Source organism: Coturnix japonica, chromosome W (assembly GCF_054131305.1).
Source record: "Coturnix japonica strain WE chromosome W, WE-NBRP24, whole genome shotgun sequence".
Taxonomy (NCBI): domain Eukaryota; kingdom Metazoa; phylum Chordata; class Aves; order Galliformes; family Phasianidae; genus Coturnix; species Coturnix japonica.
The window spans coordinates 5,956,228-6,027,803 of record NC_140701.1 but is presented as its reverse complement, the minus strand read 5'-3'; the positions used below and the strand labels follow the sequence as shown (position 1 = coordinate 6,027,803).

Sequence of the window (71,576 nt, the reverse complement as noted above, 5' to 3'; positions counted from 1 at the left end):
TCACTTTCTCAGCTGTCAATTTTATTATGCTACAAACTGAGGTCAAACAGCATAGCAAAATAAATACCCTAATCCTGCATCCAAGCACCAAGTAAGGAGCTGTGCAGTGAAGCTTCATGAGAAGACTCAACAAGCTCCACACATAGGGAGCACATCCACACATATCAGCACCATGGCCTGCACTTCTCCAGCTCCCACAAAGCCCTGTCTGCTAAGGACAGATGTGCCGTTATCTCAACCTTTGGAGTCTCACATCAGGCACCAAAATGACAGTGGTTGTTGAACCCAACATGTGGCTCAGCAGCACACAGTGCTTTGTGCACTGCCCCATTCCCAGTGGGTTGGGGATGAGAACTGGGAAAAAAAGTACAACTTCCGGGTTGTAACAAAGCAATTTACTAAGAGAGATAAAAGGAGAGGAGTAATAGTTATCACTATATATCCGTTGATATGGAATCGTATGTAACAACGGATGCACAAGCACTTGCTCAGCACCACCTGACTGATGCTCAGCTGGGCCCTGGGCAGTGAAGAGACTGAGATGAACTCCCACCCCTTTCAATACAATTTCTGCTTGCTGTCAGCTGATAGAGAACGTCCCTTTGGCCACTTTCAGTCAGCTGTCCTCACTCTGTTCCCTCCCAGCTCCATGTGCCCTTTACTGACCATGGCCATGGCTCCGTACAACACTGCTTAGCAGCAGCTGTAAACATCAGAGTGTTATCAATGATTTTCTCCTAGAACCAAAACACTGCACCATAGCAGGCAGTCTGAAGAAAAAATATTCATCTGAGCTGTAACTCAGATTCCTGCCTGTCCCCTCTTCTTGTTCTTCCTGATCAGGAAGCAAGGAACAGAATCTGCTGCTCTTCATTTTGAAACCTTTCCATCAGTATTCAGGTGGCTCCTCTGCCATCCCCAGGCAGAGCTCAGTGCACTCTCACAGATGGCAGCAGCCTTTCTTCATCTTCATTGCCTAATCGTAATGAAGAGTCTGTACCTACTTTGCTACAGTTCAGAGGTGGGAACCATCCCACCATGTCTCTGTGAACCAAACAAGACCCTAGGCCTGCAAAGGCACAGAGATTTGGAGTTAGCTGAGTGAATGTTTGTGGTCCTCTTATTAGTGTAAGGATTCTTCAGAAAGCATTCCCTTCCAGAAGCTTGCTTTGATTTAGCCTGTCTGGGTCTTGCATCTACACTGTGGTACTGATGTTCAGGGCCTTGCTCAGAAGCAGCAGCCTGCATGAAATGCAAAGCTCTGTGGTTTTCTCTTGATTTGTCCCGTTTATTTCTCATGCTACCCGCACTGGTCTGCAGGCACTTTAGGGCAGCAGCAGGTTGGGGTTACCCCCAGAGGATTCACAATAAGATTTAGGACGGGGTATTGGCAACAAGACTTTCTCTGAGGAATCCTCACACAATCCTATGGAACAACTCAGAGGCTTTCCATTCAATCTCCAACAGCAACAACATCCCTCAGCCCTTCTCTGTCACATCCAATTCCCCACCCTTCCCCATTTGGACCTGGTTTAAAGCCCTTTAATCAATCAGTGCAGGAGCATTTCAGATGGGGTCATGGAGGAGGCAGACTGCCATTCTTGGGGTGGCCATTTTCCCAGGAGGGCATGGTGGGAGGGCTTTGTCCCATTGGTTCAACCAACACTTGTATCCACCCAGCAGAAGGCTGTGCCCTCTGTGTCCCACTTGAACTCTGCATGGAGCTTACAGTTGGCAGTGACATGGCTGAGAAGCTCTGGGCATGGATTAAGGGACAGGGAAGTAATGTGCCTTCCTAACTTCCTCCCTTCATACCTTAGCAACTTCCTTGTAATCTCCCCAAGTATCCTGTCCCTTCTTCCAGAGGGCATAGATTCTCTTTTTCTTCCTTAGTCTCAATAGTTTTTCCCAGTTCATCTGCACTGGTCTTCTTTCCCTATGGCTCACCTTATGGCATTGAGAGACAGCCTGATCTTGTGCCTTTAAGATTTCCATCTTGAGGAGTGTCCAGGCTTCCTGGACCCCTTTACCCATAAGGAGCGACTCCCAAGGGACCTGTGCTACAAGTGTCCTGAACAGGTCAAAGTCCGCCCTCTAGAAGTTCAGGATAGTAGTTTTGCTAGTCACCCTTCTGACATCTCCAAGAATAGAGAATTCTACCATTTCATGGCCACTCTGCCCAAGACAGTCCTCAGCCTTCTCAACTCCTACCAGTCCTTCACTGTTAGTGAAGAGCAGGTCTAGCAAGGAACCACCCCTGGTAGGATTTCATACCAGCTGTGTAAGGAAGCTGTCTTGCATGCAATCTATAAACCTCTTGGACTGATTCCTCTGCTCTTTATTATATTCCCAGCATATATCAGAGAAGTTGTAGTCTCCCAAGAAAATGAGTGCTGGCAATCTTGCGACTTCAGTAAGCTGCTCATAGAATGCCTCACCCATCAATTAGGCGGTCTATAAGAAACCTTTAGCAAGATGTCACACCTACAGGTCTTTCCCCTGATCCTTACAAACATGCACTTCATTCTGAAGCCCAAGCTCTTCAACATCAAAACTCTCTTTAATATAAAGGGCCACACCACCACCCTTCCTTCCTCCTCTATCCCTTCTGAAGAGCTTGTAACCATCCATCACAGCACTCCAGTCATGGCAGTGGTCCCACCATGGGTCAGTAATAGCAACTAGGTTTTGGTTTGTTAGATGCACAGTTGCTTCCAGCTCCTCCTGCTTGTTGACCAAGCTCCTTGTGTTGGTGTAGACACTTCAGCTGAGGCATCTGCCTCTCTCCCAGCTCAAACAGCATTTCCCTAGGCTTATCTCTGGTAAGCCCTGTTTTGTCCCCTCCCCCATCGTAGCTAGTTTAAAGCTCTTTCGATAAGCCCCGCTACCGTCTGTGCTAGGATTCACTTCCCCCTTTGAGACAGTTGGGTTCCATTCATGGATAACAGACCATGGGCCAAGTAAACTGTCCTGTGATCAAAGAACTCAAAGTTTCTGGCTCAGTACCAACCTCTGAGACAATTGTTCATTGCTTTGCTTTCCAAGCCTGCTCTGTGTCCCTCACTGCCACTGAAGGTATAGAACAAAAAATCACTTGATCTCACACTCTGTGAACTAAATGGCCTAAATTCCTGAAATCTCTTTCCATAGTTTGTAGGCTTCTCTAAGAAATTTCATCACTGCCCACCTAAACTATGAGTAGTGGAAAATAATCAGTGGACCTAACCAGCATGGAGAGTTTCCTTGTTATGTCCCTGACCTGAAGCCAAGAAGGCAGCAGACCTCCTGACAACTCAGGTCCAGTCTGCAAATGGGGCCCTCTATTCCTCTGAGAAGGGAGTCACCCACCACGGCCACCCTTCTTTCTTTCATGGCAGAGGAAGTCACAAGGCTTGGTAGTGACTGCCTTGCATTAGGTTCCCTCCTAGGCAGATCCTCCATTGCCTCCCCATTCTTATCTCCTTCAGATTTCAGAGTGTCAAACCTGTTGCTTAGATGGATCAGGGGTCGAGGGCTAGGCAGGCATGGGGGGGCTCCTGTGATGTTGAGTTGGGACTCTCTTCCAACCCTCCTCATCAGTCAGGTCTGTCTGACTGTGACAGGGCAGGGAGTCAACCACTTTTCTGGGGGTATCTGCCTGGCAGCCTTCCCTCGGTGATGCCAGCAAGTCACTCCACCAGCCCATCTCCCGATCACACACCCTGATGGTAAATTGTGAGTAAAACCTTGAGTAAAGTGAGACTTCACCTAGAGAAAACTATGAGTAGAAACCTGGATTGACGTGAGGGTAAACCCAGAGTAAACCCAGGATCCCATCCATCGGGCATGCACAGCCTCTGAGGGCAACTTTTTCCAATGTTGCTGTGTAAAAAAATAGGTTCCTCACATCTAACCTATGTCTCCCCTTTTTAATTTAAATCCATTTCCATTTGTCCTGTTATCAACAGACCATCCCATCCTTATTCTAGCGTTAGGCATCTCATCCTCAGATGGAAACCCTGGGGCTGATTTGGGATCAGTTTTTCAAAGAACCACGGGGGCTGCAAGTTCACCTAGCTGAGTTCAGATGTGCACAGTGAGGTGTCTGTGTGTGAATCCCTCATCTGAATCCTTGGTTTTTATTCCACAGTGACTGCACTGCTCATACACAGTCTCTCAGTGATGCCCAAGGTGCCTTGGGTGATCCTAGTTTTGTGCTAGTGCTTGTAAACTGTGACGGAAAATCTATGAGATAGACACCTCCTTCTGGAGCATCAGCTGAGGGCCAGAATGGAGGTATTCTTGGCCATCCTAAATACCACTGCAGCCCCGTGCTTAGGGCACCCATTGTGTCTTTTGCACCTGACCCCATGGAGTACGTAGTGATATTCAGCTTATCAAAACGATGAGCTCAGAACAGAAGAGGCAGATTTTCCTCTCTGCTCCATCTGTGGCATAGTCTGGATTTCAAGGCATTGCAAAGCTATGGCACATCTACGTTCTTGCACTGATGACACTTTAGCATGCTCTGGGCTCGCATTTCAATGGCATCTAATAAATCTAGGGTCATACCAGTTGACAGGAAGCTGGCAAATGTTGTCACATCGTAAGGAAGAGGAAGAAAGATGACACGGGCAACTATAGACCTGTCAGTCTCACTCCAGTGCTTGGTAAAATTATGGAGAAAATGATGGTGGGAGTTATGGAAAAACACCTGAAGGACAGGTCACAGACAACACAAGATCCTGAGAGGAAGGTCCTATTTAATTTCAGGTCTTTTTATGACACCTTTATCCATTGAGCTGAACAAGGGAAGGCAGTTGATGCAATCCTTGAGGATTTCAGTAGAGCTTTTGATACTATTTCTCCAGCACCCTTCTGGACAGAAAATCCTGCATACAGCTAGACAGAAACAGAACGTGGTGTGTTGTAATACAAGAAGAATTTTACAGAGCAGCAGCCATGGATTGAGATAAGGAGTTCACAGAGCAGCAGCTGCAGAGCAGGATAAACAGCATGAGAACAAAGGACATCTCTAGGAAAAGAATGAATGGCTCGTGGCTTTGAAGGGGGGTTATAGGGTTGTTATTGCAGTAGCTTTCCTCCAATTAGCGTCTGTGATTTTTGGACACCCTTGTCTGTCTCCTTTAAAATCATGGCTTTTCGGGCAATAAATTGACGCGGCTATAGGTAACTATATTGGTGTTTGTCTGTTTGTCCCTGCACGCTGACATTTTGCCTTTCAGGTTCACCAGCAGTGGTGGGTGAGCAGTTGGCCAGTAGTTCTGTCCCAAAGGATTATAGTCAGTGGGTTCCATCGGGCTGGTAGATGGTCACTTCCAGAGTTCCCCAGGGTTCCATTTTAGGGCCACTTTCCTTTCATGTTTATGCAGATGACTTGCATGCAGGACTAGAAGATGTTCTGAGCAAGTTTGCTGATGAGACCAGATGAGGAGGTGCTGTTGCCTCCACTGAGGGTGGAGAGGACTTGCAGAGAGATGTGGACAAGTCAGAAAACTGGGTACCAGTTGGTACTAAGCACCAAGTGCATAAAGTATAACAAGAACAAGTGCCTGATTGTGCACCTGGGTATGGGCAACCCTGGACATAAACACTGTCTGTATATTGGACACATGAGAGATGTCTGACTGAAAAGGATTGGGGGTCCTGCTCAACATAAAATTTTAAGTGAGTCAGCAGTGTGCCCAGCCAGCCAAGAAGGCCAACAGTCCCCTAAAGAGCATCAAGCAATTTATTGCCAGCTGGGTGGGAGAAAGGGTTGTCCCTCTTTGCTCTGCATTGCTACAGCAACACCTGGAGCACTGGGTGCACTTCTGGGCAATGCAGAACATAAAAAACATCAAACTATGGGAGAGTGTGCACAGGAGGGCACTGGAACTGAGAGATCTGAAGTTCAGAGTTTCACTGGGATTGACTGCTTGTTCAGACTGGGCCCTTCTCACACCCCACATCCTGTGATGAGACACAGGTCACATGTGGGATATGAACTTTAACAGCATCCCTGCACCACATGCAAATGCTTTTCCCAGTGCTTCAGTGTTCCACCACCCATTGCTTTCAACATAGTTTTCAACACCCCATTGTATCTTTTAATTTTACCAGAAGCTGGTGCATGGTAGGGGATATGATAAATCCACTCAGTGCCGTGAACTTTGGCCCAAGTATTTATTAAGGGAATTTTTGAAATGTGTCCCATTATGAGACTCAGTTCTTTCTGAGGTGTCATGTCTCTATAGGACTTGTTTCTAACAACCCAATATTGTGTTTCTGGCAGTAGCATGGGGTACTGCGTATGTTTCAAGCCACCCAGTGGTTGCTTCCACCATGGTAAGCACAAAACGCTTATCATTATGAGATCCTGGCAAGGTGACATCATTCACCTGTCACTCCTCCCCATATTTATACTTTTGCCTTGGCCTTCCCCCCAGAGAGGCTTCATATTCTTGGCTTGTTTAATTATGGCACATGATTCACAGTCATGAATAACCAGTGCAATATCATCCATAGTTAAGTCCACCCCTCAGTCTCTAGCCCAATTATATGTTATGTCCATTCCTTGATGGCCTGAGGTCTCATGGAACCATCAAGCTTGAAATAATTCACTCTTGTTCTGCCAGTCCAAGTCTATTTGAGCCACCTCAATTCTGGCAGCTCGATCTACCTGATGGTTGTTTTGTTGTTCTGCAATAGCCTGACTCTTGGGCAAGTGTGCATCCACGTGACACACCTTTACAATCATATCTTTTTTTTGAGCAGTTATGTTTTTCTACAGTTCAGCAGCCCAAATAGGTTTACACCTCTGTTGCCAGTTATTTTGTTCCCACTGCTGTAACAACCCCCATAAGGCATTTGCCACCATCCATGAGTCAGTATAAAGATAAAGCATTGGCCACCTCTCCCGTTCAGCCACATCTAAGGTCAGCTGGACAGCTTTTACCTCTGCAAACTGACTTGATTCTCCTTTACCTTCAATGGCCTCTGCGACCTGTCGTGTGGGGCTCCAAACAGCAGCTTTCCATCTCTGATGCTTCCCTTCAATATGAAATGATCCATCAGTGAAAAGAGCATATTTCTTTTCATTTTCTGGTAGTTCGATGTATGGTGGGGCCGCTTTAGCACATGACACCTCTTCTCCTGGTGATGTTCCAAACTTTTTATCTTCAGGCCAGTTCATGATCACTTCTAAAATTCCTGGACGATTGAGGTTCCCCATCTGCGCTTGTTGTCTAATCAGTGCAATCCACTTGCTCCAGGTGGCATCGGTAGCATGATGGGTGGAGGGAACCTCCCCTTTCAACATCCGGTTCATCATTGACAGTCGAGGTGCCAGAAATAGCTGCATTTCAGTACCAGCTACTTCGGCAGCAGCCCGAGCCCCCTTATACGTGGCTAAGATCTCCTTCTCAGTTGGAGTGTAGCACTCTTCAGACCCCTTGTACGCTCAGCTCCAAAATCCCAGGGGTCAGCCTTGGGTCCCTCCTGAGGCTCTTTGCCACAAACTCCAAGTGGGACCTTTCTCTCCAGCAGCAGTATAGAGGATGTTCTTTACATCCTGTCCAGTCCATACTGGCCCCAGGTCCACGGCACAGGCTATCTCCTGTTTAATCTGTTCAAAAGCCTGCTGCTGCTCTGGGCCCTATGCAAAATCATTCTTCTTCTGCATCACCTGATAAAGGGGGCTTACAATGAGGCTGTAGTTTGGAATGCGCATCCTCCAAAAGCCGACTGCACCCAGGAAAGATTGTGTCTCTTTCTTGCTAGTTGGTGGAGACATGGCTGTGATTTTGTCGATCACTGTTGGGATGTGATGACATCCATCCTGCCACTTTATACCTAAGAACTGAATTTCCTGGGCAGGCCCTTTTACTTTGCTTCACTTAATAGCAAAACTGGCTCATAGAAGAATTTGAATTATTTGCTCTCCAGCACAGCAGCACTCAGTGGGGGTGTGACCTCATTCAGGCCACGGTAGTCTACTGTCAGCCTCCATTCTCCACTGGCTTTACGCACTGGCCATATGGAGCCGTTAAAAGGTGAGTGAGTTTTACTGATCACTCCCTGATTCTCCAACTGGCGAATCAAATCATGAATGGGGAGCAAGGAATCCCTGTTGGTGCGATACTGCCGTCTGTGCACTGTCTTTGTAGCAATCGGTACCTGCTGCTCTTTTATTTTTACTCGTAGCAGCCTCACAACAGACGGGTCCTCTGACAGGCCAGGTAAAACAGACAGCTGCTTAATGTTGTCCATATCTACAGCAGCTATCCCAAAGGCCCATCGATACCCCTTAGGATACTTGAAATGCCCCCTTCTGAGGTAATCAATACCCAGTATACATGGAGCCCCTGGGCCAGTCACAATAGGATGTTTTTGCCAGTCTTTGCCAGTGAGACTTATTTCAGCCTCCAGCACAGTCAATTCTTGAGAGCCCCCAGTCACTCCAGAAATATGGATTGATTCTGTCCCTTCATGACTGGAGGGCATTAGGGTGCACTGTGCACCAGTATCCACCAGTGCCTTATATTTCTGTGGTTCTGATGTGCCAGGCCATCGAATCCACACAGTCCAATAAACTCTATTATCCCTTCCACTCCCTTGACTGAGGGCAGGGCCCCTCTATTTGTTACCTGTGACAACTGGAGCAGCTGTACTCGTGGTTGATCTGTTTTGTAGTTCTCTCACCCATGCTCATAGTACAGGAGTAGGCTGGTCATGCCACTTCCTCATGTCTTCTCTGTGGTCACGTAGGTAACACCACAAGGAAACACGTGGTGCAATTGTACTGTTGTTCCTTGCTCAAGCTGGAAAGCGCGTATGTCTAATAGCTGAGTTTTTTGATGATACACGTGAAGGCTTTACGATTGTTAATGGCTTTACGACCTCTCACCTTCAACTGAAGCAGCAGCTAGGCCAATTACCAAGTGACACCAAGGTGATGAAGTGGCAAAATGGCGATTTATTGAAACAGACACATCCTTATATAACCTACGCCTTTTTGTCTACACCCACTGTATTACACGTCACTAAGATTCTTCCAGAATATGGGGAAGGGCCTGTCACATCACAACAAGCTACCGTCCCAGCTGTCCCAACAACGAAGCAACCAGGTAACAAGAGATTCATTCTGGTGCCGTGTGAACTCCTTTCTTACACCTTCGATTTCAGTCATCTTCAGGGGTTGACAAATAGTAATAGAGATTTCCTCCTCATCACTCTCTTCTTCACGCCACTTTTCCTTTTGCCTTTCTCGGTGCTGATCCAAACCTGTCAGCTGGATCTTCTGTTGCCTCCTCCTCTACTTCTTTTTTCCGTTCTAGACGTGAGGACATCCATTTCTATTTCTTGCCTTCCACAGAGGCAACTGATATTGTTACTGGTGCCTCCTCTGACTGATCAAAATTGACTTGGGGATTTCCCTTTTTGGCTTGAACCTCAGCTCGGAAAAACTCTCTTTTCGGAACAGTGTTATATAGAGCACGGTAAGCACAAGCCAAGCCCCAAATAAGTCGTACCCCCTGAGATCTATCTAGGCTGCACCATCCCTGACTCAAATACTGGCTTAGTTTCTCAGGATCCCACAGGTGTTCAAGAGTTAAATCCCATGACATTGCAGGCCCCCACGTCTTGGCGAACCTGAAGGCAAAAGGTCAGTGTTCTAGGACAAACAACCACACACCAATATAGTTAATTATAGCTGTGTCCATCTATTGCCTGAAAAGCTGTACTTTTATAGCAAACAAACAAGGGTGTTCAAAAATCACACGCACTAATTGGAAGAAAGCTTCTGCAATAAGAACCCTAAAACCCCGCTTCAAATCCACGAGCCTTTCATTCTTTTGCTAGAGGTGTCCTTGGTTCTCATGCTGTTTACCCTGCTCCGCAGCTGCTGCTCTGTAAAGTGCTTATCTTGATCCATGGCAGCTGCTCTGTAAAATTCTTCTTGTATTACAACAGAATGGCAGTTCCCTGGGGTCTCCAACAAACCTCCAGCCAGCTGGCAAATGCCGCTGAGGACCTTTAGGAAAGACATGCCCTGGGTAGTGACAATGTCCACTGGACAACTGTGAGCCCCACAATGGGTCTGGTACCTGTGTGCCATCTTCTGAACACCAGTAGCACGGTGTAGATGCAAGGCCCAGCCAGGCAAAATCAAAACATGCTTCTGGAAGGGGATGCATTCTGAAGAGTCATTACACTAATGAGAGGACCACAAACATTCACTCAGCTAACTCCAAATCTCTGTGCCTTTGCAGGCCTAGGGTCTTGTTTGGTTCACAGAGACATGGTGGGTTGATTCTCAGCTCTGTACTGTAGCAAATGGGGTACAGATTCTGCATGATGGATGGGCAAGGAAGAAGAGAAAAGGCTGCTGCCATCCATGAGAGGGCACTGAGCTCTGCCTGGGGATGGCAGAGGAGCCAGCTGAGAACTGATGGAAAGGGCTCAGAGAGGAGAGCGGCAGATTCTGTTTGCTTCCTGATCAGGAAGAACAAGAAGAGGGGACAGGCAGGAATCTGAGTTACAGCTGGGATGGAATTGTTTTCTTCAGACTGTCTGCTGTGGTGCAGTGTTTTGGTTCTTGGAGAAAACCATTGATAACACTCTGATGTTTACAGCTGCTGCTAAGCAGTGTTGTACAGAGCCAAGGCCATGGTCAGTGGAGGGCACATGGAGCTGGGAGGGAACAGAGTGAGGACAGCTGACTGATAGTGGCCAAAGGGACGTTCTCTATCAGCTGACAGCAAGCAGAAATTGTATTGAAAGGGGTGGGAGTTCATCTCAGTCTCTTCACTGCCCAGGGTCCAGCTGAGCATCAGTCAGGTGGTGCTGAGCAAGTGCTTATGCATCAGTTGTTACATACGATTCCATATCAACGGATATATAGTGATAACTATTACTCCTCTTCTTTTATCTCTCTTAGTAAACTGCTTTGTTACAACCCAGAAGTTGTATTTTTTTTCCCAGTTCTCATCCCCATCCCACAGGGAATGGGGCAGTGCACAAAGAACTGTGTGCTGCTGAGCCACATGTTGGGTTCAACAACCACCATCATTTTGGTGCCTGATGTGAGACTCCAAGGGTTGAGATAGCAGCACATCTGTCCTGAGCAGATAGGGCTTTGTGGGAGCTGGAGAAGTGCAGGCCATGGTGCTGATATGTGTGGATGTGCTCCCTATGTGTGGAGCTTGTTGAGTTTTCTCATGAAGCTTCACTGCACAGCTCCTTACTTGGTGCTTGGATGCTGGATTAGGGTATTTATTTTGCTATGCTGTTTGACCTCAGTTTGTAGCATAATAAAATTGACAGCTGAGAAAGTGAAGTTTTGTGCACATTCAGCTCTGTGGTCATCTTTGGGTTTTAGAAGTAATATTGTCGATATAATAAGGAATTACACAATTTACAGTGTCGCCTCTATGAGCCCGGGGGTGTTCAAGGAGTGACTGGATATTGTGTTGAGGGACATGGTTTAGTGGGAGCTCTTGGTAATAGGTGAACGGTTGGACTGCATGATCTTTTAGGCTTTTTCCAACCTTGGTGATTCTATGATTCTAGGACTGAGGTTAAACATTATTCAGGAATATCAGTGAGAGATCTGCCCCAAGGTGAGAAGGCTCTGCATGGCAGGGGGTGTGGGATGGTCTGGGCAGCTGCCTGGAGCGGTGGGCACCCCCAGGGCTTTGGAACTTCATCTCCGAGCAACTGCAGGATCCTGAGAAACTGGTAGAATATTGGGGGCAGTTCTGCTGTGACTCTGGTAATCCCCAAGATACACACATGACTGCAGTGTGCCAGATCCAGAGAGCTGGAAATGCTGACAGTGCTGCAGCCTCTGCAACTCCTGGCACAGACCCTGCAGCAGATCCAAGGTTTTGCTACATGCCCTGCGGTTGCTCCAAGCTCTGGGACAGATCCCACTGTCACTCCACCCCTCATAATGAGCTCTGCAGTCACTCCTGCTACAGGTCCTGTAGCTGTTCCAAGTATTTTGATAAGAAAGTGAAACAAATGCCTCCCAAGGGAGCTGCACTGTGCCAGGAGGTTCAGCCCTGTGGTTACTCCAACCCCTCCAATGAGCCCAGTGGCTGCTCCAACATAGTCACAGGTCCTGTGGTGATTCCAGCTCTGGCAATGAACTCTGAGGTCGCTTCAAGTCCAGCAACAGCCTGAAAGTCAGTACAGCTCCTACAGTGAACCCTCTGGCTGTTAAAACCCCTGCAACTAGTCCTGGACTTGCAAACAGATGCACATAGGGATTAGTTCATATATGTTTGCAACTGCATATGTTGTATATGCGTGAAAATACACTAAGTATAATATATATATATATGTATAAATACATTTGTCATGATTATTATCTTTTTCTTTTTCTCTTTATCTCAACCCATAACCTTAAACCACAGCACTGCCCGAAGTCTCTTACTGATCACATTGGGATTATTCAGTCTGATCCGGTCATGCACTGAAGAGCACCAGAAGATCTTGAGGACTTCTCAGGGAGCAGCTCCTGAGGTATATTCCTTACACCAGCTTTGGAAGAGACATCCAGTTCTCTGGTCCTGACCTGAAGGGGCCCTCTTGTTATGGCAGTGCCAGCAAGGAGACCAGCTCTGACAGACCTGTTCATATTGCTAACAACTGACTGCAGCCCCAGAGTGCTGCTGTAGAGACAACAGGACTGTTGTGAGACACACAGGACCTTCAGGCCTGCACAAATGAGAGGACTTGAGAGCACTATGGCAGTGTAAATGGAGCAGGAATGAAAAGAGCATGTTGTGCTACTATCTGCGGCTCTACCTCCCCCAATCCCAGAGAAGGTAGGAAGACAGAAAAGCTAAGGAAAAGTTTACTTTGAAAGTATTTATTTATCTCTTAGCCTATTCAGGGAATCTGGTTCCACATTTACACAAGTTATTGGAGTGAGAAAATGGAAAGGAGGTAGGAAGGAAGTGAAATAATTTGCAACATTTTTTTCAGAATGCTGTATAAAACACAATCAAACAACCAAATATGCATAAAACATAAATAACAATCACTGGGAATCCTGTGAGAAAGTTGTGCATTTTATGGAAGCTGGAATAGTGCTTATTGCAACACCTTCCTGAGAGCGTGCTTGATCTCCTGGTTCCTCATGCTGTAGATAATAGGGTTCAGTGTTGGAGGCACCACCGAGTACAGAAGTGCCATCATCAGGTCCATGGTTGGGGATGTGAGTTGGTTGGGGAGAGTGAGGGGGGCTTCAGGTAGGTAAAAGCAGCAGTGCTGACAAACATGGAGACCACAGCCAGGTGAGGGAGGCATGTGGAGAAGGCTTTGTGCCGTCCCTGCTCAGAGGGCATCCTCAGCACAGCAAGGAAGATCTGCACGTAGGACACAACAATGAAAACAAAGCACCCAAATACTAAACTGACACCTAAAAAGATAAACACAACTTCCCTGAGATTTGATTCTGAGCAGGAGAGCTTGAGGATCTGGGGGATTTCACAGAAAAACTGGTTGACAACATTGCCTTGGCAGAGAGGCAGTGAAAACGTACTGGCAGTGTGCAGCAGGGAATAGAGAACCCCAGTGCCCCAGGCAGCTGCTGCCATGGTGGCACAAGCTCTGCTGTCCATCAAGGTCCCGTAGTGCAGGGGCTTGCAGATGGCAACGTAGCGGTCATAGGACATGATGGTGAGAAGGGAATACTCTGCTGACATGAAGGAGAGAAAGAAAAAGAGCTGTGCAGCACATCCTGCGTTGGAGATGGCCCTTGTGTCCCAGAGCGTGTTGGCCAAGGCTTTGGAGAGAGTGGTGGAGATGCAGCCCAGGTCGAGGAGGGCCAGGTTGAGGAGGAAGAAGTACATGGGGGTGTGCAGGCGGCGGTCGCAGGCTACGGCTGTGCTCATGAGGCCGTTACCCAGGAGGGCAGCCAGGTAGATGCCCAGGAAGAGCCAGAAGTGCAGGAGCTGCAGCTGCCGCGTGTCTGCCAACGGCAGCAGGAGGAACTCGCTGATGGAGCTGCTGTTGGACATCTGCTGTTGTTGGGCTTGGAGTCCTGCTCAGAGTACAGAAGATAATGACAAGTCCAGACCATTCTCAGAGGCACTACTCCTGCTATACTATGAAATGTTTTTATTCTCTTACAACAGTGTACATTTAGCACCATTACTTGCATTTAATTTCATGTATTTCAACATTCCTTAAGCAGAAGCAGCATATGGAGCTCGAACCTTCCTCTTATTTTCTTATGCCTTCTCCCTGGATATTTTCATCTGTTTCATGTCTCATATCTTTACCCCAAGTGCTCTTAGAGCCCCCTACCCGAGCTTCTGTGGCATTCAGTTTCAGTTAGAAAATGCTGCCTGTTTGTAGGATAAGTGAATTATTCATGCCTACAGAAAATGATGATAATTCCATCCTTCGAGAAAGGGGAGACTGAAAGCACATCATGTGTGACTGTTCACAAAACAAGCAATTGATTGACGAAAAATTCTCAGAACTCTTATTGCCCCTTTTAGATTTCTGACTCCAAAGCTCTTTGCCTCAGAACAGGAAGTGGAAACCCCCTGCCTTGGTTCTCCTCTTGCAAAGTGCCCTCACAAACATTCAGTTGTGCAGTGGAGCTGTGATCCCCTGCCCCAGGCAGCAGCTGTGGCAGCACAAGCCCTGCCGGGGGCTCCTTCCCCCCACCCGTCTCCCCGCAGCGCCCTGGGCAGCTCCCCGGGCAGGCTGAGTGCTGAGCCTGGCAGGCGGCAGAGTCCCATACCCGGCACACAGCCCCTGGGGCACAGCAGGGACCCTGCTCTGCAGGACAGCCCTGGGCACCCGTCTCAGCTGGAGCAGAAGGCTTTTTCCACAGTAAAGAAAAATGCAGTGCCTGCAGTCAGATCTCCTATGGGATGTCCCAGTTATAGTTATCCCTTAATTAAAAGCAGCTCATGGTCAGCTGTGAGACTTACCTTGTCATGGTCTGTGAGCAATGCTCCTGCAGAGAGCTCACAGCCCGCTCACACCACACACATCCTGCAAGCTCTCTCCAATTTCTCTCCTCTCCTTCTGTCACCTGCAGGCTGTGCTGTGCACAAGAGCTGCTCCTGGGCACAGCTGTCTCACTGCAGCTCTGCCCACTTTTATGAGCTCCCTGTGTCCCAGGAGCCTGGACAAGCAAGCAGCAGATTATGTCATTTTTATCCTTCCCACTCATGTCCCCTGACATGTCCCTGGGTCTTCATGGCCAACAGCTCCTGAAAGACAACAGCATCATGACTGTGCTTTGAAATCCACTCAATTAACCACCACATGTCCAGTGGTCAGTGACTGATTGGAGACATATGGGGAGTGCTCCCACAGTTTGTTTGATGAAGCATAAAGGGCACCCAAACAAGGAAGGCGAGGTTTGTACTTTCTCTGTGCAGGACAGTGATCCAGCTGAGGCAGTGCAGGAGTCTCATCCGTTGACAGAAATCCTGGAGCTGAAATGGGATTCAGCTCCCTACACACCCACAGGAGCTGGGATTCCTCTGGTTCAGCTCAGAAGTGCACAAGGAGTTGCCTGCATGTGAGCTCCTGCTCTGAGTCCTCGGTCCTTCAGCTGGGAGGCAGCTGCTCACACACAGACACTGGGTGATGCCCAAGGTGCCTGGGCTGCTCCTGATGTGTGCCAGTGCTTGTAAACCGTGTGGGAAATCCCTGAGATAGACACCTCCTTCCTGGGCTTCAGCTGAGGGCCAGAGAGGGGATAGCACCGGCTGTCTGGTGTATTCACACGCAGCTACAAGAGCAGTACAGGGCCTTCAGGAAAGCCATGCCCATGGTGTGTCCGTGCTGCTACGTCACCTCCAAGACCCACGATCGGTCTAATGTTTGTGTGCCACCTTCTGCACACTGATACCATAGATGAGCTATCCAGTCAGGCTATGTCCAGTGATGCTTTTCAATTAGGATGTTTACTTCTGTGCTTTTGCACTAATGAAAACACCAGCACACAAGAAGCTCGAAATCTTGGTAGAGCTGCTGGCCTGAGCTCCTGTTTGGACCATGGGGACACAGTTTAATGGTTTCCACAACTGCACTGTAGCACAAGGGGGATACCGAGTCTTTAGGATGCTTGGGTGAGGAGATAAAGAAGGGTGACTGCCCTCTGTGAGAGTGCACTGAGCTCTGCCTGGGGATGGAAGAGCAGACAGGTCAGAGCTTATGGAAATGGCCAACAGAGGAGACCATCAGTGTCTTTTCCTGTCTTCCTGATCAGGGGGAGTAAATGGAAGGTGCCCTCTGCAGACAGATGGGAATCTGATGTTGTCTGTCCCTTGTCCCATTTGGTGGCCTTTGTCACTCCATTATCTGCGGCAGGGACAGCACAGCAGGGCATGTGGCATCCAGCAGATCCCTGGAGAGCACAGATGGCAGCTTCTTGACCAAGCCATGGAGGAACCAAAGAGGAGAGGTGCTCTGCTGGATCTCATACTCTCCGGCATGGAAGGACTTGTGGGAACTGTGAATGTCAAAGGGGCATCAGTCCATGTGCAAGATGCAAATGTATCTCTTTTTATTTATTTATTTATTTTGAGGCTGTAAGCTTAATAGTTGATCATAAATGTCAATAAAACTGAAACAAATAATTGAAAACAAAGATAGAAATCAATGAAAATGTGTTAACCCTTCTCAACATGAAAAATTCTCATGAGTCTTGTTCCATTTTAAGTTGTAAATATGAATCTTTGAGGTGATTTGATGTCTTTTTTTTTCTTTTACTGAAACTACAATGTTTTCCAGAACTGTGTTCGCTGGGCACAAATGTCTTCAGATTCAGAGACACAGACCGCGATGCCAGTGCCAATGCCCTTTGACTACAGCCCGGTGCCTGGCGCTACTCTTCCCTGCTGCCTATTTGATGTGCCTCATCCTCCAAGTGTTTTCAGCTCTCCTAAAGAAATGGCCATGGTTAAGGGCATGTTTTCAGCAGGCCATTTGGGCACAAACTACTCCCACTGCCCTCCAGATTTCTCCATCCCTTGCTCTTTGTTCAGTCAGATACCTCCCAATTATCTGTCTGATTTCTGACTTTCAGGGGGATTACTGGAATTTGTTCCATCTCCCCAAAGTCTGATGGAATGTGTTGTCAACTCCTTCACTGTGATTTGATCTATCCCTTCCTATCTATTCTTTTTCTTTTTCTTCTTATACTTTTTCTTTTTCTCAATCACTGTCTCTTTTTTATTAAGGCACGAAGTCTGAAAGATGTTCATTAATGTCAGTAAAAGTGAAAAACAGAGTTGGAGACAAAGATAGAAATCAATGAGAATGTGTTAACCCATCTCAATGTGTGAAATACTCACAAGTCCTGATCAGTATTAAGTTGATACCTCTCAACTACCTGGCTGATCTATCCCAGGAAGATTACTGGAATTTGCTCCATCTCCCAGAGTCTGATGGCCTCTGTTGTCAACTACTTCACTGTGATTCAATCTATCCTATCCTATCTCAGTCTAAATCATTTCTTTTAAAAATATTCCATATGAAAATCAAACTTCAATAGATGCAGCTTGAACATGGCATGCAGTTGATCACTGTGTTTTACTGTTCATTCAATTGCATCACCTTTCCTTCCATTTGCTGGCCAGATAAAAAAGAGAAATCTTTCCTTGTCCATGTGCAGCTGGTTCTCTGAGGAAAGCCAGTGGGAGTTGGTGCAAAGCAGTTTTAACACTGAGTGGATGAATGCAGAGGAGAAGAGTGATGTGAAGAAAAGTGATGCAAGTCCCATAGGTCCATTGTGAGCAGAAATTGGGTGGGGAGGTTGAGAAGGACCTTTGTCAACACAGTAACAGTACAGAACTCATTGGGACAACCTGGATTGGTATCAGTTGCACAGTGCTGCTTTAAACCCAGCTATAAATAAAGAGACATTAAATTTATAATGGCTTCTTTCTCTTTAAGCTCTCTCCAGATATCCCTCCTTTTTGCTGAACAAGTTCTGATAACCTGAAGAAGATAACAAGATGGCATAAGGCACAGGAGATTCTTTAGGTTATAATTGTCCCAGGGCACATTTGATGCTGAGTTCATCAGCCTCCAGTGCAGAGAGAAGTTTGCACGAAGTGCCCAACAAGACAAAGTCAGAAGTAACAGTGAAGTTTCTTGGAGTATTAATGGGCCCACTGAGGAACATTAACAAGCAAGCTTCCCAAGGGACTTGTTAGAGAAGATAACTGGAAGCCATGACTACAGGCAGGCAAAGGCACTGGCATGCTAAGAAACATCTCCTTTGCCTTACGAAGCAGACAGGTCAAGCCCTGATTGCAAGACCAGAAGTAGGGAGATCCTGTCTCTCATGTTGGCTCAGGGCACTTCCTGTGGCAGTGAGTTGGAAGTCTATATGATGTTAAGTGAAAGACATAGGAACGGAAGATCCCAGGCTCAGCATGTGGTGCAAGGATGCTGTTAAGTTCCTATCCCACATGTGCCCTGTGTCTCATTGCAGGATGTGGGATGTGAGAAGGGCCCAGTCTGAACAAGCAGTCAATCCCTGTGAAACTCTGAACTTCAGATCTCTCAGTTCCAGTGCCCTCCTTTGCACATTCTCCCAGAGTTTGAAGTCCTTTATGTTCTGCGGTGCCCAGAAGTGCACCTAGTGCTGCTAGTGAGGCAGTAGCAAAGCAGAGCAGAGAGGGACGATCCTTTCCCTCACCCAGCTGGCAATAAGTTGCTTCATGCACTCCAGGGGACTGTTGGCTTTCCTGGCTGCCTGGGCACACTGCTGACTCACATTCAGTGTGATGCTGACCAGCACCCCAATCCTTTCCAGTCAGAATCCTCTCCAGTGTCCCATATCCAGTCAGTGTGTATGTCCAGCATTGCCCCTACCCAGGTGCACAATCAGGCACTTGTTCTTGTTATACTTTATGCACTTGGTGCTTAGTACCAACTGGTACCCACTTCTCTGACTTGTCCACATCTCTCTGCAAGTCCTCTCCACCCTCAGTCAAGGCAACAGCACCTCCTCATCTGGTCTTATCAGCAAACTTGCTCAGAACATCTTCTACTCCTGCATTCAAGTCATCTGCATAAACATGAAAGGAAAGTGGCCCCAAAATGGAACCCTGGGGACCCCGACAGTGACCATCTACCAGCCCGATGGAACCCACTGACTATAATCCTTTGGGACTGACCTACTGGCCAACTGCTCACCCACCACATTGTGTTTCTGTCTAGCCATATGCAGAACATTCTGTTCAGAAGGTTGTGAGAAACAGTGTCAAAATCTCCACTGAAATCCTCAAGGATTACATCAACTGGCTTCCCTTGGTCAACTAAATGGATAACTGTGTCACAGAATGAGCTTAAATTAAACAGGACCTTCGCCTCACAAACTTGGGTTGGCTGCGACCAATGACAGAATTGTCCTTCAGCTGTTTTTCCATAACTCCCACCATCATTTTCTCCATAATTTTACCAGGCTCTGGACTGACAGGTCCATAATTGCCCATGTCATCTTTCTTGCTCTTCCTTACAATGAGACAACATTTTCCAGCTTCCTGTCAGCTGGTATGACCCTAGACTTCTTTAGATGCAATTGAAATGAGAGCCCAGAGCACACTAAGGTGTCATCATTGAAAGAAAGTAGATGTGCCATAGCTTTGCAATGCCTTGAACTCCAGAGTATGCCACAGATGCAGCAGAGGTGAAGATTTGCCTCTTCTGTAGTGAACTCATTCATTTGGTAAGCAGAATAACACTACCTGATACATGGGGACTGTGTCTCTGCTCTGCTCTGCTCAGCTCACAGGGCAGCGGTGCAGGGTGTTGCTCTCATGTCAGTGCAGGTAAACTTGCTTTAACCCTTTTTCCTCTGTAAATGCTTCCTCTGTTTGTATGCTCAGATACACTTCCACATTCCCTCAAGTACACTTTCATATATCATTAACAATTACAATTTCTTATACCAACAAAACAGTTTGTCAAACAGTACAGTTCTTCAGTTCACATAAACTCCCTTAATACAGTCTGTATTCTTCAGCTATAAACACTGTGCCACAGAACCAGCACTGACTGAACCACCTCCCTCACACACTTCCTCGCAAGTAGTACATAGTATTACATAAATGGGTTGACACTCATTGGTCGGGTGGAATGTACACCTCTCCTCAGGACCATCTTACTAATCTACAGAGTACAAACTCCCGTCTTCTTACATACAAGCAGAAAGTACATATGAGTGGACAGACAACACAGTCTTTCACTTTGTCCGTGTCTGGCCATTTCCCTCACGGGAGGAAGGAAACATGGATCGGGACTCGGCACTCACCCTGCAGCTGTTCTGTGTCTCACTCACACCACACTCACTCTGACATTTAGATCAAAAACCATGGTTTATTCATACTACACAATGCTGACAACGTTTTCTAGCTGGAATCTTAATAACACTCATACTCTGGTCGACCAGTTGCATACGTTAATGTTTTTCCCAGAGTCGGCTTGACACACGGTACCAAACACTTAAAGCAGATGATAATATTGAACATACAACCTATAAGCCCCGTGATTACAACTTGGAGAACCCAGGCTACCATTTGACAGGCTATCCACTATATCCCATACCCGTAGGAGAGACCAACCTAGGTCCCTCCTATTGCCAACCACCTGGGAGAGAGTATTTGTTCTTGTTTCCATTCATATGACATACAGTTCCCTTTCATAGGAACTCACCCAAGGAGTCTTCCTACCCCAGCTGGCAACCAAAGCCATGAGCTCACCTCCCTGGGAGCAGCACGTATGGATGTAAACTGTGTAGGATGTCTCCTCAAGACATATGGGCTCCACTTACCATACACATACCTGGTCCACCTATGGGTGGTCCTTGTCTGTCCCTGCAGTGATCAGGTGAGGAAGGGAGTCCTTCAGAGAAATCTCAGGGTGCGCCAAAAGTGTCTCCCTCTCAGCTGGTCCTGCAGCGAACAGAGCTGGTCCCACCTGGGCCGCCAAATTGACTACAGGAATTGAACTCTATAACCTCTATAACTGATACAGTCTCCCATGACATCCTTATAACAAAGCTGAGGAAGTATGGGATAGGTGAGTGGACAGTGAAGTGGGTCGAGAATTGGCTGACTGGCAGAGTGCAGAGGGTTGTCGTTGGTGGTGCAGTGTCTGGCTGGAGGGCTGTAACTAGCGGCGTCCCCCAGGGGTCTGTGCTGGGTCCGGTCTTGTTCAACATCTTCATCAATGACCACCCTCAGCAAGTTTGCTGATGACACGAAGTTGGGAGGATTGGCTGACATGCCTGAAGGCTGTGCTGCCATTCAGCGAGACCTGGACAGGCTGGAGAGCTGGGCAGTAAAAAACCATATGAGGTTTAACAAAAGCAAGTGTAGAGTCTTGCACCTGGGTAGAAATAATTGCATGCACCAGTACAGGCTGGGGGAAGAGCTGCTGGAGAGGAGCTCTGCTGAGAGGGACCTGGGCGTCCTGGTGGACGACGCATTGGCCATGAGCCAGCAGTGTGCCCTTGTAGCCAAAAAAGCCAATGGCATCCTGGGGTGCATTAAAAAGAGCGTGTCCAGCAGGTCGAAGGAGGTGATCCTCCCCCTCTACTCTGCCCTGGTGAGGCCTCATCTGGAATATTATGTCCAGTTCTGGGCTCCCCAGTACAAAAAAGACAGGGATCTCTTAGAAAGAGTCCAGTGGAGGGCCACAAAGATGGTGAAGGGCCTGGAGCATCTCACCTATGAAAAGAGACTAAGCAAACTGGGTCTGTTTAGCCTTGAGAAAAGAAGGCTGAGAGGGGACCTGATCCAGGTCTATAAATATTTGAGGTGTGGGGGGCAAAGTGGTGAGGCCAGACTCTTTTCAGCATTGTGTGGAGGAGGGACAAGGGGAAACAGACAGAAACTGGACCATAGGAAGTTCTGCACTAATGTGTGCAAGAACTTCTTTATGGTGAGAGTGACAGAGCACTGGAACAGGCTGCCCAGGGTGGTTGTGGAATCTCCTTCTCTGGAGATATTCAAGACCTGCCTGGATGCCGAGCTGTGCGACGTGGTGTAGGGAACCTGCTTTGGCAGGGGGGTTGGACTCAGTGGTCTCTGGAGGTCCCTTCCAACCCCTACAATTCTGTGATTCTGTGAATATCATGGGGTGGTTTGGATGGGGAAAGACTACCCCTTTGAATGACCTTTTGTCAGGGCATGTCCTGGGATTCCTAGGATCCTCAAAATGCAGCACTGCTTCTGTCACTGAAAAATGGGGCCCTGTGTGGGATGGAGGGAGGGTGCATGAGTCCCTGGCCCACCTGACTGAGTATTTCCATGGTCTTAGCAAAGACATACTTACAACTTGAGAATGAGAGTTAGCTGCATCCATGGTGGCATGGCCACTGCTGATGGCCTTGAACTGTCTGAACATAACTGAAGAGGATCAGGCTGATGCAAATCAGCTATTGAATGACAGTGTTGAAAAACTGGAAAGACAGGTGGCAGTTTTGATGGGGAAAAAACCTAATTCAATCATTCTCCTATGGAAGATCAGGAACATCTCTCTGGAAGACCATGGGGACCCTGTACAAGGGAATCTGTATAAAATGGACTCTGTAAATGAAGGCACTAAAAGGTCAGATTTTGAGGTTCCATTTGGACTAGATCTATTTGAGATCTGACTGATTGTAACCAAAAATGAAAAAAAAAATGCAGGATAGGTTGGTGGGAGTGCCCTGACCAGTGTCCAACCCCCCAAACCCTGCTGCCCATAATACAGCAGCTGAAATGTTGGATATAGTACAGTGGTTTAGACAGAAACCAAGAGAGCATGCCAGCATAGCTGCTCTGGTTATGGGACATGGAGGCAGAAAGCGCTGTGGTGAATGGACTGGAAATTTCAAAACTGACATCCATTACTACTCACCCTGCCCTCAGGCAAAGACTGTATGCTCTGTCCAACATAATGAGGATAGCCATTTGATCAGAGAATGATTTATGGCTGTGTGTCATATAACATGGCCAAATAAGAATGACATAGCATTAAATATCAGCCTGTGGTCCTCCATGGAGGACTAACAAAATTATATTAGAGAATTAGGCATGAAAGAGGGAATCTATGAAGATGATTTTGAGAGCCCAGTCAATAAATTTTTCATCAGGAACGAGGGATCTCATCCTACAGCCATCACCTTTACATCAGGATGGGTCTATGTTATCCATACTGAACCCCCCAGTGGCCCTCAGGTGCTGTAATACAACAGGCTGCCCAATTGATGGGGAGACAAGAGTGCCTACGGCCAGATGCAGGCTCTGAATGGTGGTGGAAAGGTCTGAGAAAGGCAGAGAACCATCTGCTGCCATGACTTAGGCGTCCAGCCCCTAAGGTAATCCAGTCTGGACCCATTAGGGTCTTGAGACAACAAATGTTTAAAGACCAGATTAGAGCAAGAGTTCAGTTTAAAAAGATTGATGGACAGCATAATCAGGAAAAAATATCTGTTAAACAGGCCCAAGCACTGAGTATTTATAGTCCAACCTTTTCAGCCAAACTAGATGTGAATGTAACTCAAGAAGGGTCTGGATGGGGGCTCTGGCAGAGCCAGAGTTCTTTGTGAACCCCTATGAGGTTTTGGTCACAGGTTTGGCATGGAGCAGAATAAAGATACATCACAGCTGAAAAGCATTTATTGGCTACCTATTCTACACTACAGGTGGTAGAACCAGTAACTCAGATTTCAGAGGTTATCGTTAAACAACAAGGCTAGTCCAGGGGTGGGTAAAAGATCTAACACACATCTCTATGATGGGGGTGGCCCAATCACAAGCAGTGCTGCGCTCAGTTGTTCTGCTTGCCTGCTTCTCAAGGAGTTACGAGAAATCTATGCCTGCTGCGTGTTCGAGTGCATGCGCAATGCCATGTGGAGGGCTTATCACAATAAAGATTGGCGGATTTGCTGCGTAGACCGGTCAGAACTCAGATCTGCGTTGTGCTTCCTGCGGCACCAAACGCCCAACAGTGGCAGTTCCGTGTATTGGCCAGCAGGTGGCAGCAGAGACCACGGAAAGAACGTCTGCGGGACAGACCCTGGGGATCCGTTCTCTTTTGATTATAGGGGAAGAACACAAAGATGGAAGAGGAGGGAAGGGGGAAAAAAAAAAAGAAAAAAAGAAAAAACCAAACCACAGCAGACAAATAAAAACTTCTCCAAACGTAGCAAATGTGAATCTATGTCAATAAATGAATGAGTAATTGAATTGATGTCCATTTCCCCTGCTCCCCACCCCCCTTCAACTTCCGAGATGAAAAAACACCTGGTATCAATTGGACAGATGCACACAGTGAAGCCAGGGATGGTCTAAAACGCAAAGCAGCTGAGCAGCTTTTAGAAGAAAACAGAGTAGTAACAACTTCTGTACCTACATTCACCACTCTGAGATCCTGTCTGGGTCACCCAAGGCTTGTAAATAACCACTGGGTCTGTTCTGATGTCGAGTGATTTGTTGTCAGTTCTCTCATGGTTCTCCGGTCAGTTCTCCGGTGCCAGGATCTGCCACAGGGCATTCTGACCACGGGCATCATGTTTCTACGCTGCCGCCTGCATTTAACAGGCAATGGGACTGCCCAGCATGTGCAAGGCAGCACCTCTTTCACACCACCAGAATGTTTAAGGCTGTTGGGATTGTTGTTAGCATCCCATTAACACTGAGGCTAGAGATACCCTTAGGATTCACATTACTATTAGCATTACTTTGATGGTGCCCTATCTGGGTCATTTTCAGGGGATGTCAGGAGTAAGGCACAGTGTCAGGAGAAAAAGAACAGACTCTGTTACTTTATAAACGTGATAATAGAGAGAGTTCATTGGAAAAAATACAACTCTTAAATAATACAAAGCATGCTTCTGATTGGATGCAGGCATCATCTGGGCTCTGATTAATATTACTCTTAAGGTAAAGATTATTGTTACCATAATGATTTTTTTTTTGGATTATGATCAGGGTTAAGGTTCCTTTTGCTACAAACTTCTAGCATCATTTTTGTTGTTACATTTGGAGTTAGAGACGATTTTAGAATCAGGGTAAGGGTTAGGATTAGAGTTACATTGCGGGTTATTGCTGTTGTCTTTACAGCTCCTGTGAGGGTTGGGGTCTGGGTCAGGTGTTTAAAAATGAAATGAAAAAAGAATTAAAAAAATATATTGAAAGCTTCAGATTTCCTTAATCTTTGTGGGAATCATATAATGTGCAACTCAGATCTACCTCTTCGTGCAGTGACTGCCTGTAAATTTGCTGGAGCCTAATATAATATGGCCTTGTGCTTTCCACTAACTCACCTTCATTTCATTTTCATTAAATTTGCTTGGTAGTCAGATTTTGGTGTGTGGATATTTTAAAACAATCTAACTGACATTGGCAAAAAATTAAAATTAAATTAAAAAATGCACGACAGCATCAATTGTATCAATTTTTATAGATAAGAAGAGCAGTTTTCCTTAGTTTTCTGTGCCTCTTTACTTTCTTACCCTCTCCCCTTGTGTGAGAAACTCTCAAAGTCAAAGATTTCTAGTTAGGCAAAGCTGGCAGCGATAGCAGCAGTGCTTATTCATTACTGCAATACTGCGCGCACATCCCCTGTTGGCAAGGGAGAAACTGCACACCAGTCAGTGAAATCAATTCTGTTCTATGCCCTAAACCCAATGCAAATAATACTGTCATGGCTCTCATTGGTTGAGCATCTCAGGCTCACAGACTCCTCAAGACTGTTGCTAGGATTCATTTCCATATAAGGTCAATTACCAACCTCTTGTTTTTAGGTGTGCCTTGTACTTTTCTGCGGACAGAGAAGGGCAATGTTTCCAAAAGTCAGTACATTCATTCTGTCCTGTGCTGGGCTCTACCCACCCTGTGTATTTATCTTGTGCTTGTCTCAATTCTACCCATGTCAGAACGCCCCCAGTCTGAACTTAACTCTGTTCAGCAACTTTCTTGGTGGAAAAACTACTTATACAGCTGTTTTACAAGAGGGTCATACATTCAGTTAGGGCCTACACTATGTACTGAAAATACTGGAAACTTCCACTGCAAAAACACAATCTACCTCTCCCATCTGTGCAGCCTTGCAGACCCCGAGCACGCCAGGTTATTTCTGCTTTCATAGCATTTGCATGCTGTAGGGTGAGCAAAAGGTTCTGCTGCTTGATTCTTCTGCAAGAGCTGCCTACCGGCAAATGGTTGCAGGGATGGAGGATGTGACAGAAAGCATTTGTCTCCACAAGAGCATAGTTACATTCAGTGCAGAGTGTGAGAGTCAGGTTGGTGTGGAAAAGCACTGACACGCTGGGGATGATGCAGTGCTCACATGTCTAACACTCACAGACATTACTGTCAGAAGGATGGTGCTGTGTTGTGCTTCTACCTTTGGCAGCCCCTGGAGAAATGCTGTGGCACACAGAACACCTTTGTATTGCACTGACTGCTGCCATGCAGCATGGATTTAACACACCAAATCCAGAGGAGCATGACTGCATCTAACTGCCCTGAGAAAAACTACTGTAGCTGAAGAGATGAGGAGGCAGCTGCTCATCTGCAGAACAAGCAGCACTGCCAGACACTGGGCCAGGTGAGCACCTCCTGCTGCAGCGTGATGATGACAGGGCTGGAGATGATCTGCAAAGCCAGCTTAAAAGTGGGAGACGTGAGTCAACATGGCAGGAGGACAGAGGTGTTAGGGAGCAGCCAAGGCATCAAAGAGTATCAAAAGGCTTTGAAAGGTATCACAAAGTGACAGCCAGGAAGACTGGGATTATCATGAGCAGCAACCTGGATGCTAGAGATTATTTGCTCCCATACAAAATGGTAGAGATCTTGCTGCAGACATCCCAAAGCCAGGCAAAATGGGAACCCAGAGCTCTGCCTGCACGAACCCCACAGCCATCGCGTTGCAAGCTGAGCTGCCTTGCTGTTTGTTGCATTCATCCCAATCCCTGTGAATGAAGACTCGGAATGCAGTCCATATGGGCTTCAAAACCACATACAGGCCCCATAGACCCAAACAGGCCCCATATACCCCATACAGGCCCCATACACCCCATACAGGCTCGGCTCCACACCACCATATAGGCCATACGACCCCATATGGAACCCATATACCCCATACAGGCCCCACAACCCCATATGGGCACCATAGACCCCATACAGGCCTCACAACCCCATATAGGCCCCAAAATCACTTATGGGGCCCACAACCCGTTATGGGTCCCATAGACCCCATACAAGCCCTACTACCACGTATGAGCCCCTTAGACCCCATACAAGCCCCAAAATCTTATATAGGCCCCATAACCCCATTAAGGCCCCACAACCCCATATGGGCCCCATAACCCCATATGGGCTTCAAAACCACATACAGGCCCCATAGAACTCATACAGGCTTCACAACACCATATAGGCCCAATGACGCCATATGGGACCCATAGACCCCATACAGGCCCCATAGACCCCATAGAGGCCCCACAACCCCATATGGGCACCATAGACCCCATACAGGCCCCACAACCCCATATAGGCCCCAAAACCACATATGGGGCCCACAACCCCTTATGGGTCCCATAGACCCCATACAAGCCCCACTACCCCATATGAGCCACATAGACCCCATAGAGGCCCCACAACCCCATATGGGCACCATAGACCCCATACAGGCCCCACAACCCCATATAGGCCCCAAAACCACATATGGGGCCCACAACCCCTTATGGGTCCCATAGACCCCATACAAGCCCCACTACCCCATATGAGCCACATAGACCCCATACAAGCCCCACAACCCCATATAGGCCCCATAATGCCATACAGGCCCCACAATCCCATATGGTGCCCATAGACCCCATAGGAGCCCCATTAACCCCATATGGGTTGCACAACCCCATATTGACCCTATCAACCCCATACTGGCCCCACAACCCCATATGGGACCAATAGACCTTATACAATCCCCAAGACCCCATACATGGCACATAGACCCCATATGGGCCCCATAGACCCCATACAGACCCCAAAGCTCATATAAGCTCCATAGACCCAATATGGGCCACACAACCCTATATGGGCCCTATAGACCCCATACAGGCACCACAACCCCATATGGGCCCCATAGAACCCATAGAGTCCCCACAACCCCATATGGGCCCCATAACCCCATAAGGGCTTCAAACACCATACAGGCTCCACAACACCATATAGGCTTTACAACCCCATATGGGACCCATAGACCCCATACAGGCCCCACAACCCCATACAGGCCCCACAACCATATATGGGCCTCAAGGACCCCATACTGGCTCCACAACCCCTTATGGGCACCATAGACCCCATACAGGCCCCATAGAACCCATACAGTCCCCACAATCCCATATGGGCCCCATAACCCCATATGGGTTTTAAAACCCCATACAGGCCCCATAGACCCCATACAGGTTCCACAACACCATATAGCCCCTACGACCCCATATGGGACCCATAGACTGCATACAGGCCCTGACTTGAGGAATCAAACTCTGTAATCCAGAGATGGGTTATAAAGCAGGTATGTTTATTCCAGCGTTGCGCAGCGCCGGGTGCAAGGGGGATAGCTCCTCCAAACCTGCACAGCGTAAGGAGAAAAGTGTGTTATACATGTAGGTTAAGCTAATACATAATCAATAGTCTCCTCCTCAGTTTGATTACATATTCATTACATTCCCTATGACCCTATTCCCTCATTCCCTCTGACCCCATTCCCTGCAACCCTTGCCGTTGTTTTGGGGTGAAATTCTTCTTCTGTTTTCTTCTTGGTGTTATCTGCTGTTATCGATCTCCCATGTCAGCATCATCTTGCCCGGGGGTATCTAATCCTGCTTCTTGTCAGAGGTCTCCAGACAGTTTCTTCTTATCTTTAGTGCCCTCTTCTCTGGTTTTATTTTGACTAAGTGCCTGTAATTCCCCCTTTCCCTGCACTTTTAAATGTAAACTATCTACAGTTACCCTTTGTCTTGGTTTCTGTGAAGTTCCCCTTTCCCTTTCTATAGCAGAGTGTTACCTTGCCTCCATTCTGGGGCTTTGCTCACTCTTCAATTCCCCCCTTTTCATTAATCTAGCAGGCTTTTACCTGCTAGATTCTTAATGGGTCTCAAAATAGGCTCCACTCTCTACCTTTTGTCTCAGCTCATGTCTCTTCCAAACCCCATATTCCCTTCTGGTATCCTGGCACAGACACAAAAGGCACCTTATAACAACACAAGTAAAACACCCCAAGAGTAGCAAGGTGATGCAGACTAAGAAAAACTGTTTTAGTCATCCTAAATTTGGCAACTAGTAAGTTTATCCCATGGTTCAGAGAAAACTATTCCCCAGTCAGTGTTATCCCTGCCTACTCCATGTTGCCATGCAACTTTGGATAAACAGGATACCTCCTCTTGGATTGTCCATCAGGCACCTGCAGCAGCATCCTCAATTGTTTCTAAGGTTACAGAAATTTTCATACAGCGATACCCCCCCTTTTCTTGTGAGTTCTGTGAAATCAGTTTGCCACTGTTGCCCTGGAAGGCCCTTTCCCGTGAGGCCCACTTGTGCCCTGTTCCTGGCACTGGGACTGTACTTTGTTGTGTTGGTTTGCCCAATATATTCTCTTATCTTCCCTTATAACCGGTTTCCATAAAATACTAAAGGGCATAACAGTGTGTCCATTTGGGCATGCACCCATCTGTCAGCTTGCTCTCTTCCTTTCTAAATTATTAATTGGACTCCTGTCCTCTTTAGAGTATTTTACAGGTTTTGACTTGGCTTCAGAGATTTTAAGTTTACCGTCTGGAATTGAAGCCCTCTTCAACTGCCTGTTCTGCCATCTGATCTATCAGCTTATTTTCTGTTTCCTGTACAGTGTTACATTTCTGATGTCCTTTACAACATATAATAGCCATTGATAGATTTACATCAGGCTGTTTTCCTTGTGTGTGAGCAATCCTTGCTCTTTTCAGATGGTACTATGAGCATGTGGCACCCAAACGCATATTTAGCATCTGTCCATATGATTAAAGCTCTTGTCAAGGCAGTTATTTCAGTCTTCTGAGGGGAAGTCCCCACAGCTGGTGGTTGTGCTTCGGTCACCTGGTCAGTAGCAGTTACTGCATGTCCTGCCTTACAGTCTCCTTGTCTCATAAAACTGCGGCTGCTGGTAAACCAGGTGTCTTCTGCATCTTCTAAGGGTTCGTCCTTCAAGTTCGACTGACCGGCTGGAATGTGCAGCTTCAGTTGTTTCAAAGCAGTCGTGTAATCCTGGTTTTCCGGGAGTTCCACTAAGGAAAGATACTGGGTTGACAATATTAGTCACAATTATTTCTACATCACCCTACTCTACCAGGATGGCCTGGTATTTCAGGAATCTTTGGGGTGAGAACCAATGAACCGATGTCCCCCTTTTTGTCACCAATACGGTAAACAATGTATGAGATATTAAAACTGGTATCCTTTGGCCCAGTGTAGATTTATGGGCTTCTTGAATATTGAGCACTAGTGCAGCCACTGCCCTCAGGCACCCTGGCCATCCCTTACTCACTTCAAGCTGTTTGAGGTTTACCATCAGTCCGTAGCTGTGTATCCATGGTCAGCACCCTCCTGTCATTCCTGGGAACGTATGGAGTTCCTTGACAGTTTGCAGCTCAGGGGTTTAGCAGATGGCTTCTTTCTTGGCAGTCCTTAAGGTTCAAAGTCCAGCTGTAATTTCTGAGTTATTTCTGCTTTCTGTAAACCAAGAAACTCAGCAAACTCTCAGTCTATTATACACAGCCCTTTTGTTGCTGTGGCATCCACATGCTCCAGTAAAGTTCCACCCTAGGATGGAGGATCCCAGGTCTCAGGCTCACGAGTTGACCGGTTCTCAGATATCATTAAGCTGTTCTCACAACCCTGGGTAACACTGTCCAGGTTAACTGAGTCTAAGTTTTTTTTTCAAGTGTTGGTTGCTTTGAAGGGCTGCCTTCATAGGGCGGAGGGAGGGAGAGGGAGAGGGAGGGAGCTTTGAACAGTGCGGGCAGTCAGGAGCACGTCGCGTTTCTGCCTGCTGTGTTGGCGCTGCCGTAAGTCTTTGGGTCCCCAGGAGGCTCTCCCTGGGGGTGTCCCGATTCGAAGGCAGGATTCAATCCCACCACAGCCCGTCCATGGCAGGCAAACGCTTTTCTCATCTTCTCTTGGGACTCAGCAGTGCCAGGGGTTTCACAGCGCGTGTGTTGCAGTGACTGGCAGCCTCCGTGTGTTTTTCTGTTGCATACAGGATCCCATGGTGGAGCCGCGTTAGAAGCAGACGTTGGTGTCTTGTGGCAGGAGCAAGGGCAGTGGAAGCGCTGCCCAGGGCAGGGCGGTGGTGACTGCCATGAGAGCGGAGGTCTGATGCCATCTGCGAGGGATGGGATTTGCATCCGGTGGCTTTTCCATTGCAGAATGTCCAGCAGCAGAGCGTGAGTGGCCGTGAAATGAAGCTGGGCCCCAGGAGAGCAGTCTGGAGCTGCATCACGAGCTTCGTGCGTGGCCAGCGCAAGGTAGGTGTGCCTTACTGTAAGCGTGCGCTGAAGCAGTGTTGGTTAAGTACAGCTCACTCCTCTGTCTGCAATGGGCTTTCTGCGCGCTTTATTGCTGTGGCCATAGAATTCCCTCTTTCTTACCATCTGATCTGTGAAGGCTTTTGTGTGGGAAGGGTTTGAGGAATGAGGGAGTAGAAATTGCTTTAGTCACGAGTCATCTGGAAAGGTTTCACAGAAACAGCGACATTTGCAGAAGGAACGTATTGGCATTGGCTGTTGTGCAAAATACTCATTGGGATAGAGAGGAGGGAGTACCTGCAGAAGATCGTTCTCTTCTTGTTTTGAGGAAGCCGGGGAGGGCTCAGATTGCAGCTTAAGCAATGTTCTTTTGTCACACTATGGGTCCTGTGTTGCGTTCCCCAGAGTTTCATCTCTCCTTTTGATTCCAGTTCTCCTGACAGGTTAGGCTTGAATTCAGCATAATATCTGCTTCTCCCTGGGTTCAGGTTCTTTGGGTCTCCTGCCTGCTTTTCTCCCTTTTCTTAATGGAGAGTGGAGTTTCTACCACAGAGCAAAGTTTCGTGATTAACAGAAACAAATATGGAACATATTAGATGAATACAGCTCTGCATTTTTTTCTTCCTCCGGCTAGCAAGGGACTCCTGTGCTCTCGTTAATATCATCAGTGAGTAGATGCTGCCTTCTGCTGGAGCCTAAAATGCTTTCCATAGTTGAGTGGTTGGAAACATAGGGTTTTAACTTAAAATTGTTTGTGCAGGGTGAAGGTTGGAACACAATTAGAATACAGTTACACAGTGCTCTATCCCCAGAACTTTCCAGCATTTTTCTTAACACAGATTACGGTTCATTTCAAAACAAACTAACAAAGATGAACTTGGGTTAGCGTAGCCCGTTTTAAATGATCCTTCTGTGTCTTTTCCAGGCTGGTAGCAGAATGGAGACTTTCCTGAGGCGCTGAGGAACAGACACAAGCTTCTTTTGAAGGCTTCAATGAAATTCTGCCACAGCAGTATCTGCGGTCCTTTGATGCTAAGGAGCTGGAGGTAAAAGATTCTTTGACTATTGCCAGATCCAGGCTGCTACACGTAATACTTGAATTTCAGTCAGTGTCTGAAGAGCAGAGTTCGTTAAGGCTGGTGGTTCTGCTTTCAGGATGTGTGAGAGAAGCCTTATGTATCAGGTAGTATTTGGTTACTGTGTTGTTCTTCACTTTCTTCTTTGCAACCAACTTAGACACATTTCTAACGTTAAGATTCTGCCAGCATAAATTTTTTGGCTGACAGTGTTTTTGTAGTCCTTGACAATGTGATTTGCATGTGTCTAAAGAGTGAGTGACTGGAAAGCAAGGGAGATAAGAACCAAATATCAGCGGATGGTCAAATTACAGAGTGGACCAGGTTTTAGCTGCTTTTGGTCTCTCCAAATTATACTCTGCAGCAGAACATCGTATTTCTAGCACAGAATGGTACGGTTAGGTAAAGACAAAGTACATTGTTAGTTTGAATGTCTAAATACAAAGATTTTAATGACTGGTTTTTCTCTTTTGTGGCCTCTCCACATTTTCTTTGTGACCGGATGTTATTATTTGCTGTGAAAGTTTGAGAGTTTAATATTAACCCCATCTCAGCGCCTGAGAGTGACGATGCCTCTTTTTCCCCCCTTACAGCAGGCAGCCTCTGTGAGAGCAGTGGAGCAGCAGCTGTCTTCGCTATGGCTGCTGAACTGCATTTCTGGCCACCTGAGATCCCTGAGCCCACGCTAATGGAGAACATGCTGCGCCACGGACTCTTCTATGGAGCCGTTTTGCAGTTTGTGTGTGTGCTGGTCATCATGCTGCCAGTTTCCAAGTCCCCAGAGGCAGTAAGTGGTGCTCTCATGGGCTGAGAGAAAGGCACGGGCAACTGGCTGGGAGGGAACTGTCAAATTCAAGATATGAAATACTAAAGTATTGATGCTACAGATAAAGCTCAGTTTGCATTTTTGTTAGAGTCTGTGACAACAAGTATAATGTCACTGAAGAAATGGCTTTTTTGGGCATTAAAAGACAAAACGCAATCTTTTGATTTGCATGAAGCAGTAAAAACAACACTGAATCGATTTTCTTTATCTTTTGACAGCGTCTCTGGGTCTTTAATGTCCCTTCCCACCCAAACCATTCCACAATTCTATATTTCCACAATGTAAATGTGAAAATATCTGCCATGGTCTCCTGCTGCTCTACATGACTGGGAAGCCTCAGCCACAGGAACAGCGTCCATAGCAAGCCCAGGGGGAGCCTGGTCCTTGCGGTGGAACAGATCTGCCCAGCGGGACACGCTCCCAGTAATTCTTCCCAGCAGCCTGGCACTCACCCACTAAGGGGTGCCACAAGCACCCACTCTATGCATCCCTGCTGCACAGGAGGAGCAGCCCGTGAGGAGGCCCAGCCTGCAGCCTGGGGATGTGAGGTCACTATGCCCTGCCGCATAGCTGCCTTGTCACAATGAGGTCACAATGCCCAGCTGCGTGCCTTAGGAGTTCTGTGCCCCAGTAGCAGCACTCGTCGTGGCTGTAGCGGTGGTGGTAGCAGCATGGCACGAGTTCTGGGGGCCTCGGCCCCCACCTGCCTTGCCTTCCTCCTCGTACTGATAGCCATGTGTTGTCAGGAGGCTTGTGCTGCTCCGTGGCGAACAGCAGAAGCAGGTGGGTGGGCAGAGTTGGGTAAAAAATGAGCAGAACTGAGGGTGAGAAGCCCAGGTTCTGGTTGCAGTGGCTCTGTGCCGTGTTGCCCTAGGGCTGCCTTCGATGGGGGGTGTGTTGGAGAGGGGAGACAGGCAGCACCACAGGAGCTGGGCAAGGGCATGAGGAAGCCCTGTGCTCCCATGGCTCTGCCGCTGGATGGCTGGAGCATGCTCTTCATCCTGGGGGTGTCCTAGGGGAGAACTCGTAAGATGTGTGCTGGGAAAAGCATGAGCATTTCTGCTCCAGCTGCCTGATGCTCCCCATAGAAAAATCCCGGTTCCCAACAGAGACCCCCAGCTGTAGCCCAGATGAGTTCAGGCACCTTTTCTTTGTATGCTCTTCCACGTGGTCCCAGAGGGGTGCTGCACGTGGCCAGGAGGGAGCATTTGTAAAGCTGCTGAGTGCCAGGCTCCAGGTCACCCTGGCACCTCTATAGCTTTGGCAATCACGGCCTGAGTCTCCCATCCCGTTACCTGGCCCCTTCCTTGTCACTAAGGGAGAGGAAGATCACAACATGCAATGGGAACATCCCTCTTCTGTTCTTTATTCTAGATGATGACATTGGTACTGCTCCAGATGACTGGATGGAGACTGCTTTTGTGCCTCAGAGGAAACTCCGAGGTAAGTTGTGAGTGTCTGTTTCTTCGGAGGTAGAAAAATTAGTGCTGTAATAGCTTATTTGGGTACATAAGGACCTCCAAAGGTCTTTCAAGTCTCTTTGTGCTCTGAAGGTCATACACAGATCAGTCATGAGTATTTCTTTACTTGGAGAATTGTCACATTTCAGTGGGAAGGCAGCCCTTGCCAGTGTTTGCTCCTATTCCTTTGCTGTTTGGGCCATGTCATTCCCTGACCTGCAGCCAGTCCTCACATGTCACTGCAGGAAAAAAAAACAAAGCAGACCCCTGTGCGCAGTGGAAGCTCTCCTCACCTGTGTCTGATCACTCTTGTGCCTGCAGGCCCCTTTGATGCTTTTCCAAAGCAAAGTCGTGTCCCTGAGCCTGGGGTGGATGCCAGAGGTAAGTCACCAGTCTTCATCTCATGATCTTTGCTCATATTTGGCTGTGGAAGTTCAGGGGGGGGTTCATCTTTTCACTGCCTGGTGATTTCTTCCCCATGAGAAGCTTGGGTAGTCACTGTTTCTTGGGTGCTGCATGCTCCCAGCATCCCGTTGACTTTGTCTCCGTACATCAGAGATCTCCCCACTAAGAAAAACTTGAGGGGCCAAATGTTCTTCTATGCCTTCTCTGAAGATTGTTTTATGTGGCCTGGAGAGAGTATCTGGAAAGCTGCTGAGTGCCAGCCAACTGCCCACCTGGCCTCTCTGCAGCTTTGCCACTTTTGACCCAGGTCTGGGTGCCATGTCATCACCTGAGCCCCTTCCAGTCACTGCGGGTCCCTAAGGAAGAGAGGAATTACAGCATACCATGGCACCCAAACAGCAGCACCCTGGCACATGAGTGGCAGGCCCGGCTGCCCCCAGGCATCAACACCAGGAGATGTTTCTCATCGATGCTTGATTACGGCTGTGCCTATAAGCAATGCCTTGCCAAAGCCTCAGCACAATCCAGCCTGTGAGCCTCAGGGCAATCCCACAGGAAAGGGCCTTTAGATCCTGCCCTTCCTCTTCCACCCCCTTCCCTTCTCCAGGCAGTTCTGCACACGGCTCCTTTTTGGACTGTCACGGTACCACTGCAGGCACCCAACAACTATTTGCCAGATGCTTCTGTGTGGCAGGGAGAGGAGAGTGCTGTGGAGCAGTGCTGTCATTCCAGTCTAAACAGGTGTCTGACAGGAGCTGCTCTGTCTGTGTTTGTTGACAGCTCCTAGTGGAGTTGAATGGCATCCAGTTTCCCAGCTGAGCTCCAGGACAGAAGCCCCAGCGATTCGAATGGGTACGTCATGAGATTTTAGTTCCTTTGAGAGATGCCAGCTCACAGTCCTAATGTCAGCCAGGCATGTCTGCAGGTGTGAGTGAGAATGCACACCTGTGTGTGTGTGTCCTGCCCTCGCACAATGCCCTGGTCCCATTCAGTGATGCTGTTATGCGTTTATGTAAGTTGTAGTGTGTGGTGAAAAGTTCTCATTCTTTGGTTGCAGAAGTGCCTCCAGGGAAGGCCGTGCTAAATCCTTAGTTGTGCTGGAACCCCACAGGCATCCCAGGGGTGGCTGTTGTCGTTACTGGCTGCACTGAAAAGACCATTCAGTTTAATACCTTGTTTGTCTGAAAGTTATCTTAATGCTTTCTGTTTAGGTCCTGAGAAACAGAAAGAGGCCCTGGAAAGAGGAAAATATTTGCAGACACTTGCCCTCTCTGCTAATGAAAATCAAGAAAGACAAAGCACGTGGTAGGTGTATTTCCGTCTGTTCCCTGAAAGACTTGTGAAGCTGAATTTCTAGAAATACATGTGGAGAAACTGTACCATCTTCCTGATGAGAAGCAGTTACTTACAGTCCCACTCTCTTACCTCCTTTCTAAAGAGACAGGTGGAGCACCTATGCGCTGGATTGCATTTCAAAACGGCAGAGTTCGCACACTGACTGTCCCCCTGAGAGTAAAAGAGGCCATGCAGACAACAACTGTCACTCCAGGTAAGGGCCGCTCATAGTGGCTTTGTGGTTAGAGGTTGCTCCCCTCCCACTGCAGCCAGTTCCCAGGGACTTAGGAACTTTGTCCTGTTGGGAACTAGGCCACCAGAACCACATTCAGCAGATAAGAAGAGGAAACAGGACCCTCCATAGTACCTCCTGTGCACAGACCCCGCATTCCAGAGCTTGCTGTGCTTCCCCTGAGCCACCAGGCACAACAGCAGCCCGGAGCGGGATCCTTCCTGTGGTTGTTCTTGTCCATGTCACTCAAAGCAGCAGCTGGTGAAACAGATCCACATTGTTTTTCCAGGTGCGGATGGTGAGGAACATGCAAATGCCGCAGTAGATAATTTTATCAAGAAGTACTGCCTGGGATTCGGTGCGGTTATCTTCGTTACCACGCCGATGGCAATGTTTTCATGCTATCGTCTTATCAAGCAACGGAGGCAGATAAACCAGTGAGTTCTTGTTCACCCCCAACCCCATCCTGCCCCCCTCTTTACTATAGGGCTTCTGTGAGCCAGGAGGCATTTCTAGGTAAAGCAGCATAGAGAAGCCAGTTAGTTGTTGCCTAAAACACTGTCTGAGATTGATGCTGTCAGATGTTTTAACTGGCTGAGCCATTCCTGCTGCATGTTCTTACTGCTGGGCCTGAGACAGGCCGGGAGCTGAGGGTGGCTCTACCATGCACTGTGAGGAAGGAGAGCAGGGGGTTCTCCTGTGCCCTCAGCATGTTTCTTTCTCTGCAGGCGCCTTGCTGCAGCTGCTGCAGACGAGAATACTGCCTGCAGGAAGTGGTACTTGGAAAGATGGCTTGCTCACCTCAACGAACAGCTTCCTTGCCTCAAGGCGCTGGACAGAAAGACAGGGCACCAACAACAACCAGCCCAGCAGCCGCAGAGCACCACCAGAGCGGCCCCTGCCAGGCCTGACGGCTGTCGGGCTCAACTGCCCCCACTGCGGCCCCTGTAGCCCACCAGCCCAGGCTCCGTGGCCCCCAGGAAGTACATCAGGCCCAGCAGCCCCTATCCACCCTGGGCATCAACACCTCTTTCAGGGGACAGGAGGGACCCACCTGGTTTGGAAGCTTGCAGTCATCGGCTGGCACCCAAACAGCAGCACCCTGGCAGATGAGTGGCAGGCCCAGCTGCCCCCAGGCATCAACACCACCCTCCTGTCCCCCACCACCATCCTTCAGGGGTTGGCAGTGGCTCCCTCAGAGCATCACCTGGGGGCAGCCGCCGCCTGGGGGAAGCTTGAGAGGCCCGTCAGCCCCCAGCACCATCTCTGCCCTCACCCTCCCCTCCACCATCCATTAGGGGATGGAAGAGACCACAGCAGAGTATAGACCTGGGGACATCATCCAACAGACGGACAACCATTGCCTGGGGGAAGCCAACTGGCCCAGCAGTCCCCTGCACCCCCCAGGAACTGTCACCAACCTCCCACTTCCCTCCACCATCCTTCAGGAGGTTGGAGCAGCCCCCGCAGGGTGTCAGTTTGAGGGCATCATCCGACACCCAGAAAACTACAGCCAGGGGAAAGCATACCAGGCCCCACAGCTCCCAGCCCCCCACAGCACCAACTCTGCCCTCCCGCTCCTCTCCACCATCCTTCAGGATGTGGGAGTGCCCCCCCCCCCACGGGGTCAGCTTGGGGGCATCATGCAACACCTGTAAAACCTCTGCCTGGGAGAAGTATGACAGGCCCAGCAGCCCCAAGATCCCCCCAGCACCACCTCTCTCTTCATGCTCCTCTCCACCATTGGTCAGGGGGTGGGAGCATCATCACTGGTCAACACAACAGGGGGTTTTTTCTTTAACATCCTTATTCCACCTTCTGTACTGAGTATAGCTTTTCTATAAAAAATCTCAGCACCACACATGATCATATTCAAAACATCTATAACTATACGGAATATAGATATTGTAAATTAATTCAATAAAATTCAACAACAAAACAAAATAACCAAGAAGCTGCTTCCTTCAAAAGACAGAGTATTCTGACGAGGAGAAAACAGCAATACTAACATCACGTCATGGCATTGCCATCAGGGCTCAAGCTAAGGCAGCCAGCTGACCAGGGCAGAACTTGTGTTAGACGCTGCTCAGTGACAACACCCAGAACAAAGTAGCAAGGATGTGAAGTACAGGAGACTACTTGCGCTTATCACATTCTGTCTGCTGTAACAGCACTACTCAAAGATTTCTAATCAGGCCAAGATCTCTGTGAAGCAGCAGTTTGTTCATTACTGCCATCATGGGCGCACACCCCTACTGACTGTTGGGCAGGGCTGCAGTGGGGAACGCCCTCCACACGCAGTCCTGGGCAGGCAAGGGCTGTCGGTGCACAGTGCCACACGCTCCTTGCCATCTGCACACACGTGGGCTGGCTTTGCACTGCCAGGCACATCGTGTCGCCTGGGCACTGCAGGTCCTCGCTTGGTGGTATGCAGAGACAGCGGGGCCAACAGATGAAGTAATCTGTGTTGTATGCAATACTTGTATGACTTGGGAGCTGACAATCCTTGCGGGTCTCTGTCCTGCTCCAATTTATAGGAAGGAGAGGAGGTCCATACATGTATGCCTGGGCATGGTTCAAATGTTGGAGGATGGACGCTATTACGATTTAGGGTGATTAGGAAGGGAAGGCGGGCAATAGAAAAGATAGGAAATAGAATCAAGGAGTCTTCATAGGAAGCAAGAGGGAGAGAGAGTCACCACCATGGATCTGGCGTGTTTTGTAGTTCAGTCATTGATCTTCAGTAGTGGTGGGTCATCAGGAGTTGTTGTTCCGCTGACGATGACTGTGACCACGGCAACAGTTTCCAATGATAGTATAAACTTACAAATAAGTCCAACGTGGTTCAGTCAGCTCTCCTTGGTGTGACAGCTCAAATCCAAAATGGTTGAGTCAGCTCTCCTTGGAATGGCAGCTTCTGGCTCTGGGATCTCATCTTCTGGGCCTTGCCAGCAGACAAGAGGGAGCAGGGATGCCCACCTGCTTCCTGTTCTTCACAGGACACGATGGTATCATTCCCCAGTTTTCCCATACCAAGCTGGAGCCAGATCTTCTGCCAGTAAACACTTCTGAGCACCCTCTTCTGGAGGTGAACAGCTCTGGAGGAAGGTGCTTTCAAATGTCCACAAAGTGATGTTGATTGTCACACAGTAGCACCCATCTCTTGCCTCCTCCATAAATCAGTTACAGTCTTGTTGGTGAACCTGAAGACAAAAGGTCAGCGCGCTGGGACAAACAGCCACACACCAGTATCACAGAATCACAGAATGACCCAGGTTGGAAGGGACCTCAAGGATCATGAAGAACCAACCCCCCTGCCTGGCAGGGCTACCAAACATACACCTTTAGTAGATCAGGTTGCCCAGGGCCCTGTCCAGCCTGGCCCTGAACACCTCCAAGGACGGGGCACCCACAACCTCCCTGGGCAGCCTGTTCCAGGGCCTAACCACTCTCCTAGTAAACAACCTTTCCCCCTAATATCCAACCTAAATCTTCCCTCTTTCAACTTAAATCAGTTTCCCCTTGTCCTGCTATTACCAGCCCCCTCCTCATCCTATGTGGAACACCAGTGCCAGCAGTGCGGCCGCCATTTTAGAACCCTCACCACGTCACCTTGGTCACCGCTGCCGTGCGCAACGCAGTCGCCTCTGACAGTTGTGGCAGTTAACAGCCATGTCAGCTGCAAAGAGGGCGAGGGTGGAAGTTTCCCCTGTTTCATGCAGGAGGATGGAGCTGGGGGCCCTAGGACTGAGAAGGAGAAGGGGGCCCGCCATGACCACCAGGCAGAGGAGGGGTAAGAGAGCCCAGTTCCATCGCGCCTGCACCAGCCTGGTGACGAGCAACCATGTGGAGCCCATGGAGGTGGATCCACCTCCAGAGGAGCCCATGGAGGTGGATCCACCTCCAGAGGAGCCCATGGAGGTGAATCCACCTCCAGAGGAGCCCATGGAGGTGGATGCGCCCGCGGCATAGCTGGCCTGGCACCACACCACCGTGCCAGGCCCCGCGTTGGCACCATTGCAGCTCCACCGTGGCTGGTCCAGGCACTGAGCTCCTTACCCGCTGCTCGGCCCCTGCCCCCGGCATTAGCTGGGTGGCATTTTTTGTAACATCTGCTCCTCCTTCGGGCTTCTTCTGCAGCCACGTCCTGTGGGCCCCCAGTCCCATCTTTACCCAGTTATTCTTGTTGTTTTTTTTGGTTAAGTTTAGTTTTAGAGTTAGGTGTAGGTTGTTGTTCATGTTTTCGAGTTAGGCATAAGTTTTTGTTCATGTTTTACTGTTAGGAGTAGGCTTAGGAGTAGGTTTAGTGTTAGGAGTTGTTGTTTTCCTGTTCGGAGTAGGTTCCTGTTCTTGCTGTAGTGTTAGGAGCAGATTGTTGTTCCCATAGTAGAGTTAGGCATAGGTTACTGTTGGTACTGTAGGGTTAGGCGTGGGTTCCTACCAGCAGTTGGCAGCAAACAGCGCTCGCTCGGTAAGCACAAGTCTGCTTTCTCCCCCGGAGCTGTGAATGCGACTGCCATGAGAGCAGAGGTCTGATGCCATCTGCGAGGGATGGGATTTGCATCCGGTGGCTTTTCCATTGCAGAATGTCCAGCAGCAGAGTGTGAGTGGCCGTGAAATGAAGCTGGGCCTCAGGAGAGCAGTCTGGAGCTGCGTCACGAACATCCTGCATGACCAGCGCAAGGTAGGTGTGCCTTACTGTAAGCGTGCGCTGAAGCAGTTTTGGTTAAGCACGGCTCACTCCTCTGTCTGCAACAGATGGGCTTTCTGCACGCTTTATTGCTGTGGCCGTAGAATTCCCTCTTTCTTACCATCTGATCTGTGAAGGCTTTTGTGTGGGAAGGGTTTGAGGAATGAGGGAGTAGAAATTGCTTTAGTCACGAGACATCTGGAAAGGTTTCACAGAAACGGCGACATTTGCAGTTCCGTATTTGCAATATTTGCAATACGTTCCGTATTGGCATTGGCTGTTGTGCAAAATACTCATTGGGATAGAGAGGAGGGAGTACCTGCAGAAGATCGTTCTCTTCTTGTTTTGAGGAAGCCGGGGAGGGCTCAGATTGCAGCTTAAGCAGTGTTAAGCAGCAAGAAGGAAGTATTGGTTCTTTTCAGAGACAGCCTTGGCTCTTCCGCTGCTGCCAGTGGGGAACATCAGCAGAGAGCATCTCTAAAGCAGAGAGAAGCACATGTATGAGAATGAAAGAAAATTACATAGATTATTCTATGTAGTATTTGAATGAAGAGGTGAGAAAGAAGATGGCAGTGTCAAGCATGAGCTGATGAGAAGGATTAATTCTCATTCAGTAATATAAAAATGCAGCAGACACTGATGATGCTGTTGGATCAGGGAGCAATGGAAGAGCTGCATAATTTGATAGTCAGGCTTGATTTGCCATTTGAAAGTTAGGTGGAAGATACTACTTTACTCCAGAAAGGATGTAATACAGAAGAATATAAGGCTACAACTCTTCTAAAGTCTGGAAACTAGAGAAGCAACTTGGAATGAGAATTTGATCTTACAATTCAGGATCTATGGAACTGAACCGTGCATGTTCCTCTTTTTATGTTTTAATAAAAAGAAAAAATATTTAATAAAAATAAAAGTTTTGTTAATTATCTATAAAATATATTTTTTATGCAGTCCAAGACAGTTGCGCTTCACTCAGCATGGCCCAGGCAAGCCAAAAGGTTGGACACCTACGAAAGATGCATGATGGGAATGAAACAGACCAAAAATGAACATTCAAAACAATCCAGTAGTCCAAGTAAAAGAGAAAAATAAACCAACAGTATTTGTATGGTTGGCAGTAATTCAACAAAATAGAGAAAGCTGCCTGAGCAAGAAATCAGAGCAAATAAACTCATTGGGATTACCTTATTTCTTGCATATCAAATACAGGTCATTGCGAAAGTAATTTCATCTCTTTACAAAACACAAACAGAAGGGTTGGGGGATGGTTAGAATATACTCTGAAATGTTTACTCCAGACTGGAACACTTCAAACAGTAGATAAACATTCATGGATATTAGAATTCCCCCCAAATGTATTTGGCTTATTTTTCTAAGTTTATTAATTTAAAGCTGAATTCACACAAGTGAGGGAAAGCATCTTTCTTCCACACAGAGGAATTGGCACCATCTTCTCTCCAAAGAAAATTCTTTAAAAAGATCCAAAAATTAAGTATACACAAATGTATATTCAATACATTTGATTTAATACACAAATGTGTATTCATGCTCTTCTCTCCCCCAGATTTCTGCTAAGTACACCAGTCACGTGAAAAAAGCAAGCCAGGCCATCCTGAACAAGTACAGTTATTACTGCACAATGGGTAAATAGCAATCAGTCCTAGAGATACTGTTCCTATACAGGGGAGGCAAGACAAAAATAAATAAACCCTTAACCACAATAAAATCCAAACCCAGTTTAAGAAAGCTTGTATTTATTTCAGCCTCAATGGAGTCAGTTTGAAACTGTCAGAGAGACACTGTACACCTATATACAAATTTAAGAACACAACGGAGTAACTGTTACTGTTTATTAACAACCAGTTTTAATAATATGATAAAAGTATGTCCTGAGAAAGGGGAACAAACACGCTTCTTCAAGGTTTTTTAGCTGCTCTGGATCTCAGCCGTCGCTTGATGATCAGATGATCACTTTTCTTCTTTTGTTCCTCAGATTCCTGAAGAAAACATTTCAAAAGTTACTCATCTTTTCACACAAGACTGACAAGCTCTTCTTGACCCACGCAAACATATTTCTTCCCCTAAATGGATTTCAGAATGGCATTTGCTTATTATATTTTATTCAGAAAACTATGGGATACCGAGATCATTTTAATGCAGCTTAATCACAAGGAACAAATATGGAGAATGTACAAAATCCTGTTTATCTTAAAAAAGCACACACATCTGAGGAAAGCCTGAAGGCAGCTTTCATTTTGAAATACTTGTTTTCAAAAGAGTATTATAATACTTGTTTTGTGAAACATGAAGCGTTCAGAAAACATTTTTAGCCTCAATCCCTGTAGCTATGACTTGCCCAGAATTTCAGTTCTCGGTTCAGTTCCATGTTCTCAGAACTACAGTGAGAAAAGAAATTGTCTCATCTTCTTCATCCTCTAACAAAAAAAATATAACATTTTGGTTTCTGCCCCTATCATTCGTCAAATCATCAAAAAATTCAGAGGGATATTACAGTATGGGCAAATGATCACTTTGCTGAACAGAAAAAGGACTCTAATATAATTAAAAGATGCAGTTCCAACAGAGCAAGAATGTTCTTAGCACAATAGCTGCCGACAGAGTCATGAAACTGGCACATCAGATCCTTTGCAAGTTGGCTTAGACAGGAGATCATAGTTTAAGCATACCTAAAAAGCTGTGTAAGTTGTGCTCTAGAAAAGCGTGTAGTAGAATAATCCCACTCCAACACATTGAAATTATCTATGATTCCAAATTAGAAGACATCTCCGTGATTGCTACATCACCTACTTAGTAAACTGTAAGTCAGCCAAACACAGAGATCTTTGAGGACAAACTAAAACAGAACAGCAGGAAGACCAACAAGAATGACTTGGTAGAATAAAGAAATACCTCAGTACTTTCAACCTCCCCCTGCAAATAGATGAAACCTCCAGTCTGTTTGGACTCCTTAGTAGTTTATTTTAAGCCAAGACTACAGTATAATCGCTTACCGAAGAAGCAGGTATATCTAGAGGGCCAGAAACGACAGCGGAATACTGCTTCCTTTTGGATCGTTTTGGCTTGGTCTCTCCTTCTTCGAGACTTTCAGGTTCATTTGATATAGGAGAACTTACTGCTGACATCAGCTTCTTGGCTAGAAGAAATTTGTTTTGATACATAAACCAATTAACTTACTGGATTTGTGAGTCTTTAAATCACTGAATGCAAAAAAAGCTTCGTAACAAACTTGGTTAATAAACGACACGTAAAATTTAAGTGAAAATACTCAGAAATTGTATTTGTTCATCGAGGCTCTTTATTGCTTCTATAGCTGAAACAGCTTATAGGTTCAGGTACGGCAGCTTAAAGCATGCATTAAAATGGAGTATGAAAGACAATCATGGCTCAGAAGTCGCTGGAAGTCAGAAACTTCAGCAGGAGTTAAACAACAGGCCTAACTTTCGTGCTGACAGAAGCACAAGACAGAACCAACTTTCTCTGTATACTTGTAGGTTTTCACAAATGTAATAATGAATCTCTGAAGAGACGAATAAATGCATTTACTTCATAAATCAAAGGACAAGACAACTTAACATGGCAGACAAGTTCTCTAAGAACACATACATTAATAGCCTACAGCAGAAACAAGCCATTCTACAATGTCTAGAAAACATGGAATAAAACTTATTCTACACCAACCTTTAGAGTGTATAATAGAAGGAGAGCTTTGAATAAAATCTCCAACTTTTTGCAGTGTTTCATCCTTCTTTTTAGTCAGTCTTGAAGCATGTACTCGCTTTCTCAGGAAGTAGTCTTTTCCGGATTTCTGTTCAACAGAGATGTGAACATGTGAAACAAGAGCATTGTTTAAACTTCATTTTAGTTCAACGTTATTTGAAGTTGACATTTTGAGCTTTACTACTGACACCTCTGTTCATTATGCTGATGATACCACAACGGCAAGTAATGTAGACAATTTTACACCCTTTAGGGAGTTGTCAAAATCTCAGCTATTTCAAGGCATACGTTTCTTAAAGTTTCTTAATAAGGCAGTAGTTTCTTTAAAAGTAGCTCCCAAGCTGTGGAGTTGTTTCTTACATAAGCTGTTCTAATTACATAAAATAAACAAACATACAAAACAGAAGACAACAGATGGGAAAAATCTACTACTCATACTCTGACCATGCCAAGGATACTGCTATCACATGTGAACATCTGTTTTTAATAACTGCCATACATATTAATGATATGAACCTTAGTTTAATACAAGGGCTTCACTTACAAAAGCACACGATAATACACTAAAGCTTCTCTTCCCAACTATTCAGTGTGCAATATCCTTCCCTCCAAATCATTACACAGTACAGCCATTACACGCTCTGGGGACAGACTGACTTGCCCTTTGTTAGCTTATGGAATTTAATAGGAAGAGCTCATAAGCATGTAAGATTCCCATTCAGGTATACACATAAGGATAAGACACTGCTTCTTTCGTGTGACCACACAATTACAGGAAGTCCCAAGCTAGCTTCAAAACTAGAACAAAAACCAACCATTTTCTCGTCACTTGCAGAGGGTGAATTAAAAGCCATGACAGATTTTGTATTTTTCGTGTTCTCACTTTTCACAAAATCCTGGGAAAATAAGACAAGTTTCAGCCATGATTCTTTTGGAAAGAACAACAGATGTCACAAAAGTGAACACTTTAAACACTTTTGCTAATAGTAGGGAAGTATCTGCTAGTGGTAACTATTCCACTGTAAATCAAATAATAAATAAGCATTCAATTATAAAAACAGGACATTAAGATATCAGTATTAGACATCTCATGATGTCTAAAAAGCTGATTTATGTCTACAGGTTTCAAAGAAAATACACAATGAAGTTAAGAGAAATTCCCTTCTCTTAAACCATTATCACTGAGCTTGGCTATTAGTTTTGTTCATTAAAGCAGTTCATTGATTAAATTCTTCAACTACTTTACTGAGGTAGAAATAGCATTTTTTTAATGCTTAAATGAGAATGGTAAAAAGGCATCAGATATTTTGTTTTCTGTTGGGTCTAGGTCATACCTCATCCATGTCATCACTTCTTTTCTTTTTTGCCTTAGGCATTTTCACTCCTAAAGGTATCATGCTGCCGTGCTGCTTTATCTCCATCTTATCAGGTTGCAGAGGTGTCAGTGGGATTTCCAGCTCCGGTTTTGGGAACCGACTAGTTTTGCCATTTTCTGCGGACACTCCAGAAGAGTCGAGGACAGTTCCCAAATGCTCCTGATAGCACAGAAGAATTTTAAGTGCAAGTGTTAAGGTAGCCATGAGATTAAAAAGCTATAAAGCATCTAGAGATGTTATTTACATAAGTAAGGTCCAGCTGGCAAGGTGCAAGCCCAGTACAAGTCATTAAAGAACTCCATTGCTATCTTTTCCCTGGAGAGAATACAGACATTCAAGCAATGACACCGTACTTAAGCTGAAGGCTATCATGTACCTGCTCATGGTCAAATGGCAGCAAATGCACAGCTAAGTGACAGGGAAATGTCAGTATGCATTTCCCCAGCAGCACTTCCTGTCCACAATCCACCCAATCCTGTTTTTCTCAACAGGAACAACAAAGTCAGAACTGAGATCACCTGGACTCCTCCTTCTCTATGGCAGGAATTCAGCTAGCATATCAAAAATGAGTTCAGATGCTGGTTGAACACATGGAAGACAGGCTGCTGGGGACATCAGAAAATGGTAGATGGCTGCTTCTACTGCTGCTAGTAACTAGCAAACTCCAGTGTCCCAAACACAGACTAGCAGCTTTTACTACTTACACTGTTCCGACCCCCTGAGGGGAGTCTTCTTCCTCTCAAAAAGTTACCAAAGATTGTAGAAAGACAAAAAGTAGTCAGAGCCACTTTATCAGGCTCTGCTAAGAATCTGAATGGAGTATCACCACCCACTGTATTTCCAAGAATTAAGTTGGTTAATAAATACTTTGTTTTTAAAATATATGTAACTGCTATTTTATGAAAGTTAGCAATTAAAAACTTATATAGGAATGATTAACATCATCTGCTAACAAAACAATATCCAGAAATCCTGCAGAGGAAGAAAATAAGTTCAATTTGCTGTGCCCGTTTCAGTGGCTCCATGAATTTTTTCCAAGTAACTTATCTGATCATGAGCCACTTCATAAGCATTAACATGAGGAGAGTTTTCAACAGCACCTGACAAAAATTCATCACACAATTGTTTCAACAGCTTTTATTCCTATCAAAGGCTATAAAAACAGGTGATCTGATCACCTTGAAAGGGATAAATAAATTAAAACTTGGGAATTGTTTAGAGAACATGAGATCTTTTCCTATTCATTCCTTATCAAAAGCAATACAATCACAACATTTTCAGATCTGAAGTTTCATACTAACCTCAGATTCATTTAATGAAGTGAGGCTCCTAGTACATCGACGTGACAAATAATTGTCTTCAGCTTTGCATCTTAATGGAATACTTTCTCTAGTTTTAGTTTTGCTTTGTTGTTTCCTAGGCTGTAAATATTTAAAAGGAGTAAAGATTAGGCTATGCATTAGACCTCCAAAATATCTCGAGTTTTCTAAAGTTACAGTGTAAAACCTCAAGCTCAGACGCCACATGAACACGTAAGCTGAAACACAGCACAAGTGTGGGAAGGTAGTAACATCTATTCATTGTGTGATACACAATGTTCAGATACACCCTACTGGGTCTCACTAACAGTCTCAGGCAGTATTCTGCCTCCAAAAGAGAGAAAGCGAGACATTATTTAGGGACAAAATCTGTAACGCTGGTCGTTTTGTCATCCATTCCCCCCATACTCTGCACGCTCACAGCTGCTATGTTAGAACACCAAAGGCTAAACCTCTGCCTAATCTTCAGCATCCACATACGAATACATGGAAAACTGCATGGAAAAGTTCCATAATGTACACAGAGAGATGGTGTTCTAGTAAATAAAATATTTTTGAGAAGATGAGAGCTCATGCTTGAGTGGAAGACAAAAAGAACCAACAAGTACTCATCACTCAATATGTAGTTAAAGGACTATATGCTAAGAAAAATGATTCCAGCTCCAGTATCTCCTAGGAAAACAGAAGAACAAAAAGGGGTTAACAAGATGTTAAGTACTTACTTTCTATAAATATAATCATACCTTTTCATTTACAGAGTCATTCCTTCTACTTTGTCTTTCTTCAAGTAAAGGTATTTCTGGCAAACACTGAGGGCTACTGTGGTTAATGCGTTGTTTTAATTCCTTTATAAAGTCATCTTTGTCAGCCAGTTCTTTTCTTAACTCTTCTATCACAGTTGCGTTATCCTAATAAACAGTAAAAACTGCTGAGTTGTGGGATTGGCAAAAGGAATTAACACACACAAGCAGTATTGCAATTACTTAGTAGCATCAGTTTTAGAATTGCAGGCTAGAACACTTAACTATTCAAGAACAGTAACATTTCACGGGTTTGTACGGTCACTGTTACAAGTGCAGTAGTCACAGAATTGCCTGGGAAGTTGTAATACAATATATTTTGATTCTTCTATTTTACTTATGTGCTTCAGCCTTCATCTCTCTTAAGATATAATAACCCGAGCTTTTATTTGTTCCCAAATCCTCGGTACTGTGAGAAAGTTGGCAGTTGTAGGGGAAGTTTTGCTATGAGAACATCTTTCTTCTCAGAGAAAGTGAATCCAAATATTCTCAAAAGAGCACAACTCATTTAGTCTTCTGTTTAGCTTCTCAAATTCTATGCTACGGCTTAGATTGGCTATCCTGATTAAAAGCTGGATGTTGAAATAAGAAATGCAACTTCCAGAGATCATCCCCCCTCTGCTTTTTGATGCTTCCCTTAATCTCTCTCCACGTCCCCTTCTGTCTTTTCATGCCATTGTAGATACTACCTCAGAGAAAGCAAAGAAAGTAAGAAACCTGAGACAGAACTACTGTCTGAGTATTGAGCCTAGCTTGGGATCCGGAAATGCTGTGAATTATCGGAAAAAGCTACAGATGTCCAGTATGATTGTAGGATCATAAGCATCAAACTGACATCTGCTTATCTGAACTACTGAAAAAAATTGAAATTTTAGTAATTAACATAAATTCTGTTTCTGAAGAACAAAAATAAAAGCTGGTGCTTTTTTTGGTTAGTTGCACATGATGTCAATACGACAGTGTTCAAGAACAGAAGCACACCCAGAATACAAAGAGCAGGTACAGGAGTTTTACAGAATTTATGGGTAGCTAATCAGGTAGGAGGAAAGGAGAGCTGACCTTGCTTGAATCCTTTAAGGCAGATTGTCTCAGTTCTGCTATTTCTGTCTCTTTTTGTATGGCAACAGAAGCCAAAGTTTTGAGCTGTTCTTCCAAAGCTTCTACTAACCTCTCTCCTCACGCCACTTTTGAATATTATGGTCCCTTTCCTCCAGCTCCTATATTTCATGTTGAAAGAAAAGCATACACAGTAGAAACAAGCAGAATCTTTAAGACAGCCTAGAATTAATAAGTTTTTCATATAGCATAAATAAGGACTCAAGCTGATAAAAAGAGTTTATGGTAAGACATTTCAATTAACATATCGTGATGTCACTCAACAAGATCAGGTTACATGCATGTATTACATATGTATTTACTATGCAGATTATTGTATTTAAAGCAATCTGCCAGTGCTCTGTAGTGACTAATTATTTGAATATCTTTCATGGTCTACCACTAATTTCAGTTGGCCACTTTCATTTTGCTCCAATTTTTTTTTTTTTTGACCTTTTTCCTGTTGCTTGGAAAACCTGCATCATTCATTTAATAAAAATTAAGAGCAAGAAAAATACCTGTTTAAGTTGTTGGATAGTATAGTCTTTATAATCCAGCTCATCCTTAAACTGGTTATTAATCCTTTCAAGTTCATCCATCCTGTTCCTGAGGGATTCCTCCACAGAACGCATCGTGGACACCTGTAATGTAAGCACAGCTCACGGTTCATTAAAAGACTTCTGTAATCCAACCTGGCCAAATACTTCTTTGTTAAATAAAGAGGAATTCACAAACAAGTGCTGAGTAGGAAAACGACAGCAAGTGCAAGGTTACCAAGGAAGACATGAATTCATTTTTAAGCTTCAATTTTCCACCCCAAGCACACCCAATAAACTTTCAGACTAAGATCCTGCAAAATGGGTTTTAAAATATCTACTTGTTTAATAATTAAATTTTAACTATTAACATCACTGAAGCTGAAATTGAAGAAAAAAAATATACATGCTTATATTAAAGAGCCTCTGGAAATTAGTCTATTTCTCTTCAAGTAAATAGCATTCTTCTTCCCAGTTATCAGCGTTTTTTCACAAGACTTAGGTTTTAAGCTTCGGAGTTACCACGGATACCAATGGCAAGTCACCAGTAACGTAGAGATAATAACAAGTCCCCTCCAGAGGCAGATTAGCTATTCTCTTCACAAACCTTATTCCAGACTACCAACCAACTTTACTTTCCTCTGTTCATTATCTATGTGAAACCATGTTTTAACTTCTGGTCCCCTCTAGAGCTTCAATGGCAACTTTACCTAAGATTTGCTGCTAGCCACACTAGTGTGAAATTTCCAGCTTCATAGTTAAAGTTTGAGAAGTTTTAACAGCAGAAAGCCAAGCATAATCTTACAGAAAAAAATATCTCAGTTGACTACAAACCTCGCTTTGTACTTGCTGAATTTGTTTCTCGGCATCAGAATGTTTGTCTTTTAGATCTGCATACTATTCTTCTTTCCTCTGCAAATCTTTTTTCAAATTCAGTACAAGGGCAGAACTCTCAGAAAGAATATTTTCTAGCCTTATGTTAAAAATAAAGACACAAAGAACATTACTGTTACACATCTCATGGAAACAGCAATTACAGCTTAATCCATGCCCTGCCTGTTGGTTTCTATTTGTAAATAGACTCTTAAATCTATCTAGACCAGTGACAAGATTTAAACAATTACTTTTGAATTTCAGCTTGCTTCTCATAATCAGATTCTGAAGCAATAAATTATTCAGATGCTATTCTGAGGGATGTACAACAAAACCACCAGCAATCCCCATATTATTCTTTATTTCCTTGCACACTCCTGTTTTCCCTTGGAACTCAAGTAGCATACCAAAGCATCCTAAAGTAGTAGTTTGGCCATTGATAAGCATGCAAATGCATTAAGTCGAAGGGATGTTCCCATTAACTATTTTTAACTCTAGTTCATTCTCAAAGGGCTCTAAGTTAACTCAGTGGTTACTTACGATTCTATACGTTGCACTTTCTCCATTTCACTATTTTCCTTTTCCCTAAGAGAGTGTTTCATCTGCTCCAAGCTGTTTTTCATCTGCAAAACTTCTTGAATCAGATTTGCTTCTTTGCTACTTAAGTCTTCAACCTTTTTGTCTGCATTTGCAGACTTCTCCTGCAGAGTTGCTGTAACTGTCTCCAGATTAACAATAATAGATTCTTTTTCTTTAAGTAATTCATTGAGTTTTGACACATTGTTTTCCATTGCCTTGGAAGCCTCCAGGAGATACTCAAGCTCTTTTATTTTTACCTCACAGTTGGCAACTTCCTCCTGAAATTGTGCAATCACTCTCTGATCTTCTGCAATCTTTTCTTCAAACTCCTGAGTTTTCTTCTCTATTTGCTCATGTAACTGTTTCACAAGATCATCTTCCTGACTAGTGTGAGTTTTAATCTCACATAGCTTCATTACAAGTTGACGATTATGATTTTCAGCATTATTCAGTCCCGCCTTTAGGTTTTCATTGTCTTGAAGCAGTGCTTTGATGTGCTGACTTTTTTGTGAGGAAACATCAACAATACTTCTGCATACTTCCCAAATCCTTTCAAGACTATAGTTAAAGGAGAGGTCCTGCACAAGATCTGAGATGGAAGAAGTCTGTGACTGAGTGCATGCAGAACTAATTTGAGATGTCCCTGGCTCATCTTTTTCACAGTCTGAGGAATCCTTTACACTGACAAAGTCAGTACCGATGGCATGAAACTCTAAGTGACATTTGTATAATTCATCTAATTTGGTCCGCATTTCTTTTACTTGTGACACTTTACCAATTATATATTCTTTGGCAACTTCTATGTTGTTAGTTAGTTGGGCATTTTTGTTTTCTAGTGTCATATTTATAGATTTCTGTTCATCCAGTTCAGAAGCAATTTCCCGATAGTCAGCTTGACCCTGCAGAATTTGTTCACGGAGGGCATCAGCTGTTTCTTCAGAAAAAGAAAGCTCAATACGCAGGCTTGTTACCTGCTTACTGAAATCTTCTTTTTTATTTTTTTCTCTTCTGCATTGTTCTTCAAGCACAGCTAAATGACGTTCCAAGATTTCAGTTCTTTCCCTCAGTGCTAGTACTTCCTTTCGGTACGCGGAGCACTTTTGTTTCATGTGTTCAATTGTCTTTTGCTCTACAGTGTTCTTTTTCTTTCTCTCATTTACAACTACTGTAAAACAAACAAACAAACAAACAAACATAAAAAAAGGAAAAGGAATGTAGCTCAGATTGATTAAAATCATTATTACATAGCAGTTCACAACACCAAGTAGCAACTTCTAAGTGAAAAACTGTCGTAATATGCAAGCCATACCCTCACATCACATAGTATTTGATACTAGTGAAGGAATTAAAGTCCTCTGAACACGTAATCATGTGCCTCAGATTTCTATACAGAATTAACAGCAAAAGGTTTTCAGTCTGGAAGAACACTTTTACCATGGCACTACTCAAACCTTCCACTCCACACCAGTAGAAAATCTACTTAGATTTAAGAAACATGGGAATGAGATAGATAATTCACAGCTATATTCTTTCTATCTTCCGTGCTTCAGCAATCCCTATAAGGCAGCCAGGAATCACTCCATCTACATCTAAATGGTAGATAAACAGTTCTCTAAGAAATTTCATTCCAACTCACAGTCCTCTTACTTTCAAAAGAAAGATAAAACCCTGGACAAGTTGATCACTTAAGTGTTGATATCTGTCTCTCTTATTCAGTTGATCTCTAAACAAAATATGAGGATTCCTACTTCTGTCCACACTTACTCTTTTGCATATAAAGTTCACTCATGAAGTTGTACAAATTTGCAGATTCAAGTTTCCATAAATATTCCATTAGCTTGGGGCTGTTTTTTTCTTTAACTGGTGAGCAATTAGCTAAAATCACATGCATTTTCTTTCTATCAAAAGCGACTTCTGCTGTATTTCATCATTGCTTTAGAATCCAGTTATGTCCATTCCATAATATGCATACTTTAAGTATTAAAAAAAATAAATATAAGTCAAGACTTACTAGGGATTGGGTCACCACAACAATATATTCAATGGTGATTCTTGTACAGTCCTTTTATTACTACAATGCAGAATTTTATAGTGCCCACGTGCAGCCTGCATTACATACAGATTCACATGTACCGCATGGAAACAGCCTCTTAACTCATCTAAGGAGTTTTATATACAGCCCTCAACTGATTTAAAAGTCATACTGAAGAAACAGCAGTGGCATATTCCACCCCAAACCAGGTTTTGGGTTTTGACTGCTCACCCAGCAACACTAGTGAGGGGAATATGATTTATAAGTAATCTAAACACTTTATGCTGAAAACAACAAGCAAGTACTAAAGCAAGATAAATAAGACTAGGGAGAAGATGTGTAATGTTCAGTCTAGAAGCTCCTTACACAGGAAGTAGGGAAAAAGCATTATTACAGAGCATAGGAAACAAGACCTAAAAGCTCAGAGAATGGTGTAAATACCCTGAACTTGAAGCTCAGATAACCTAGCATCTCCTAAAACACTTTTGCTCGTTCTACTTATATAACTAATTCTACAAAAGAACCAGCACAACATACCTGTGCTCATTGTTCTACTGTGTATATTTAACATAGCTAAAGAATATATATTAAGAGTTTTTTGAAATTGGATGCTATTAATACTCACAAATAGAAGAAAATTTTAACATGATTGAATACTCAGTACTTCTTAACCGAAAACTTCATGCTGACATTGTGACTATCAGCTACCCATTTTAATTCCTATGTGGAGCATTGCTGTCATTAATTTTTAAATGAGAGCTTTGGTCATATGATTAGAACAAACCCACTACTATTTGGAGTATGGAGGAGTCCACATCCCTCCCTCAGTCTCTGGTAAGATGCTTATATGTGATGCCATTCAGTGGTCACATTAGGATTCAATATTTATGCCAAATAAAGGCAGCAGGGACAAATCATCCAAGAACAGCATCTCATCCAAAGAAGGCCTTGACTTTCTCCCTTGCACATATTTTGCAAGAGGAATACAAGAAAGGAAGGGACTACAGCTAAGTTTTAGATTTTCTCTTCTACATTGTATATGCCTTCCATAATTCTAGGAACACTGATGCTCAGCTGTGCCCAGAAGTGAAGTTAAATGCATCAGAGCTTATCCAAACCATTTTGCTCAAATATTGCCCATGAGCGAGCAATTAGCAGGTCGTCAACAATTTTGATAGTTGCTTCAGGAAAAACAAAACAAACAAACAAAAAAAAGCACTTGAGCAGCTGATGCTACTCAGAAGATCAGCAACAGCAGTTGAAACAATCCTAAAGAAACTGCTTTAAAACTATTACCAAATCTGCAAGTGCATCAACAGATGAGGAAAAAGCAGCAAAAAGGAAAAAAATAGTGCAAAAAACTTTTAATCCTAAGCATTCAAAAATGAACAGCATAGGACCTTCTGAAAAAGGGATATTTACATTACAGTTACTTCTATTTCCAGTTTAACACAGTGGCTTTTCTCCTTATACCATAAGGTACGCGCTTCACAGCCTTTTGCTTCCTATCCGGAATAGGAAGCAATTTATTGTTTTGGAAGACATCCTGTTCAACGATGGAAGAAACTGTACCTTTCTTTGGAGGTGGCTCTTCCACAGTAGGCTTATCTTCATCACTACTGCGCTTTCTTCCCACTTCCAACTCAGTTTTCTCTTGTTTCAGTGCTTTAACTGAAAGCACTGAAAATTGGCTGCTTTCAGTTCCTTTATTAGTGTTCTCTTCTGCCGGTTCTGCTTTAATGGTAGTTAAATGGTAGGTAGTCTTTTCCTGTATTGATATAAGATCAGTTACATTGAAGCTTAACAAAAGGAGCACTTAAGTCTCAGTAATCTTCTGTAGGCAAATATTTACACAAAACCATACAGCTAAAATATTTACCCAGTGACTCTATAGACATCAGTTACAAATCTCAATAGCAGACAGAACAAGTACACCTTCAGATAATGACAAGTGCAATACTCGGTAGAGTATACAAGGGAAAGCAAGAGCCTAGCAGGTTACAAAGTAAAAGACTTGCACACAATCAAGAGTTTACCAGTTTATCAAAGAATTTCCTGTTTCCAAGAAGTCAACAAAATTACAAACATGGTCAAAGAGCAAATGGTCAGCTCTCATACAAGTTCATCACATCACACTTCTGCTAAGCTGCTAAAATCACTTTCATCGTGACAGATATAATCCAACCTTAAAGCTTAGTCAGCTCTGTCACGCATATTTTAGATTGTGTCCTTGACCACAAGTGAAGCTTCCTTACTTACAAGATGACGATTGTTAAGCCATGCTGGCACTGCCAAGGACTGATTATTCATCTTTAGTAGCTTATGAAAAGAAAAGCTTCGGAAGTGTTCAGGCCACACAGTCTCACAGATAGAGTTGGAGCCTTGTTCTTGGAAGAAGTAATAGGTGAGGACATGACTACTCATCACAGTCAGCTTTAACACCATGGAAATACTAAGTTGCAGTGATGCAGACAGTCAAAGACTAAGAAGGGTCAAGTTGCTAAGCTTACAAGGTTAGAGATCTGAGTGACAGAATTAACTATAAATGTTTTCAGAGCTACTTCAGGCTACCAAACATCAAAAAATGAACAAAAACCACCAGAAGTGGTATGCACACATACTTAATCAAGCTAGTCTTCACATATTCAGTAGCTCGCAGTACATTAGTCAGGATAAAGTTTTATGGACTGCATAGAACGTGGAGATATCCTGACCATTCATACTCGTACTTCCAACTCTACTCAACATACTTTTACTGTTGCCTTTCCTCTGATGTAGGAGTGTGAGGCAGGAGTTAGTGGAACACGCTGATATTTTTGTTGTTTGTGTTAACAGCAACTACCTTCAGATAAATTTGAATTGTTTACAATTTCAAGCGAGTACCAGCTACATACAGAAAATCAGTTTTCCAAAAATGTGTTGATTACAAGCATAGAATTAGTGTTTTTCTTTTTTTGTATAAGGATACGGAGATGTGTAAAACTCACATAATCTTTTACTTTTTCTTCTAAATGAGATTTTAAGTCTTGTAGCTCTGTAATAATGTCATCTTTCTGCACCTTGATTCAGATTGGAAATAAAAAATAAAAAAAATTCAGTCATCAGTTTCTAATGTAGTGTTAAGTAGCTGAATTACACAATGCATTAAAGTCAAATTCAGTTAAGCTAAGCTCGGTAAGAAATCTATTAATGGAGCCTACTGGAATAGCATTTTAAGCTACCACAAGTTGGTATTAAAACAATTTTACACAACATCTTCTTGATAAAGTTACCTCAGCTGCTTCTTTAAGTTGCTCAACAGACTCATCCAATTTAATCACCTGCATTTCAAAGTCTGTAACACACAGAAAAGGTTGTATTACATAAGTAGCCAATAGATAGTTTATTAAGTAATCAATTTTTCCAGATATTCTAATGTTTAGGTAGCTTTTGAACAGATTAATTAATTTGCATGTGGTCTTCACTTATTTGGAGTGATTCAAAAGTTTTCTATATTTCTTGGAACGAAAACATTGCATCAACAAGACATAAAGAAGAGTAGAGATTACAATATAAAAGTAAAAATCAAGATATAGACATTTAACTCCATACTTACGAAAGCGTAAAGCTGCTAGTTGCAGTTTAAAGGAGAGGGGGAAAAAAGAAATAACCAAAAACCGTGGAATTGCTGAACCTGAATATACACAAGGAACAAACTATCACTTATCTACAGGCTATGGTTCCAAAGGTAGAACATCTCCTCTAATTCCTACTCAAACTGGATATTTCTCTTTTAGATTAATGAACTATTTCTGTCTTCTACCTTTCACATCGCATAACTCACCTTTGTTCTTCTGCATCAGCTCTTCTTCAGTTTTAAGTAGTTTGCTGTTTTTCTCTGTTAGCTCTTCTTTGGTCTCCATCAGTTCAAAGTTAGTTTTCTCCAGCTGCTTTTCAAACCAGCCAGTATCTTCCTTCGGGTCCCCCAGGGATACAATGGAACTATGTGCTGCCTCAGCTTGCTCTTTAATATCCATGACATCATAATGCACAGAATCAAGAATGCCCTCAGGATCAACACAGGTGTCAGGCACTATGCTATGTTCTCCACCCTGAAACGTAATTTATAATCAGTTAAAACTGGTGAATAGCTGACTACATAATAGCTGTTATTTCTACAGATCGTCTGGATAGCCACTATGAACACAGCCATACAAGAAGTTTTTAATTTTAGCTTCAAAACCCACCTCACAAATTCACATACAACATGACAGTGATTCGTATGGGGGGAAGATAAGTGGCATTCTAGTAACAGCTAATATATTTTATAGTATTTGATGACCACGCTCCCGCTCCTTTTTTTTTTTTTTTTTTTTTTAAATATTACCCCAGATTGATCTCCTTCAAATTTAACGTACAAGTTCGGACTCCCCTTTTCTTTGTATACAGCGTAAATTTTCATTTTGTGTTGCAGAAACAAGAAAAACGCCCAAATTCCCAAAGCTTTCTGAAACTGTTCTTAAGGCTCAGCAACTATTCCTGCTAGATGAAGAATAGATGTATCTTGCTCATCATACAGCAACACAGCATGCACTTCTTTGTAAACAGCCTTGTGTTTCTATAAGATGTGCCCATAACATTTAAATAGTAAAAAGGAAAATATTTAAGAAAAAAAAAAGGAAAATATTTAAGAAAAAAAAAAGAAAAATACCAGGGTGTAATGGTTTCATAATTTTGTAATTTTGCTATCAGTATTCCACATCATAACGTCATATAAAGCATGAATAATTTTACTGCTCCCGAACACTTGCAGTATATTGATGATATTGTCGTGTGGGGCCATACAGCAGCAGAGATTTTCAAGAAAAGAAAACAGATAATCCAAATTCTTTTGCAAGCTGGTTTTGCCATTAAGCGCAGCAAGGTGAAGGGGTCTGCCCAGGAAATCCAGTTCTTAGGTGTAAAATGGCAAGATGGGCATCGACACATCCCAGCAGATGTGACTGACAAAATCACTGCTATGTCTCCTCCCACCAACAAGACAGAGACCCAATCTTTTCTGGGAGTAGTGGGCTTTTGGAGAATGCATGTCCCAAACTACAGCCACATAGTGAGCCCCCTCTATCAGGTAACATGGAAGAAGAATAATTTCTCATGGGGTCCTGAGCAGCAGCAGGCTTTTGAGCAGAGAAAACAAGAGATAGCCCATGCCGTGGCCTTGGGGCCAGTACGGACTGGACAGGATGTAAAGAACATCCTCTACACTGCTGCTGGAGAGAAAGGTCCCACTTGGAGTTTGTGGCAAAGAGCTTTAGGAGAAACCCAAGGCCAACCCCCGGGACTTTGGAGTCGAGCATATAAAGGGTCTGAGGAGTGCTACACTCCAACTGAGAAGGAGATCTTAGCCGTGTACGAGGGGGTTTGGGCTGCTTCTGAAGTAGTTGGGACAGAGGTTCTGCTCCTTCTAGCACCTCGCTTGCCTGTGGCCCCCCTGTCACGGACACAGGTAGATTTTTGTTTAAACCGTGACAACTACCCAGAATGCAGCATAAGGGAATTTTTGCCTAGAACTCTGGAGGACTATTTGTAACTCAGAAAGGTCAGAGATAGAAAGTTCACACTGATTTCTGGGTCACCAGCCTCACCGTACATCAGCATTTTTGGTTTTTAAATGATACATAAAGTTCTCAATGGCACTGCTCTAGTCGGTAGTTCTTTCCCTTTCCGTGCAGCTTGCTCTGTGCATGGCTTGTGAACCGCTATTCAGGCCAGACAGCTGCAGCCCCAAAGACCTGCCATAAATGTACAAATTCTACCAGGATAATGTCTTGGTAGTGGAGAAACAGGATGCGCAGTCATATGGCTCTCACACATACCTTGTACAACCAGCTTGGCTCTGGACTGGGCATCACCAATGTCACAGGTGTACACGTCACTGTCACTTTTCTCCAGATTTTTTATGCACAGCTGCAGGTCTCGTCCTTTCTGTGCCCTCTTGTATTTCCTGCCAGGCCTGAGCTCAGCAATGCCTTTCCTCCATATGACGAAGGATGCGGCTTTCTCGCTCTGACATGTAAAAAGTGCACTTCCACTTTCTTCAATTTTCACATCTGAAAGCTCCTTGATAAAGTAATTAGGTTTTTCTGGAAGGAAAAAAAAAAGGATGAGGGTGTAGGACAAAGGGATTTGTTACCCCAACAAGTCCCAAGCATACAGAGGTGTCCTGAATCTCCTTTGCCCTCATTTCAGAATATCACATAGAGATGCAAAGAGTCTAAGAAGACCACAGAGTCCACCCATTTACATAGGTTTGATAATTCCAGTAGATATCTGGAAAGTTCAATACCATTATACATGTGCTGGTAGGATCTCTTCTGATAAACTGCATATAGTTTGGATTACACATATTCAATATAGACTAATTCAGATTGCCATCTTTTCTTGGCTCACTAACACCCAAGATCATAGAATCATAGAATGATCACAGAATCATAGAGTGGCCTGAGTAGAAAAGGACCTCAAAGATCATCTAGTTTCAAACCCCCTGCCAAGGGGTCACCAACCACCAGACCAGGCTGCCCAGATCCACATCACACTGGAGAATCATTCAGTTTCCAGATTATTTTAAGGAAAAGATTTTAATCCATCATATTTTCTGAAAACTAAGAATTGATCCTGCTCAAGGAAACAGAAGAGAAAAACATCACCTACAGGCTGCAGATATTTACCTTGACTTCTCTACATGCCATCCCCAGTGTGCTTTTCAACTCACCTTGCACAGTGACCCTGGCTTTTGTTATGGAGTCCTCTGTCTCACAGGGGTACTCCCCACTGTCCTTGGCAGTAGAGTCATGGATGATCAGAATGGCCCCAGTTCCCTCCTGCTGCAAGTCGTACTTCTGGCTTTTTCTGATTGCTTTGCCATCCTTGTACCACCTGATGTTCAAATCCGGTTTTGACAGCTCACAGCTCATGCTGATGTCCTGCCCTGCTGCTGCTGTCTTATCCTCCAGCTGTTTTGAAACCTCAGTAGGTCTTCCTGGAAGAAAACATTGCTTTTTGAGTAACATACACTTAGGGTAGGATGCCTCTCTCAAAATACATGCATCTACATGCTGGAGATAAGTTAGAGAGGCACTTGCAACAGACGCCATCCTACAGCCAGCAGTAATCTGCAAAGTACAGACAATAGAATTCCAGGCAGCATTTATTCTCTCTTAAATCTATTCAATTAAGGATGATGAACCATGTCTGAAAACTGCCTCTTTCTTCTCTCCACTCATCACACTGGGAGCCTCGGATGATGCTCTCAGATGCACATGTTCTAGATAGGAATTTGTTGTACAGCTAGATGATGTGAAGGCCATCCCTTCAGCTTATACTTAGAGGATATTTGCTCCCACAGTTCCCTCAACAGATCATTCCTGATTTACTGTTAATGGAACAAGCTGTAGTGAGATGACCATTTCCAACACTACCCCAGTGCTTTGGGTAGTTCTCACATTTGTGTAAAATGTTTCCTCCTTTTACTTATTTTTAAGAGAAATTCTCAGTGCTTCGAGGTTCAAGTAGAAGGTTGCTATTCACTTTAACCATATTATGAGTTAGCTCTCATGACAATCTTATCAGAAGACAGTTGAAGGAATCAGGCCCCAGAATCTCTCCCATCTCATTACCTTTCACAGACAGAGAGGCTTTGGAGGTTAGACCACGGGCAGTAAAAACGACTTCCCCAGCGTCAGTAGGAGTCACACTTTTGATAATGAGAGTATATTTCCGACTCACGTTAGAAGCTTTAAATCGCCCACCACTTTCCACTCTGCTTCCATTCAGTGTCCAGTTGAACTCATCAATGCTTTCATGGGACGGAATGCATTCAAAAGTACAATCTTCTCCCTCCTGGATTTCAGTGTTTTTCAGCCGTTTGGGAATGCCACTATTCAGCTCTGGAAGGTAAGAGATAGGTTAGAATGAGGTTTATATGGAGAAAAGGCATTTGTGACTGACATGAGTAGCAGTACTGGTGTTTTAACTCAGGATTTGCAGAACATGGCTGTGTTCCTTACTGATGTATTCTCTAAGACATTCTCCACTCAGAATTACCAGAAAGCTATAAAAAAAAAGAGACGTGAATCTCTTGTCTTTGCTCTGGAAGAACTACAATTAGAGCAGCTCAGTCCATGGAGCAGAATGAAGATTCAATGAGCTACAGAGGGAACAACCTAACAGAGAGGACAACTCTAGGATGCTGCGTGAGAAAAAGGGTTTTGCCTATGACAAGAAATTAAATGTTTCTATTAGCTAATTTGTTACCATCCTACCCCTACTGGTGTTCAAACCATTTCTCCATTTTAGGGATGTTTAGAAAGGAAATATTTGCAGGACATTCTTGATGTGTTTGGTGATTTTCATGGCAAAATGAGATACATTTACATCAAAAGCAATGGGAATTTTCCAGACATCACTGTGCTAAATTGCAGTAATACACTTCTATTGTAGAAACTAGTAAGGCTCGTGCGGGAATAGGTGTAAGACATAGTGACCACACTGAATGTGCTTTCAGCACTCCTTTACTTTCCACAGTACTTACCCTGAATGCCGACCTTTGATTTGGCAACATCAGTGCCAATATCACAGGTATAGAAACCTGCATCTGACTTCTCGAGGTCATGGATAAGGGGACATAGGGTCTTCCCAGACTGTACCAGCTCATACTTGTTGCCAGAAGTGAGCACAACACCGTCCTTCTTCCACACTGGTTTGACCTTCTCTTTAGAGACTTCACATTCCAATTTAATCACACCCCGCTCCTCACCAAAAACATCATCCAAGGACTTCATGAAGACAGCAGGCTTCTCTGCAATTAAAAAGGCAAAACAGAACAATGTGATACAGAAGTTGAGACATTTCCAGTTGCTTTCAGATTTTTAAAGAGGGATAAATAAATCTTTACCAGCACTGACAACACCAATATAGAACCTAAAGCGGTTTCATGTGTGTTGACTGAATGCACTTTATGGAATTCTGAACTAATCAGTAGGAGAATACAGGGAATAGGAGGGACAGCCTGCATTGCTGGTGGGTGGGACTGTTATCATATGAAGTAATTGGGATGCAGCTCTTCTAAAGCTGGAGAGCTGGCATTGCCCTCACATGGAGCAGAGCTCATACAGCAGGCCACAGGATTAAGAGGATAAGCTGCTGAACACTTTTGATTTTCCTGTTTTATTGACTCCTTTTATCTATCTTCTATTTCACACATCAGATGTTTATACTGGGGAAAAAACTTCCACCAAATGCAAAAGAAAGGAGAAAGAGGAAATCCTTCAAACTCTGAGCGCATAGAGTAAAAGAGCTTAATTGCTGGGGAGAGCAGATTAGAATCACAGTACCCTTAGAATTGGAAGAGACCCTTAAAGGCCATCTAGCCCAGCTCCCCTGCAATAAAGAGGGACATTCACAGCTAGATCAGGTTGCTCACAGCCTGGTCATTAGTCATCCCAGAGGCAAAACACACAATGAATGATCTCTCCCTGTAGTCATAAATCCTTGGAGACAACAGCATTGACACTGCATGTTACTGAAGCAGTAAAAGAAATTGCTCTTGTAACTCTCCTCGTGCTAAATAAAATGATGATAAAAAGCAATGGAATGCTTTGGCAGGACACCAAAACCATCCTGTTTTGTAACCAACTGTTACTATAAATCATACTGGGATGTGGTAGAATGGTTGGACTAGATGATCTTTGTGTAATCTTCTCAGTGAACATTATACATTTATAAAGTTAGCAGGAGAGAACAGCAGAAATCAACTCCAAGAAGAGATATCTGAGGTGAAATAGGACATGGAAGAGGCCACCCTCCCTGCTCATACCTTCAGCTGTCAGCGTGGCCTCAGTCTCTGCAATTCCTGCCTTGCACTTGTACACATCAGCATCATCGGGCTTCAGCTTCAGAATCTTGAGCTCTGCTGAATGCTTATCCCTCTTGATCTTGTACTTCTCAGAGGGCTTGATGAGTGTGTGGCCCTTGAACCATTTCACAACCTTTGGAGAAGGCCTGAAGTCACAGGACAGGATGACAGAATGATGTTCCAAAGCTGTCTTGTCCTCCAACTTCCTGGTGATTTCTATATGGTAATCTGCAAAGCAGGGGTGGAAGAGAAGAAAGGATGAGGACAATTGGAAGAAGAGGAAAGTCTCTTGCGTGTATTCCATTCCAATTAATGTCAAGTTTACAATGGTTCTTTGAACCACTCTAAAGATAAAACAAACGATTGTCTATAGGGAATGCCATTGACTACACTTCTATAAAGTAATACTGTATATTATCTACCAAATGCAAGGTCCAGCTCTTGTTCTGTGCTTATTAAATTGCTCCCAGTTGAGGCTTTTATTCAAATAAGAGTGAGTTGAAAATATAACAAGTGCTTTAGGGTGTGAATGGAGACTCTTACGTTGGGGACAACAGCAGATAAAAAGCCTGCAAGTTTCTTTCAGATGAAATCAATGACAAACTGCATCAAATTTAGGTGCTACCAAACTTAACCTTGTCTAGTTCAGAAATACAATTAATTTCAACTGATTTGACTTCTTTGGTATAGCCAAGGACAAAACCTCAGCTCTGTAGATCTGAATAGTAAGCACATCACAGCTATTCAAACAGATCTTTTACTGAGATGCAGCTGTCTCATTTAGTGTCCAACGACTTTGAACTGGAAATGGAGCAGACCCTCCAGACACACACACAATATTTCAAAGACCCCAGTGAAGGAAGACTGTACGTTAATTAATTCTTCATCTTCATGATGTAAACCAAGCCTGGATATGTTACCTCTGACAAGCAGATTGGCTGTGGATTTTGATTTGCCAATTGAGAACTGAATGGTGCTTGTCATATCAGTGGTGGTTTTCGGTATGGTCAGCTGGTGGATGGCGCCTTCTTGCTGCATAATCAAGTTTCTGCCAGCCTGTAAGACTTCCCCACGTAGATACCACTTGGGAGGTTTCACAGAAGGAATGGATATCTCGCATTCAAATTTGGCTTCTTCAGGCTCAGTCACATCCTCATCACACAGCTCCTTTACAATATTAACTGATTGCTCTTTAAGAAGGATGGAACAAGAGAAAGCAGAGATTTAGAAGGAATGTAAAAAACCCTTACATTATCACCCCACTTACTCACGTCAGCATTACTGCACATGAACACTACACCTATCAGCTCAGAATGCCTTGAAACATCATTAAAAAATAATAGAAAGAAAGGAATGTTGTTAAGAAGTCAGACAATAAGACTGACAACCTGAAAAGAGCCCAGATCTTCTGATTCCCAGTCCAACATCTAAATCAAACCATGACCTTCCCATCCCAATATCAAACTCCTCGCATTACGAAATGGAAAAGAGGTTCAATGAAACACGGACATTGATAATTACCTTGGTTAAATACAGCAACTTAGCTCTGAACAACAAGTTTTCACCTAGTAAAGGTCTCTGTAGCTCAAATGTAATGACTCTACTTAGGAGAAATTCATTTTCCAGGAAGTTCTTGCCCTTATAATGGTAACAGTGGCAAAACTGGGGACTGAACTCTTGAGTAGTGTGCTAACTCAAATGTCTCCCTTTTCTTTATCACACTTAACATCATATATATACCCTAACATTGTATATATTAAAAAAAAAAACCAAAAACAACCCTGTGCTCTTTTCAAACAGCAAGAGAAAATGAAGAAAAAGTCAAGCTATGTTTTTTATCCCTCAACGTTCAAACACAAATCTGAAGTTTAAAAGTAGAAAATCAACCTCGTAAGAAAATAATCTGTTCTACTTAGCAAAAGTAAAACCCAAAAGACAAGCTGGATATTTTGTGGGCAGAAAGGTAGGTAGGTAGGAGTTTTTATTTCTGTGAAAGGTCCTGATGGCGTTCAACTTTTTTGACATTCTTGCAAATGATGTTAGCTGGTCCATGTCACTTGTTCCACCCTAACCTCAGTCCCAAAACAAAAGGGGAACTCCCTTCTGAACCTTCTTCACTTCATTTCAGATGTCCTTTCTGCTTGATCTCCAACCCACCCCCCACTCAGGAGAAAGATCCCCCTCTTACACCCTACCATCTTGCCGCATTCTGATGTTGTCATCAGCCTTCAGCTTGTTGTCATCTTTGTACCACTGGCTCTGAACCTCATCTTGTGAAATCTCACAGACAAAAGATGCACTCCCATATTCATTCACTTCCACATCTTCCAGTGGTTTAACAATCTTGATATCTCCAGCTGTGAAACAGTAGAGATATATTTGTCAGGGTATTTCCAGAACTGAGTGCAGCATCTTTTCCTTACACATATTTGCATAGAAAATAAGTAGGATTATGTTTTATTCTAAACCATCATCCATTCCTGAGTCATTTCCCTTTTCAACACAGTCAATGCATTATTGCCCGTGAACTTAAAGATAGACTTACTAGCTACAATGGAGCTCCCTGCAAACAGTTTTCATGGAAACCAGAACCTCATTTATTCTAAAAACTTTCAAGCAAAATTAAGGGTAGAAAAACAATAGAACTGACTGAATCTTTAAGGTCATTTAGTTCCAGTCCCCCTGCTATAGGCAGGGACACCTCCCTCCAGACCAACTCTTCTCCTCAGGGTCAAGGCTTCTCTCAAATCATTCTCCTCTAAGCCTGTGCCTGTGCTTGGGATTGCCCTGACCCAGGTGCAGGGCCTTGGACTTGGCCACACTCAAGTTCATGAGGCTGCCAAGGGCCCACCTCTCCAGCCTGTCCAGGTCCCTCTGGGTAGCATCCCTTCCCTCTAGCACATCAACAGCACCGCTCAGCTTGGTGTCATCTGCAAACTTGCTGAGGCCGCATTTGATTCCACTGTCCATGTTGCCTACAAAAATGTTAAATAACACTGGTCCCAACACCACCCTCCACCTGGACACTGAGCTATTGACTGCAGCTCTCTGAGTGTGACCATCCAGACAGTTCCCTATCCTGCAACTGGTCCATCCATCAAAACCATTTTTCTCCAGTTCGGTGACCAGGATGTCATGCAGGACAGGATCAAATGCTCTGCACAAGTCCAAGTAGATGATGTCAGTTGCTCTCCCATTATCCACTGATGCTGTTACTCCATCATGAAAGGCCACCAAGTTTGTCAGGCATGGCTTGAATTTGAGGAAGCCATATTGGTTACCACCATCACCTCATCTTTATTTTCCAAACTATGCCAAGGAGAACTAGACAGAACTCTACAGTGTCGTGTCACTACAAACCTGTCTGAATCATTGGCTTCTCTGCATGCTCATCACTAGTCTCTCCTTAGCTTGTGTGCCCACAGTGTATGGGGAATGTCAGCCACAAATCTTACCTAGGGAACATCTTTGCTTCAAAATCCCTTGAACATCACACAATCCCTTTTAACTCTCCAGGTCTGCACTTCTTTATGTCAGAATCAGACCATATTTCTGTGCTGCTATTTCCCTTTCCTTCTGAAGGGCCTGGATACAACTTGGATTAACCTCAGGAGCAGAGTTCCTGCATAAAACAGCCTGTACTGAAACAGCAACCCAACCTGGTTGCAGACTGAGAGAGAAAATGAGAGTTCACCACCTGTGAATAATGAGACTTCTCTTATTTCCCTGGGAAGTAATGCCCACTTTTTTACTTTGACGGAGCTTCTTCCCATCCTAGAAGGGAAAATATCAAGTCAAATCTACATTAGTCCTTCCATCTCTGCACTGGGCAAAGGCAGCCTTCAGATCTATGCTTAATTCACCCAATTCCCTAGAATTAATGGAACTGTACTTACTGGAACATATGCTGAAGCTTAAGCACAGTGCAGTGTTTTCAACATGTAGGAATGGCTATAGAACATGCATAAATTCTGGCTGACATATGACAGCTTAAAGCACTGCAGAGGACTGTTAACAAGCCCATTTGGACATCACCTTGAATAAATGACGTTATCCCCAAGTAAGGGAAGGAACAGCTGAGCACCGGGGAGGTACACAAAGGGCCAGAGCAAATTCTCACACTGTCAGGTGCAAAGAAAACTGAGATTTCACCCTAAAACCCGGTTCACAACAAGGCTACAAAATCCTGGCTGAGAATTTCTGAATGCTCACCAGTTGTTTCCAGCTCGAAGGTCATCTTCTGGCCAGCAGCCTCGCAGATGTATTCTCCAGCATCTTTCTTCTCCAGCTGCTCCAACCAGACGCCATGTTTTGCCCACAGATTCCATTCTGAACTTTCTGGAGGAGGCGAGCAGTCTTCCATCCTTGAACCATTTTACTCCAGTTGGATCCTGTGCTACTTCACAGCTGAGGGAGGCACTTGCTGCCATGGCAGCACTCACCTCTTTCTGCACCTGCTCCTGGTTTATAAACACAGGTTTTGGCTCTGAGGGGAGAAAAGAAAAACAGAAGGACTGAAATGAGACCATCTTGCAGGTTTGTATGTACAGGTTGGAACAGGATTAGGTTACCACTTGTGCCCAAACTAATAGCCTTCACTAGAGAATATCAGCTCTTCTGTTAAAACTAAGTGTCAAATCTAGGCAAGAAAGAACCTAGGAACTGAAGGAACCAAGAGGGTCCTTGAACACCAGTCCCATGGTTGCAAGTCACTATGCAAACATATTGAACCCAAAAGAACATCTGTCCTGCAGGCAACCAAAACCTGAGTTCCTTTTACTTAAGACCCACTGTGAAACATCAAAACACATAAACATGCGATAGTCAAACCACTGGCTGCCTTTTCATGACCCAGAATAGTACTCCTGGCTTCCTGAACAGACTCCTCATGGCCTCTACCATTGCCACAACTGTGACTGTCAAAGGCACAAAGGAAATATGCTCACCAACGCAGTCCTTTGTTCTTTGTGTGTGATTTCCAGATATCTATTTTACTTTGAGCTCTGGGAATAGTCAGCTCTACCAGGTCTCTTACTGTGAGTAGCAGACTCACCTATCCAGATGCAGCCTCCAACATAAAGGCATAGTAAAAAGGCAGTGTACTACTAGGAGAAGTTCCTGCTTCTCCTGCCATGAAAGGCTGCACGTACAACATGCACTCCAGCCTCACTGCACATACTTATCTTAGTCAAATGTTTCGGTGAACAAGAATTACAGTTTGGGATCTCAGGCACAGGAGAGATTTGAATAATATCTTGAATATTGCTTCCACTGTACATATATCAGTAATTATTATTCTACAGACAGACTGAAACAGGTCTTTGTGCCATACTAAAACCAAATACTTGCTACAAACCCAGGCAGTCAAGTATAGGGAAAAAACCTCAGTACAGACTACTGCACCTGGATCACTGTATAATAGAAACTAGATTTTACTTTACTGTTCTCTGCTGTATTTCAGACAACACCTGTCTTACCTGTGACATGAATCTTGAAGGTGAGTTTCTGGCCAGCAGCCTCGCAGCTGTACTCCCCTGCATCTTTCTTCTCCACCTGGCTCACCACCAGCCGACGCTGTTTGCCCTCTGACTCCACCCTGAACTTCTTGCTCCAGGTGATCAGTTTCCCCTCCTTGTACCATTTCACCTCCGTCTTCTCCTGGGCCACCTTGCAGCACAGTGTGGCATTTTCTGTTGGTGCAGCCTTCATTTCCTTCTGCACCTTCTGCTTGTTGATAAAGGCATTTTCTTCTTCTGGAATTTAAGGCAAACGGGCAAATTTAAGACATGAATCTTTTCTACACAGCCTTCCCCAGATGCCCAAATTAGTCTTTGGACTGTACCGTTGAGGACAGCTTTCCCACTCACATTTCCTGACAGTGCTATGAACTGAATGCCAACATCTGAACTATATCAATTGCCAGTGAAGAGCTTCCTCCCTTCCAGACCAAAACAGCTTAGATAGCCCTAAACTTGTTTTCATTTCCACCAGTATCATGTTCCAAAATCTTCAAAAATTAAAAAACACCACTTTCCCCACTGTCCAGCAGCACACCAGCATACGCAGTCATTGAAAAGTCTGTTTCATACAAGGGGACAGGCATTAAATTGTCCAAACAAGCTGACAGCTGTAAGTTGCTTTGCCAGCAAAAGCCAGGTGAGGGTCAAGGTTAAATTCTGTTTGTGATTAAGTCATAGTGAGGAAATGTATTTTTCTCACCTACTTATTTCTGAAAACAGTTCTAATATCTCCTGAGTTTTCAGAGGCAGTAATAAAATGGTTTCCCCTATGGAATCATAGAACGGTTTGGGTATAGAAGGAAGCTTTAAAGATCATCCAGTCCAACCTCTTGCCGTGGTCAGGGACATCATTCACTAAATGAGGCTGCCCAGGGTCCCCATCCAGCCTGGCCTTGGACACTCCCAATGATGAGTCACCCACAACCTGCACTGGACAATCTGTTCCAGTGTATCACCACCCTCATCATAAAGAACTTTTCTCATGTCCAAACTGAGTCTACCCTCTTCACTTTTGAAACCATTGCCCCTTCTTATGTTGCTATAGACCCTGGTAAAAAGCCTTTTTCCACTTTCTTATCAGACTCTCCTCATAAATAGAACGCCTGTCTTCCTCCATTTTGGAAAGAAAAGCACCAGCTTGAAGCCTTTCTATTTTTAAGCATTTATTTTGTACCTGCTATAGAGAAGAAAACAAAAGACAATATGGGAAAACCTTTTAGTTGCAGGTTTCTTTAATTTAATAGAAACCACCAATGCCACCTTCTAGCATTGTGACCAAATGCTGTCTCTGAGACTATTTAGGAAGAAGCATTTGCAGGGGTGTGCTTGTGCCCTGAAGATATCTTTAATATTCTTTAATTTCCCCTGTAATTATTGACTTCTCATTTTGCTATCATTGCATCTACTTGAGATCCCCAGGGAAATTCCCGAATTATTTCCAGCCTGTCTTAAGCTGAGGCTACCCAAGTCCTCTGCGTTCATAGCTTCAGAAGGCAAACAGAAAACTATATGAATTAAACAGAATTTAAGCACCGTCTACATCACTGAATGCTGGGGTTGAATGTGTCAAAGCACTTAACTTTCCCCTCCTTCTTTGTTGGGAGGTTCAATACAGTCGAAACAATTTCTCTCACCTGTGACATCAGTCTTGAAGGTGAGTTTCTGGCCAGCAGCCTCGCAGCTGTACTCCCCTGCATCTTTCTTCTCCACCTGGCTCACCACCAGCCGACGCTGTTTGCCCTCTGACATTCACCCTGAACTTCTTGCTCCAGGTGATCAGTTTCCCCTCCTTGTACCACTTCACCTCCGTCTTCTCCTGGGTCACCTCGCAGCTCAGTGTGGCATTTTCTGTTGGTGCAGCCTTCACCTCCTTCTGCACCTTCTGCTTGTTGATAAAGGCATCCTCTGCTTCTGGAACTGGAAAACATTGGTTAAAATATACATTAGATATGAACAACTTGTGACTGGAAGACATTAAAAGTTGCTTCTATGTTGTATTGGACCATTTCCTGGAGCAACACTGCTTTACAGTGTTTATCACACATTATAATGCATCCTCAGCACAGTCCCTATGGTCATCCCATCCCTCTGGGTAGTCTTTACTATCAGCTTGGACTCCTAATTTTCAGATTTCTTCTAATGAAGACAATGACAGATCTTCATCTGTGTGTCTTTTTGATATTGCTTCACTCTGCACTGGAGATCAGCCAAATACAGCTCAATTATGAAGTGAAGACCTCAAAATCAGGAAACCATAGAAATTTAAGA

General features: G+C 44.6%; 2 protein-coding genes and 3 long non-coding RNA genes across 5 annotated transcripts; 3 read left to right on the top strand and 2 right to left on the bottom strand.

Annotated features, from left to right (window-relative positions):
* The first annotated feature begins 31,020 nt into the window (after positions 1–31,020).
* LOC146754399 (uncharacterized) lies at positions 31,021–42,391 on the top strand. The gene is made up of 3 exons (XR_014938902.1): positions 31,021–31,525; positions 32,451–32,571; positions 41,445–42,391. It is a non-coding gene; the product is annotated as an uncharacterized LOC146754399 (long non-coding RNA).
* On the top strand, positions 34,841–36,541 carry LOC146754401 (uncharacterized). The gene is made up of 3 exons (XR_014938982.1): positions 34,841–34,870; positions 35,209–35,268; positions 36,073–36,541. It is a non-coding gene; the product is annotated as an uncharacterized LOC146754401 (long non-coding RNA).
* Positions 36,562–38,768, top strand: LOC146754400 (uncharacterized). Its single transcript, XM_085527698.1, has 4 exons — positions 36,562–36,597; positions 36,731–36,841; positions 37,149–37,296; positions 37,588–38,768. The coding sequence occupies exons 1-4, from the start codon at positions 36,570–36,572 to the stop codon at positions 37,808–37,810; spliced, it is 510 nt and encodes a 169-aa protein (XP_085383824.1). The 5' UTR covers positions 36,562–36,569; the 3' UTR covers positions 37,811–38,768.
* Positions 42,392–49,949: 7,558 nt separating the features above from the next.
* LOC146754398 (uncharacterized) lies at positions 49,950–51,904 on the bottom strand. Its single transcript, XR_014938946.1, has 4 exons — positions 51,827–51,904; positions 51,248–51,386; positions 50,396–50,518; positions 49,950–49,999 (listed from the first exon to the last, which is right to left on the bottom strand). It is a non-coding gene; the product is annotated as an uncharacterized LOC146754398 (long non-coding RNA).
* A 9,501-nt stretch (positions 51,905–61,405) lies between these two features.
* On the bottom strand, positions 61,406–62,854 carry LOC146754397 (obscurin-like). Its single transcript, XM_085527831.1, has 2 exons — positions 62,467–62,854; positions 61,406–61,822 (listed from the first exon to the last, which is right to left on the bottom strand). The coding sequence occupies exons 1-2, from the start codon at positions 62,714–62,716 to the stop codon at positions 61,488–61,490; spliced, it is 585 nt and encodes a 194-aa protein (XP_085383957.1). The 5' UTR covers positions 62,717–62,854; the 3' UTR covers positions 61,406–61,487.
* Between the last annotated feature and the right edge of the window lie 8,722 nt (positions 62,855–71,576).

Coding starts and splice junctions, on each gene's coding strand:
- LOC146754400 (XM_085527698.1), top strand. CDS start 36,570: ATGAAAATCAAGAAAGACAAAGCACGTG. Junction 36,598..36,730: donor CAAGAAAGACAAAGCACGTG/GTAGGTGTATTT, acceptor TCCTTTCTAAAG/AGACAGGTGGAGCACCTATG. Junction 37,297..37,587: donor CAACGGAGGCAGATAAACCA/GTGAGTTCTTGT, acceptor CTTTCTCTGCAG/GCGCCTTGCTGCAGCTGCTG.
- LOC146754397 (XM_085527831.1), bottom strand. CDS start 62,716: ATGAAGTCCTTGGATGATGTTTTTGGTGAGGAGCGGGGTGTGATTAAA. Junction 61,823..62,466: donor ATCAAAGGTCGGCATTCAGG/GTAAGTACTGTG, acceptor CTTACCTTCCAG/AGCTGAATAGTGGCATTCCC.